Source organism: Phalacrocorax aristotelis, chromosome 21 (genome assembly GCF_949628215.1).
Source record: "Phalacrocorax aristotelis chromosome 21, bGulAri2.1, whole genome shotgun sequence".
In the NCBI taxonomy this organism is placed as follows: Eukaryota; Metazoa; Chordata; class Aves; order Suliformes; family Phalacrocoracidae; genus Phalacrocorax; species Phalacrocorax aristotelis.
This window is the reverse complement of record NC_134296.1, coordinates 55,610-116,747: the sequence shown is the minus strand read 5'-3', so window position 1 is coordinate 116,747 and position 61,138 is coordinate 55,610. Positions and strand designations below refer to the sequence as shown.

The 61,138-nt window shown below is 54.6% G+C and overlaps 2 protein-coding genes, 4 long non-coding RNA genes and 4 other non-coding genes across 18 annotated transcripts; 7 read left to right on the top strand and 3 right to left on the bottom strand.

Moving 5' to 3' along the window:
- Positions 1 to 6,878: 6,878 nt before the first annotated feature.
- On the bottom strand, positions 6,879 to 8,897 carry LOC142067368 (uncharacterized). The gene is made up of 2 exons (XR_012664013.1): positions 8,302 to 8,897; positions 6,879 to 7,766 (listed from the first exon to the last, which is right to left on the bottom strand). It is a non-coding gene; the product is annotated as an uncharacterized LOC142067368 (long non-coding RNA).
- A 98-nt stretch (positions 8,898 to 8,995) lies between these two features.
- Positions 8,996 to 16,299, top strand: LOC142067367 (uncharacterized). 6 transcript variants are annotated; one of them, XR_012664010.1, is made up of 5 exons: positions 8,998 to 9,480; positions 10,018 to 10,125; positions 11,188 to 11,383; positions 14,232 to 14,432; positions 16,174 to 16,299. It is a non-coding gene; the product is annotated as an uncharacterized LOC142067367 (long non-coding RNA). The 6 variants fall into 6 exon arrangements; XR_012664009.1 differs by lacking the exon at positions 14,232 to 14,432 and having other exon boundaries at positions 9,006 to 9,480; positions 16,174 to 16,298; XR_012664012.1 differs by lacking the exons at positions 14,232 to 14,432; positions 16,174 to 16,299 and adding an exon at positions 12,254 to 13,856 and having other exon boundaries at positions 9,006 to 9,480.
- Positions 10,277 to 10,359, top strand: LOC142067424 (small nucleolar RNA SNORD45). The gene has a single exon (XR_012664036.1). It is a non-coding gene; the product is annotated as a small nucleolar RNA SNORD45 (small nucleolar RNA).
- Positions 12,325 to 12,409, top strand: LOC142067439 (small nucleolar RNA SNORD45). Its single transcript, XR_012664051.1, has one exon. It is a non-coding gene; the product is annotated as a small nucleolar RNA SNORD45 (small nucleolar RNA).
- A 226-nt stretch (positions 16,300 to 16,525) lies between the features above and the next one.
- LOC142067365 (SUN domain-containing protein 5-like) lies at positions 16,526 to 23,136 on the top strand. Its single transcript, XM_075115933.1, has 10 exons — positions 16,526 to 16,607; positions 17,299 to 17,366; positions 17,950 to 18,011; positions 18,178 to 18,218; positions 18,475 to 18,568; positions 19,155 to 19,239; positions 19,811 to 19,923; positions 20,510 to 20,677; positions 21,038 to 21,127; positions 21,793 to 23,136. Exons 2-10 carry the CDS (start codon positions 17,306 to 17,308, stop codon positions 21,922 to 21,924), a joined length of 846 nt encoding a protein of 281 aa, XP_074972034.1. The 5' UTR covers positions 16,526 to 16,607; positions 17,299 to 17,305; the 3' UTR covers positions 21,925 to 23,136.
- An 8,056-nt stretch (positions 23,137 to 31,192) lies between these two features.
- LOC142067366 (uncharacterized) lies at positions 31,193 to 33,239 on the bottom strand. Its single transcript, XR_012664006.1, has 2 exons — positions 32,616 to 33,239; positions 31,193 to 32,080 (listed from the first exon to the last, which is right to left on the bottom strand). It is a non-coding gene; the product is annotated as an uncharacterized LOC142067366 (long non-coding RNA).
- Positions 33,240 to 33,280: 41 nt separating this feature from the next.
- Positions 33,281 to 47,227, top strand: LOC142067364 (SUN domain-containing protein 5-like). Of its 3 annotated transcripts, XM_075115931.1 has the most exons (15): positions 33,281 to 33,854; positions 34,333 to 34,440; positions 35,503 to 35,698; positions 38,548 to 38,748; positions 40,491 to 40,597; positions 40,840 to 40,924; positions 41,616 to 41,683; positions 42,265 to 42,326; positions 42,493 to 42,533; positions 42,790 to 42,883; positions 43,472 to 43,556; positions 44,128 to 44,240; positions 44,827 to 44,994; positions 45,355 to 45,444; positions 46,112 to 47,227. In XM_075115931.1, exons 4-15 carry the CDS (start codon positions 38,696 to 38,698, stop codon positions 46,241 to 46,243), a joined length of 1,098 nt encoding a protein of 365 aa, XP_074972032.1. In that variant the 5' UTR covers positions 33,281 to 33,854; positions 34,333 to 34,440; positions 35,503 to 35,698; positions 38,548 to 38,695; the 3' UTR covers positions 46,244 to 47,227. The 3 variants fall into 3 exon arrangements, 1 of the variants encoding a protein (XP_074972032.1); XR_012664004.1 differs by lacking the exons at positions 38,548 to 38,748; positions 40,840 to 40,924; positions 41,616 to 41,683; ... (6 more) ...; positions 45,355 to 45,444; positions 46,112 to 47,227 and having other exon boundaries at positions 33,307 to 33,794; positions 40,491 to 40,606; XR_012664005.1 differs by lacking the exons at positions 38,548 to 38,748; positions 40,491 to 40,597; positions 40,840 to 40,924; ... (7 more) ...; positions 45,355 to 45,444; positions 46,112 to 47,227 and adding an exon at positions 36,569 to 38,172 and having other exon boundaries at positions 33,307 to 33,794.
- Positions 34,592 to 34,674, top strand: LOC142067423 (small nucleolar RNA SNORD45). Its single transcript, XR_012664035.1, has one exon. It is a non-coding gene; the product is annotated as a small nucleolar RNA SNORD45 (small nucleolar RNA).
- On the top strand, positions 36,640 to 36,724 carry LOC142067428 (small nucleolar RNA SNORD45). The gene has a single exon (XR_012664040.1). It is a non-coding gene; the product is annotated as a small nucleolar RNA SNORD45 (small nucleolar RNA).
- Positions 47,228 to 53,822: 6,595 nt separating the features above from the next.
- On the bottom strand, positions 53,823 to 56,064 carry LOC142067300 (uncharacterized). Of its 2 annotated transcripts, none has more exons than XR_012663964.1 (5): positions 55,983 to 56,064; positions 54,937 to 54,972; positions 54,800 to 54,835; positions 54,433 to 54,501; positions 53,823 to 53,964 (listed from the first exon to the last, which is right to left on the bottom strand). It is a non-coding gene; the product is annotated as an uncharacterized LOC142067300 (long non-coding RNA). The 2 variants fall into 2 exon arrangements; XR_012663965.1 differs by lacking the exon at positions 53,823 to 53,964 and adding an exon at positions 53,971 to 54,050.
- Between the last annotated feature and the right edge of the window lie 5,074 nt (positions 56,065 to 61,138).

The following is a 61,138-nucleotide window of genomic DNA, read 5'->3' as shown; positions in this document are numbered from 1 at the left end:
AAACCAAGACAGAAGGAACTATGGACATCTCCATCTAGATAAGAGTCACAACACCCGGTGAAACCGACACACCTTGCCACACACTGTGACAAGATTACTTGATGGGCCAACTCACGACCATATGTGGAAGAAGGACTCAGAGTTCATGGAAAGGACAGAAAAAACACCCCTTCAGCAAAGCACTAGGGACCACCCGATACCTCTTGAGGGGCTTCTGAGGGACTTAAAACGCACGGGTAATTAGGAAGCAAGTGTTAGAATTAGTTCCAGGAAAGCTAATGCATATGTATATAACCGAGCAATCTAAGCTTTGTCTATCACGCCTTGCGGTATGCACACTAGGAGGAATTATCCCCTGTGCGTCTGGCACCATAATAAAGAATGCCCGCTTCTTCATACTACATTGGTGTTACGGAGTTTTATTCCCGATTTCGGTCACGCCATGGCAGCCGGGCAGACTGCAGGGCGGGTTGTGGGGCGAGCAATAAGCCTTGGGCCAGCTCTTCGGGGCTCCCAGGGCCAGGCCTTGGGAGCCCTGCTTTCCTGGAAGTGGCTAAGGGGAAGTAGTGTATTAATTCCTTGTTTTGCTTTGCCTGTGAGCACAGCTTTTGCCTTACCTGTTATGCTGTCTTTATCTCAACGCACAAGTTTTCTCACTCTTACTCTTCCAAGCCGCTTCCCCATCCCTCCAGGGCAGAGAGATCAAGCAACGTAGCAGCCTACTGGTGTTAAACTACAACATCCATACGAGGTAACTACAGCCTTTGATCCATGAAGTATCCCTAACCTCAAACACCGAGCTGGTGACCGGCTCAAGATTTGGTAACTATGGTACCCTAAAATCGATGCACGTGTAGCCAAACCCTCATTTAGAGCAGCCTGGGGTGGCCTCATTTCTTGCGATTACCCAGAAATGGCCCCTATAGCAAACCTACCCTCAAATCATAGGAAAATTCTGAATTGCATCAACAGAATCAACCTAAGGCTGGTCCTAACCCATTGTGACGGATGTGCTCGACCCCTTGACCAGACTGGTGGTGTGTGGAATAATCGCTGGAGGTGACTTAGACGCTGAGCTTATGTTTTTAGAAAAGGTACAGCGCTGAAGAAGCTTTCAGGGTGAAATGCAGCTGACGTGCGAGGAAGCCGTTCCATGAAAGTTCCCTGGTAACCTTAGATGTCAGCAATGCCAGGAGAACTTGGCGTACTGACTCTGAGAGGAGTTGTCCGGAAGGTGGAGCGGTGTGGGGGCATCGCGGCCAGGCTCTGTGATAAACGGGAACTCCAGGTACCATGGAGCTGGTACGCTGCACATTTGCGACCCTGGGCCAACGGTCCGTCATGCTTTTGACTAAATGCTGTCCTTTTGGTGAACTTTGCTCACTATAATATCATTCTAATACCAAAACACACCTCCATCCCAAAAGTTACCCGCCTCTAAGGTGCGGCCACCCCTCACTGGGCACGCGCTTTGAATTTTTCTAGCCTACATCTTTAAAAGCAAAGCGAGGAAATTTTACGCCAGCCATAATAAAGGGATGTATGACTAGAGTCACTCAAGCTCCACCTGAAAGATAAAGAATAGTATGAAATTTGTGAAGAGAAAGAGGGTGTCAGGGAAGATACCATCGCGTACCACTCTGACTTCTGGGACCAGTCGATGGGCTGAGCTTCTCTTACCCCGCGGTGGGATGCCTTTGGGTAAGATTGGAAACCTCTACAGAGTCACTTTAAATCTCTAACGTATTAGAGTTGCTTTGCTTCATAGTAGAGTTGCTTCATATTTGTTTAGCATACTTGTAGCCCAGCAGTGTACTCATATCCTCGGTATTTATGTGCGTCTTGTAACCAGCAATCTTATCACCGGTGACCCAAAGAACCTGTGTATCTGTCGCTTTAATAAATCGCACTATTCATTGATCTAGCCGTGATGGTTCTCACTGAACGTGAGCAGGCCGGGCATCTGCCAGATTAGTTACTGACAACAAATACTCTGATGAGTGGTTGCTTCTACAACCCTTAGAAAATAAACCGTCTGAGACTAAGACTGGACCTAGCCGCACCTAGACTCCTCTCGGAGGAGGATTTTAGAAAGCAAGGGGGTCCTGTCTGAACCTTGCCACTCCTCAGACTCCTACTATTAATGCAACAGTGGTGGTTTGGTGCAGGCTGCGGAGAAGGTAAAGGCCTGAGCCGTAGCCGGGCCCACGAACTCCTCTAGTTTCAATCTGTTCTCTAAAAACCCACGAAGCAGCAGACTGCCACCGTAGGGCATCAGTGCATATGAGCTTGGAACACCCATCACGTGATTGACACATCAAGAGCAGGTGCCTTGCCTAAGGATCATTTATCATTTATCAGGAAGAAAGCTGTGGGTACAAGGAGTCTCACGCATACCTTGTCCATCGCACGCGATTTGGCTACGAGCCAACCACTTTATCCCATAAATATGACAGCCTAAGTGAGCCACCTTTGAGCTCTCCTGGTTAGGCAGCGTGGATGTGTGGTGGTGATCTCCCCTTGAGCTGGGACACCTCTCAGGGTTGCCGCTCAAGGCAGAGAGACCTTTCACCAAGGGCAGAGATTTGGAAAGCAGCTGATATCACACAAAACCTTGTAGTATGATGACTTTGATTTTGTCCTGGTAACTTTGATTGTGTGTTGAATTGATGCTAATGAAATGTTACGTAAACTTTGCATGTACAATCCCTTAGACATAAAACGTTGTCCAAGTCTGAGACTAAGGTTGGACCTAGGCCACACCTAAGCTCCATCAGGAGTTTAGCCAGCAAGGGGTTCTGCTCTGAACCTCATGACTCAATGGGAGGGTCTTCCTTGCCCTTTTGCATCCATGGTCTCTCTGTGAATCATTTTAACTCCAGTGTAACTCATGTTTCCTTTATATGTTTCTTCCATGCAGTAATTAATAGAGTGAACTTGCCATCGAACTTTGTGAAGTCGCACTTTCACAATATCTTCTTAAAACCAATTTTGCTAATACCTTTGACGGTGATTCTTTAAGTCATCTAAAAAACTCCATTCACAACGCCCAGAGGTAACTCTCTTTTAATTATAAACTCAGTCTTGTATGTTACTGTAAATGTGGCTCTTGGGTTTTTTACAGCCTTTACTCATACGCAAATCCCAGCTCAAGTCCTATGGCAACCATAAGCACAATCTCCATGCTATTGCTAAATTTCTTTCCTGCAGCAACTCTGTCCCTGACTTCTGACCTTTGGACTATTGAGCTGGGGTTTGCCGGATTGTCTGTGGCATGCACGTGCCCCAGCCTTGCAGGGCTGGTGAAATAGGTACTGGCATCCTCTAGGAACTCTCTTTGCCTTTTGGCCCACATCCTTATTGACAGAGGTGGGGAACAATGGGTAAGGAACTGTATCTGGCAAAGTTTACCACAGTCCTAGAGCTGAAAGGAGAACTGAGGAGTCCTGGCTCCCAGCACCTGCTCCAACTCCCTAAATTCCCCTCCCCTCCCATAGCTCTCCCTTTGTTTCCTTCCCCTTCCCACAGCTCCCTAGACCGAGCTCATCAGAATTGTCATTGATCCATCTCTTTCGTGCCCAGCTTTCTTCACGCAGGGCTCTCAAAGACTAACCAAGTTTGGTTTTATAACCATTTCAATCATTCTCTAACTCCTGAAGTGACATCATGTATTGCCTTTCCAGGTATGGCTGGAGAGTCAATTGCAAGGGCAAAGACCCGACTTCCTGTGTCAAGGGTTGCTAAATCACTCCAGAAGCAGCAGCAGTTTCCTCCGGATCACCAATGGTGAAGAGTGAGGGTGTGTGGAGTGGAGGCTAGGGAAAAAAGGTGGCTGTGGGGAATTAAAAGCAGCATATTATTAAGGTAGAAAGGGTGCTGGCTATTGTTAACTCTACGAGGACTTTGCGGTACTGCAATGCAAGTAGAGAACTTAAAGGCTGACGACTTAGGAGAGACAAAGCTTAGCAGAAGGCCATTACAGGTGGAATTTCAGCCATTTAGTTGCATAATCCGCTCTCAAGATTTTGTTTTCCTGACTAAGAGGGCTTACCAACGATGAGGGTTTCTCTCTTTTTTGTCTCTTTCTCTCTTCTCCTTCGTCTCCCCCTTGCTCCCATCCTCGTTTCCTCCCTCCCTTACCTTCTTTCCTTCTTTTGTTCTTTCTTATCTGAGTGTAGAAATTAGGAAAATTAATGAATTAGTTATAAGACCTGCATAACTGCAGTTGCCTTATAACGAGGGCTGAGTCACTGACTGAGGTGGGCAGTACAGCCGGCTGACAGAGAGAGACAGCTATGCTGAAACGTGACCTCGCTCCTTAAATTTATGTGAGCATCTGCTCCCGGCTGCTGTGAGAGAGGGCACCGAAATGTATGGACTTCTGTCCTGAATACGGCTTTTCTTACCATCCTTTGAGGCACCAGACCAAACGCAGTCTACGGAAGATGCAGACAGCATCTCTGTGAGGAAGTAATGGATTGGAAAGCCAGTTAGGAGAGGGAAATGCTTTGCCATTTAGGTCACAAGTCCTTTTTCTAAGCGAAGGCTGAATCCAGGAACAGTACACGAATGGAAGGTGGCAATACCGAAACCGTGTTTGCTTCTGTGCTGGTTCTGGCTGAGAAGGGGTTAATTCTCTTCACTGCGGTGCCTGTGGTGGTCGGGGACCTTTCCAGCTTCCCGCGCTCTGCCGCGTCGGCGGGAGGCTGGGCGGGGCGGGGCCACGCCCGGGGCAGCTGACCCCGACTGGCCAATGGCATGTTCATTCCATACCATGTGACACCATGACCAGTATATTAAGGGCGGGGGGGCAGCTGCGGCTCGGGGAGGCGCGGCGTCGGGTCGGCGGGCAGCGAGCGGCGAGCGGCTGCGTCGCCTGTGGTTTGTTTCGGTGGTTCGTCCCCCCACCCCCCCGGGTTTCGCGCCTCTCGTTGTTTTCCTTTCTATTGCTTTGTTGTTGTTGTTGGTTTTATTTCAATTATTAAACTGTTCTTATCTCAACCCACGAGCGTTACCCTTCTGATTCTCTCCCCCATCCCACCGGTGGGGGAGTGAGCGAGCGACTGCGTGGGGCTGAGTTGCCGGCTAAACCACGACAGCAAGTGTAGAAAGATCTGGTTAAAATATTGTAAAAAATGATCAGCGAACATTCTTGCAATTCTTCTGTTTGGATTTACAAGGGGCCTGCTCAGACTCAAAGGATGATCATATCTCGTGAGGATGTTGGCAAACAGAAGGCTTAATGAAATGTATCAAGCACGCATGGGGCTGCTGTGGCGCCCTGTGCTCTCACGGAAGAGGATTTTTGTGCGCTTCTCAACACAGTTACAAAGACGTGGAGAAAACCATTTTCCTTCCAAATGTTTTTATTCCATACACGATAGAACACTACTTCTGCACTCCCCGGCCATTCTCTTACTTCATCCCTTCTCACTGACAAACTTGGTGTTTTCTAAACATTTCTGAATTCCAAAGAGGTTGGTTGTGCTCTTTCCCCACTCACTCCCTTTCGCTCAAATCTTTGGCTTTTGGTGGGAGAAGAGGCAAACACCTTCCCTGTAAAATTGATGTGATCGAAAAAGGGAACATAAGTCAGACTTTTTTTTTCCTTTTTTTTTTTTTTTTTTTGTCTGCGAAGGCATTCAGCATGCAACAAGGAATTGGATTTTAGGTGTTTCTGTATTGTTTATGACGATACAGATTTGTCCCACTGTTCTAACACTGGGGTTTGGGTGGATATCAAATAAACAAATCTCAGGGAAATTTAAAAAAGCAATTCTGTCTCCTCAGGACCACCTTGTCACAGCACACGGTGACCTACAGGGCCACCGCTTGCTAAAACAAATATGCTAACGCTGTGGTTGTGTGGCCTTGAGAAACCTGCATCTTTTTAAAAAATTGAAAGCCACTAGATACTGGCTTCTAGACCTTTCAGAAACATTCTCCTAGATTACAACACGGATAGGTGTTCTTTCTCGCCGAAGGTGCCTGGATTACTACTTGCAGATCACCGATATTTTGCACACGCCCATGAGTCAGTACGGACAGAAAGTAGTTTGTGTTCTCACATGGCTCAGCATAACAGGGCTTCTTCTCTGTGGCTTAACCGTCTTAATCACCTGGGTCCAGCAGACAGAAATTTTCATTCGGGGCGTTTATCTCTGCGCCTCAAAGAAACCTGTAGCATTGATGACGCAGATACTTGTCTTCTTGCACCTTAGGGAAGGCTGCTTCTTTACGGATGAATGTAAAGTACAGCTCCTGAGAAATACAGGTACGTGATTTTATTATAGTGAGAGGAAAGAAACGTGATCATTCCGTTCTATACATGTTTTTCCTTTTTAACTGACCCCATGTGAAAGAACCTGTAGGAAGCTGCCTTATCTTCCTCTATAAAGACGCTGTTCTGAACTTGGGTATTACCCCAAAAGCCCAAATACAATCAGGGGCAAGAAACGAGAACCTCACAACACAAGGTTTTTTTGCGGTAAAATTAGCTGAGCAAAATGCTATTTCTGACGGGCACTGCTGCGTTCTGGTAAAAAGCTGTTTATAAGCAGCGAGGTGCAGTTGCTTTTCTTCACTTTGCTCGCCGCATCATTTAAATTTTATCTCAGGTAAGTTGTGCAGTGTCTGTCGTACGTTACAGCTGTACTGCGGTTCTCGCTGTGCTACAGCCCCCGGCAGCTGAACAGCCCTTCCAGCGCAGCAACGCCAAGGCCTGCGCTGCGGTTGCCTGCGCCCGCGTCGGTCTTAAGGATTTAGATACTACCCAGCAGTAACAGAATGTCGGCCCCAAGCGCGTGGCCTCTTTCACGGCCACGCTTCCTAAGCAAGTGACGGTTCAGTGAGGATGATTCAAGTGAAACTGTGTAGCCTTTCCTTAAGAATGACTTAAAGCATCCTGTTTATTTCAAATCCAGTACATTTAAACCCATCAGCGTATACACACTTAACCAGATTTGCGGCAAGAACAGCTGAGAAGGAGGGATTTTTGTGAGATTTTGTTTTTTAACTTGGACAGGCCCTTCTTTCAGTGCTGGCAGGGTGCGCTTTCCCGGACTTCTTGGGGAAGTCGCTCAGCGCTGGTGAGGCTGCGCCTGGAGCGCAGCGTCCAGTGCTGTGATCCCCGTGTCCAGGACACGGACATACTGGAGACGGTCCAAGGGTGGGCCACGGCGATGATGAAGGGTCTGGAGCGTGAGGCTGAGAGAGCGGGGACTGTTCAGCCTGTTGAAGGCTCAGGGGGATCTCATCAACGTGCATGAACAGGAACTCCTGGTATGGAAGCAGAGGGAGCCACGCACTCTGCAGTGGTGCCCACCGACAGGCCAAGAGGCAATGGGCACAAATGAAAACACACGAAATCCCACCCGAACACAAGAAAACATACTTTCTGGTTTGTTTTGGGTTTTTTATTCTTTACTCTGAGGGTGGGTCAAACACTGGCACAGGCTGCCCAGAGAGGTTGTGGAGTCTCCATCCTTGGAGACAGTCAAAACCCAACTGGACATGGGCCTGGGACGTGGGCTCTGGGTGGCCCTGCTTGAGCAGGGGGCATGCACTGGGTGACCTCCAGAAGTCCCTTCCCAACTGAACCCTCTGTGAAATTATGTACAGCTACACACCAAAACGCCCCTGCTTCACTACAGACCCCGTCACCCACCCTCCGAATATAGTGCTGGACGGTACAAATCCTGTCACCAGGTGTGACGTCTACATGGCTCAGAGAGTGCTTCATGGCTGTAAACCGCCGTCTTATTTACCTGCGGGAAGATTAATACTGTGACATGCTGGACAAGTATTTGCTGTATTGAAAAAGACACCAAAGCTCCCCAACATGCCCCCAACCCCTTCCCCAGACCCAAAATCCAGGCCCAGAAAAGAGCATTGTTTTCCATTGCTCGGTGCCAGCCAGCGTTACGCATATTTGTTCATTCAGAGTCTCAGAAAGGCATTCCCGCCCGGCACGGATGGCATCTGCCAGAGCCCAGCGTTGGTAACTAACGTTACCCCGAAAGGCGGGTTCGTCCGCCTGGCGTGCAGAACACCAAACTCCACACAGGGCGGAGTCGTTTTATTTGATGAATTTTTGTGCAAAGATGGGTGCTAGGTGGTAACCCACAAAGCTGCACCCCACCCCGAGGAACTGCAAGGCATTTGTACAGTTAAATGTGTCAGTCACAGCTAATATTCACACGCCTCAACTAATAATTGGTTCATTGCTTTCTCGCCTCGATGTAAAGGTACAGCTCGCTTTTAATTCACCGCGCGTGCTCAGGGAGTAAGGGGCTTGCTTACTAGAGACAGGGGGCGGTTGCCGGCGTATGGGCCTGATTTTTACTGCTATATCGAGGGTAGCTCCCGTACAGGGCACTTTGCTTTAGTTCTTGTCAGCATCCCAATCAGTTGTTCTCCTTGACTATACACTTTATCGCCCCGTTCTCAGCGGCTTCTGCGCCGGGACGTTTGCTTCCATCAGTGTCTCAGCTCTCCTCAAGGCTAGAGTCGTAGAACAAGGGCTTCCCTGTCTCTCAGTTCCCGACTCCGGCCGCCAAAGTCTGTGTGCCGGGCTCACGGAGTTCACTCTTAGGGCTTACGGAAAATTCCCCAAATTCCGTCTTCTTCAGGATACCGCTAACGGCGCAGTCGAAGTAAGAGCGTTACTTAGGAAGGAAAGGGCTCATTTCCGAGGGCAGCGCCGTCGCCCCCCTTCCCTGGGCTGAGCCCCTCCCCAGAGCCGCGGCGCCCGCTGCGGCGCGCCCGCTTCCGGGCGGGGTCCTTCCGCGCAGCGGGCCGCCGAGTCCCGCCCGCCGGGTCCCGCCCGAGCGCGCCGGCGCGGGTCAGGCGAACGCCACCGGCAGCCCTAGCGGGGCCCTGCCGGGCGCTCCGCCCTTCCGGCGCGGGCGGCGGCCGAGGTCGGTGCTGCGCGCGGCGCGGCGCGGCGCGGCGCGGCGGGGAGGGGCCCGGCCCGGCCCGGCCGGAGCGGCGGCGCCGGAGCCCTGGGGCGGCGCGGGGGCTCCGGCGCGGGGGCTCCGGCTCGGCCGCTCCGCGCCCTGCGCTGCGCTGCGGTGGGCCCGGGTCGGGCAGTGCGGCCGAGCCCGCCTGGGTCGGGCCGGGCGCCGGGGGACCCCTGGTCAGCGGCGAGCTGGGGTTCGCCTCGGGCTCATCGGGGGTTTTCCTTCGCTCCGTCGGGAGGGCTCGGGCAGGCCGGGAAGGAGGGCGGGAACGTGCCCGCGGTCCGGGCAGGCGGAGGAAGATCCGTCTCCGAGCAGGCACGTGCTGCTGCGGCGTTGCCCGAAATGCTCCCGGGCTGGAAACCCGCCGAGCTGGCCCTGACCCACCCGGCTGGCATCTGCTCGAGGGCAGGAAGGCTCTGCAGAGGGACCTGGACAGGCTGGATCGACGGGCCGAGGCCAACTGGACGAGGTTTAACAAGGGCAAGTGCCCGGTCCTGCCCTTGGGTCACACCAACCCCAGGCAAGGCTCCAGGCTTGGGGCAGAGCGGCTGGAACGTGCCCGGCGGAGAAGGCGCTTGAGGTGCTGGAGCGTGTCCAGAGAAGGGCAACGGAGCTGGGGAAGGGTCTGGAGAGCAAGCGTGCTGGGGAGTGGCTGAGGGAGCTGGGGGGGCTTAGCCTGGAGAAGAGGAGGCTGAGGAAGAGAGACCTTATCGCTCTGTGCAGCTGCCCAAAAGGGGGCTGTAGTGAGGGGGGGGTAGCCCTCTTTCCCAGGTTACAAGCAATAGGACGAGAGGAAATGGCCTCAAGTTGTGCCAGGGGAGGTTTCGATTGGATAATAGGAGAAACGTCTTTACCGCAAGAGCGGTCAGGCATTGGAAGAGGCTGCCCAGAGAGGTGGGGGAGTCGCCATCCCTGGGGTATTTAAAAGACCTGTAGATGCGGTGCTTGGGGACGTGGTTTAAGTGGTGGCCTTGGCAGTGCTCGGTTAACGGTTGGACTTGATGATCTTAAAGCTCCTTTTGAACCTGAACTTATGTTTTATTGGTGCTTTTTAAAGGTCATGCCATGAAAGGGCGCACTAAGAAAACCTGATGCCCTGAGCACGTTACTTCTGGAGAAACGCTTGGCCTCTGCAGCTTTGTGTGGGACACTGAAAGGCAGTTGTGTGAGTATGAGCTAACTTCAGCACAGCTGTGCTTTTTTTAGGTGTGACAACCCTTATTCCCATGTTGAGTGTTAGGGTGTGGGTGCGAGCTCCCCAGCTGCTCCTCTCTTGCCCTGCCATCCCCCGTGACGTACAAAGGTTAGTTCCCCATGGTCCGTGGTGGGTCTTGGCATGTATTATCTGAGTATAAACCTGAAGACGGTCAGTTTAGCTCTAGAATTACTCTGAGACCTGGGAACAAAGTACTTGTTGCTTCTCTGTCTGCAAGGAGGCTGCAGCTGTATTTCCACGTGTCTCCCTTGAAGGCCACTGTCCTGAATGTGGGCGCAGCACTGCCCTGTTGTTCTTTGGGTTGATGAACACGGCAACTAGCAGCATCAGGCGGAGGCAGAGGTTACCAGATGTAGCCCCCAGTAATTGCATTGCAGTTCCAGGAGGCAGAAAGCGTCAATAGCTGCTTATGTCTGGAGGGGGGAAAAGCTGGCAGTCGTGTTTAGTGCCCGCAAGGCAGCTGGAGGCACTATTGCTTACGATTGTTGTTGCCGTGCGGAAAAGACATGGCTTAAAGTGCTGCATCGAGAAAGTAATGCTTATGGGTAGCAGAGGTAAACAATAGAGGAAGGGGAGATAGATATACGCGCGTATGAGAATTGCCTTCCTAGTGCAGCTGCTGGTGGTGGCAGCTTTGGCCCTTGCCGGTAAGTTTCGTTAAATGTTAGAGTTGTTACTTTTGAGACTCGTGGGGATTTGAGCGTTTGTCTGGGCGCTAAGGTAATAGCCGCTGATCTAGAGTGAATTGGTGCCTTACTACTTGCACATGTTTACCTTGGCATTGAGCTTGGTACTTTTAGAGCAGAAAATAGAGGGGAGGAGGGAAGTGTAGTAGCGTAGGCGTGTGTACTGCAGGTCGTGTCCGTGCGTGGTTTGCACATCCTGAGTGGTTGATGGGTTGGGAAGCATGTGATGCCCTGCAGGCTTTGTAAGGGTTAACTAAGGCATTTTCCTTGCTCTGGTTTGATGCTGCGCTTATCTGATGAAGGACTAAAATAATGCCCCGCTTAGGGACGCAGTCCGTTGGAGTCTTTGAGGGCAGGCAGTGTTTCCTGGGGCAGACAGCAGTGGATCTCGTGGGATGGCTGCACCGAATGGAGATGGACGAAGTTCTGGCATTCCTCAAACCCTGACAGCGCGAATGTGGTGGAATAAGTGCCGGCGCAGGTCCTGATCCTCGTCTTCTGTCGACCCTCAGCACGTCCAGGTAAAGGTAACAGGGTAGTTGTTGAGACAGCGCCTTTGAGTCAGTGATTGTGATGATTGCGGGCTTAGGAACCAGGTGCTGTTGGATACCAACGGCAAAAACTATTTTGGTGTGTTACTGAGGAAAAAAAACATAATGCAGCGGGCAAAGGTTTACGGTTCCTCTTCTCAAGAAGTTGTCGAATTTGGGAACGTCGTGCTTTTTCAGTTGCTTGACTGGTGATGTTGTCTGTATTCTTCACGAATTTTGCACAGTCTTCTCTAAATATGTCCTAGCTGCAGGCTTTACTGGAATTTGTAGGTAGTCACGTTTGGAGTTTACGAATGCTTCTTGGTGTATGTTGAGGTGAAAGATGCGTACGGCCAGAGGATGAGTAAAGGTTTGGATTTTATAGGTACTGGTACGGACAGAAATAATATTAGTGAGTATTAAAGTAATTGTGTAATGACGACATGACCTGTACGTTCACGTAATACCTATAGTTTTTGTGTGTAGTGTGTTTACACTTTAGTACTACACAAAAGAAAGGTTGTAGTCGGGTCTTATGTTCCTCACGTCTGCTTTTTTTTTTTTTGCCTCCGTATCACTCACAAATTATACCAGTCTGAGCACTGTATTTATTTGGTGGGTACTTTCCCGCTGAGAAGCAGCACTTAGTCTCAATCTTATTGTTCACCACAGCTATCTCCAGGGTAGCTGAAATTTCTCAGCATCTGCTCTGCCTGTTATATTTCTTCTCGAGTAAACTGTGGTGAAAAACAGTACCCGAAAGGCTCCAGTGCTTCCAGACAAGTGCTTGGTTGCTCGCGTAATGTGTTTCTAGTCCCATCTCAAGTAATGCCTTAACGGTGTTATCTTATTTATTTGTAGCGTCCCATTTTGGGAAGAAAGTGTGTTGGATTTCAAACCCTTGGGCAGGACAGGAGGAGGTGGCCTTCTCGGGTCAGTGATGAGTGTTGGCATGTATTATCTGATGTAAAGGTGATGTCTGTCACCACTTTAGCTCTAGAATTACTCTGAGACCTGGGAAACTCCAGTTTCCTTAGACTGTGACCGTGGCGCTTTTTCAACCTGGAATCAAATGCCTGTCACGTTCTAAGGCAGCGTAAGGAGAAGGGGGCGCAATTTGAGCTTCCTTCCGTTTACGCGCTAGGGAGGTATAGTTGTTAGTTTAATACTTGGATGTTACTAGGAGGTGCTCTCACGTTAACTGATCGCAGCTCTGGGTACTCAAAGCTGAACAGTGTTGGCAAATGCTGATGTAGAGGTTTGGTGGTAAATGTAACCCGCCTGTCTTAATGAGCATGCATATTCTTAATTCACAAACACGGTTTAGTCCCACCTACGCATCCAGAATGTTTGAAGGGTCATGTCACATCTTCCTTTGATCACAGTCAACAGTCACGTGTTCAGACTTGTTTTTTGAGGGGGGAAAAAAAGGTAGATAATATATTTGTGTGTTGGGCTTGTAGGTTCCATTTTGCATTTTTGTAAGACTTGAATTTTAGCTGGCGACTGTAAGATTCCAGCTGACTGTAGGGACGGAAAGTTAAAGTTGTTAGCGTTTTTCAGGGTTGGCCCGAGAATATTCCTTCATTTCAGCTGTTTCTTCTATTATGCTCTTTATAATAAATTCTCAACTACTGTTTTTACAGGTGACATGAGCTAGGAGAAAAAACATAAAGCCAGCTGGGGCCCAAGACCAGCACTGTTGTGTTCATAAGACATTGTGTCCCAGGAGCGAACTGGCTCACGTCAGTGCTACCTCAGAAATCTTTGTATTCGCTACTCAGACCTCGATTTTTCCTCACTGTGCAGTTTGCGTCTATTCGTAGAATGTCCTGAGCTGGAAGAGACCCACAAGGACCGTCAAGTCCAGCTCCCATCCCTGCACAGGACAAGCCCAAATTCACACCGTGCCTCCGAGGGCGTTGTTCAAGTGCTGCTTGAATATCGCCAGGCTTGGTGCCGTGGCGGCCTCCCTGGGGAGCCTGTTCCGGGGCTCCACCACCCTCTGGGGGAAGAACCAGTTCTTCTCCTTAACTATACACTTTATTGCCCAGTTCTCTGCGGCTTCTGAGGTGGGATGTTTGCTTTGATCAGTCTCTTAGCTCTCCTCAAGGAAATAGTGGTAAAACAAGTGCTTCTCTATCTCTCAGTTCCCGACTCTGGCCATCAAATTCTGTTTTGCCAAGCTCACGTAGTTCGTTCTTGTGGCTCAGCGGAGAATTCCAAAACGACCATTTTCTTCAGGATATCACTACATTGATGTTACGGAGTTTTGTTCCTGATTTTGGTGACACTGCGGCAGCCGGGCAGATGGCAGGCCCGGGTTGCGGGTCGAGCAACAAGCCTTGGGCCAGCTCTTCGGGGCTCCCAGGCTTCGGAGCTCCTCCCTCACTGTCCCGGTAGTGGGGCCGCAGGAGCGGAGGGAACAATTTGGCCTAGCACCTTCCCGGCACCCAGGCTGTTGCCAAGTTTCTGTCGAACGGGTGTCGAGAGCCTGTGTGACTGGCCTGTCGGAAACCCCGTTCCTCAGCCCGTGCGCGTCCCCGTTCTAGATCTCGCTGCTCTCTGTTGGGGGTCCTTCTGTGTCACATTGGTTACTGTCGACGGGGAAGTTTTGAGCGTTTCGCCCCTCGTTATTCTGTTCTGCCCTTGCCAATTTGAGCTCCCTGACCCGTGTTCCCTTCTGACGGACCACCGCCTCTGGGCTTCCCAGAAAGGCTGTCTGGTTCCGCAGCCCTTGGGGTGCTGCCATCGTGGGCTCCACCATCTAACGCTAAGGCTAGGCTCTTCGCTCCCACAGGCGCTGCCTTTTGCAACCCTTTGTTTCTCCGTCCTGCAGTTGCTGTCATGGACATGGCATCCTGGGGTATAGCGCCTTCTCCATCAAGGATGTCCCAGTCAGCCATGTTCTCTGTTGACTCGGAAAGCCCATCTGGAGCATTCCAGGGACAGGAACCGCTCCCACAGGAGCCCCCTTCCAGAGCTGGATGAGGGAAGCCCGTCCCTACCCAGAGGATCACGCCCAATGCCGCCCTGACCCGTGAGTGTGAGAGCTGCCCAGCCTGCCGCAAGCCCCTCAGGCACCCTTTGCTGCCAGGGCCCTCCTGTCATCAACGGCACTGGCAGCTCTGCTGCCTGGATGGCCCGCTGCGCTGGCGGGTCCATGGGCCCAGGCAAGCCTGGGGCTGCCCAGGGGGAAGTGGGCGCCTTGTGCTCCCCTGCTAAAGCGGCTGGCATGGCTGTGTAGCTGGAGCCCCGCACTGCCCCAGCACGGCTTGGCCCTGCACCGGCGTGGGGCTCCCAGCGGGCAGTGAGGTGGGACTTGGCAGGGCCGTGCTCCATACAGCCTGTGACCCCGTGCTGCCAGGCTGGGAGCCTGGTACGGGCCGTGCTGCCCAGAGCCCTCAGCGCAGCCTGTGCCCCTCTGCTCCTGGGCCCTCCAGGCCACTGCAAGACAAGGAAGGAGGACGCTCACACTGCCATTTCAAATGAGGGAAGCGGAGGCAGAACCAGCAGGGGCAAGAAAACAAACAGTCCTTGCTAACCAGATGTACCGCTGGGCGCCTGACAGCACATTCCGGTCTACTGGCCCTTTTTCTTCTTGGCCCGCGAAAGGGTTCCGAGAGGAGAACCGCTGCTGGAAGCGGCTGTCTCGTGGGGCAAGAGCAAAGCCCCCTTTCCAGCACCCTTTCTGGTTTCCCGGGGGTGCCCAGGAGAGATGGAACCCTGCCCGGCAGGCCAGGCCAGGCAGCCGCCTGGCACGGGAGCGTGGCAGGGTTCAGCGCGCCCACAGGCACGGGCTCCCAGCGCCTGGGACGGCAGCAGCCGCTCTGCCCCTCCTGGCTCAGCCCTGGGGAGCCCCAGTGTGACGTCAGAGCCACCACTGTGAGCTCAGAGCTGGCCACCCGCACAGCCCTGTGGCGCGTGGGGCAGGAGCCCACAGATGTGTGTGGCTGTTGCCCGGGCAGGTGCGCTCCTGCTGAGAGGCGGCAGGCACGTGGCTGCTACTGGAGCTGGTTTTGCCTGGGCAGGCCACGCTTGCTGGGGCTGAGGGGGAAGAGCTGAGCGGGGAGCCTGCCTTGGCCCAGAGATGGCGAGGAGAAAGGCCCCCCAGGGAAGACACCAAGGGGCCTCCAAAGGCTCCGTTGGGATTAATGCCAGACAAGAGCTGGCAGGGGAGGCAGCGGGGCCGAGCTGCTGCCAGGCCAGCGGGTACGAAGTGGGCTGCTCCTGCCTGGGGCGTCAGGTTCGGGCGGAGTAGCAGGGCCGTGGCCCAATGTAGTCAGTGGCGTCAGAAGCCAGTGTGCAGCAGGGGCCTTTGGGGAGGGGGTAGCCTTGTGCTGCAGGGGTCAGAGCCCACCCTGATTTGCAGGGAGATTTTGCTGCACATCAGGCCAGCCCCTGGGACCTGACACTGCCCCCCCCTTGGGATGCTGAGGCGGGGTCCTGCCTGGCTGTGGTGGGGCAGCTGTGCGGGGAGGAGAGGGGTCGGGAGAACGCCAGTGACCAGGGAGGAGGGGTGTGGCCCATGGTGGGGGACGGCCCACGGTGGGGGACAGCAGCCTGTGCCCTCTCCCCAGACGGCCACCGAGAGGTGTCTGCGAAGGGGCAGTTGGTGCCAGGGAGCAGGGAGTGACGGGCTCAGAATAGGGCTGTCCTGCTGGGTGGGCTGGGGCAGCCCGTCCTCTGACAAGGGCCTCTGCTCAGGCTGCTCCTGCCCGCCTCGGCTCCCGTGGCGTGGCGATGGTGGGCAACCAGCATTTGTCTTTTTCCTCCCACAGGAACCCGTGCGTGGAGGTGGAGCTGGTGACGGTCCCTTCCACCTCGGCTCCCTGCTCTGCCACGCAAGGGCCTGCCAAGTGGCGCAACAAGGCCACAGGAATTGCAAGTAAGCTCAGCACTGCTGCTTGCTGTGAAGTCCCCTGGGGTGAACTTGGAGAGCTGCGCTGTGCCAGAGCTCTGGCCAAATGTCACGAGAGGCAGGAGAAGTGCAGGCTGCCCCAGGGAGGGAGGGAGTGCGTAGGACTGGGTGCCCGCCTTCCCGCAGGGAGCTCAAACACGTGTGGCTGGGCATCCTAGAGAAGAGACCTCAAGAGACAGGCCTAACTTTTCTCTTGCTTTTTTGCCCAGGGGCGGTCCTCAGCCTGGCTTGGCATCCGGCAGGTGCCCTTGTCTCCCTGTGGAGACATCTGCTGAGCACACGCATCTTTGCCAGGTACGTACTACCTGTTTCTGCTGTGGTGGGGGGCGGGGGGAGAAGGGGGATGTCCCTTCCCCCAAGCAAGGGGGAGAGCAGAGGGTGTTCCCCACCCAGCAGCCCGGGGCTCCCGCTCGTGCGCCAAAGTTTGTGCGGTGCCCGTTCTCGGGGAGAGCCAAGAGCAAAGCCCCTTGGCAGCCCCACTCCCAGGCGTTTGCCGGAGCCCCAGAACCCTCCCGGAGATGTAGTAGGACAAACCGCCGTGTAGCCAGAAGCTCAGGAGCACAGCCAAGCCTCCGCAGGGCAAGGGTCTTCCCCAGCTCTGGCAAGAGACCACACAGGTCTGGAAGGAAAGCCAGACAAGGCCCCTGCGCTTCCCAGCTGTGCGGAGAAACACCCCTAAGAGCAATCTGTGTGACTGCAAGTGAGAACAGGCCTGCTCTCTCAGCCAAGAGAGAGCAAGGTCCACACCAGAAGAACTACTGAAAAGCAGTCCTCATTTGCTCAACCCCTCTACTTCCCTGCATGATTTTCATTCCCTTTCGGAAGGTGCTCCTGGAGCCCTTCGTTTGGGGAAGATCTGCCGGCAGCGTTGAATGGTGTGGAAAGGCGTGCAAAGCAATGGCTTTAGGGCCTGAGGAGGGAAATCCACGGGTGAGGGGGTTTGCCCAAGACTTGCAGTACTGACACCCAAAGGACTCTCTTCTAGGCAAAAGATGGGCCCGCAGAGCAAGAGGTTCCTGAAAGTCTTCTTCCTGTGGCTCCCAGTGGCTCTGGGTGAGTTTTCATGAGCAAACACAGCCTGGCTGTGCTGGATGCCAGCTTTCCTTTTGGGCCAGTATGTGTGAAACGCCCGTGGTGCGGGTGCGTCCTGAGGAGGTCCTTGACTGGCACTGGCGTTTGGACTACCGGTAAGACTGGTAGCCTCCCAGCCGTGCTGCTGCTCTGGCCACTGGGCCAAATGGCTTGCTTAGTCTGCAAGTCTGCGAGAGAAGGGCGTAGCTCTTTCCAAGCCTGAGCTGGGGATTCCCAGACGGGAGGGGCCGTGCAGGGGGACCCATGGAGAGGTACCTCTCCTAGCCCATGCAGCCCAGCCTCGGTGCTCACCGAAGCAGTGAGGGGAAATGGGGAGTAGCTCTGGGGCACCGAGCACACCTGAAGGCCACGGCTACGCAGTCCCCTCAAGCCTGGGCTGATGGCTCCCGGTCAGAGGCGCGTCCTCTCTCTGCACCCCACGTTCCCCACCTCCTCAGCTCACCTGCTGCCCAGCCCCAGGGCACCAGGCAGGCGACAACGCAGCTGCAGGGGGATGGCTAGCAACTCCGCTAAAATAACCGTCTCTCGGTGATGTGAATTGCAGCTGGTGCTTCCTGCGCGACCTCGCTGCCGGTGTGGACAACGCAGGCAAAGGGACTGATAGAGGTCAGTGACTCGTTGCTGGCAGTGGCTGGAGGAATCACAGGCTGTGCTGCTGCCACGCAGGCTGACCCAAAGAAGCGGCAGCTTGTGCCTTCCTAGGGAAGCCTCTCCTGGGAAGCCGCGGCAACTCTGGTAGCAGATGCTCTAATGGAGCATTTTTCCCTCCCAGGAGCTGACACGTGTGTCGTCGGCAAACCTGAAGATGCTGTGGTAAGAGAGGTTTCCTGAGCTGGAACTGGTTCTGTGCAGAAGCGTCAGCCGACCTCGTGCTACCTGCACTCACTTTCCTAATAGCCAGGGCTCCCGTACTTCCCTCCTGCCTTTGCCTTTTGCTCAGCCTGGTGCGGAAGGGAAGCACTGGCAAAGCAGGGAAAGCACACGTGTCTCTCTCTCCTCTTGCTGAGCTCAGACGCTCCCCAGAGGCAATGGGCCGCTCTCTGACCAGATCGGCTTTCCTGTCGTGCAGGAACTTGCCTGTTTTGGCGGCGGAGGAAACCCAAAAGACACGCTTTCTGCTGGAGGAGGTGGCTCGGCTGAGGGCACAGATCCGCAGTTTGAAGGTGATCCTGCATTTTGGGGAGGGAGGCTTGGCTGGGCAGAACCCCTGAGAACATTTTCTTCAGGGTTCTTGGTGGGGTCAGACTGCTGACTGCAGCAACCCAGCCTTTGCCCCAGCAGCTTGCTGGGTGAGCTTCTGCACTGCACAGGCCCCTCTCCAGCCCCAGCAAAATGAGGCTGCATCCTCTCAGAGGACTCCTGAGAGCCTTTCCTAGGTGCGCTGGTGCCTCTGGCTCCTCTGAGCAGGCTCCTGAGGCGGTGGTGGCACCCAGGCACACGTACAGTGCCAGCCATGGCTTACAGGGCCTGAGCCTCTCCCCCTCCTGACTTGGAGAGCACAGAGGGTGTGGACGGTGGTGTGGGGACCCACATCAGCACACCTTGGGGTCATGGCCATGGCCATGGCCACAGATAATCTTCCTAGTCCTCACGGCTCACGCCAGCAGCAGAGAGTCTTGCAGCTCTGTGGACAAGGCTTGCCTTGCCTTGCCTTCCTGACACTGACCCTTTGCCTCTGCGGGCGCTAGGAGCCACGCTGCACTGCCTGCTGATGTGGTCCTTTTCTGTGTTGATTTCTGGCGTTCCCAGGAAGCTCAGGAAGTGAACCAGGCAGCGTCCAAGAAGGCTTTGGGTGCCTACGTCGAGATGTCTGACTGGGCCCTGGAAAGCTCTGGTATGGACACAAGCAGCCCAGTCCTTGTCCTGCGCTTGCCTCTAGCACTCCCCAAAGGAGCCCGTGCTCCAGGCGCTGCTCTCCAAAATGGGGCAGCTTAAATCCTTCACGGGGTCCAAGAGCAAGGCTGTGGCAGAGTGGGTCGCTCAGACTCCCTCCCAGTCAAGCCCTCGGCCTCCACACAGGTGCCCCTGGCGCTGCCCCCGCACGTCTTCCTGTGCTGATGGAGGGGCTCTGCTCCTCTGCGCTGCATTTGCAAAGGGAATGGCTGGGCCGTCCTTTGCTGCTCATGCTCCAAGCCCTCAGCTTTGGTCTGCTGTCATGCTCGTGGGCGCCTGCAGGCTCCCAGAGCCCTCAGACCTTCTCCTCGTGGTGCTGTGAGAGAAGCACTCACCAGGGATGGGGCTGCCGTCATTGCTCTGTGCAGCTGGGCACCCCCCCGCCCCCAGCGTGGTGATGAGGACAGGACTGACAGACGTGGAGCTGGACGGCGGCGTCACAAATACTCCTGAGCACCAGCTCCCTTCTAGTCTGCGGCCTCTAGCAGTCATCTGCTCTCCCTTCCTTACAGGTGCCACCATTGACAGGCAGAGAACTTCCGAGACCTACGACTGCCAAGAGAATTGGGGCTGCAGGGTTTTATGGTTCTTCCGCGCTGCCAAGCCTCCTGAGACTATTTTGCAGGTATCGTAGCAGAAATCTTCAGGGAAGGTGTCCTTCCTTCCTGAGAAGTTGGGGACTGACCTCAGGGGCTCTCCCCTCAGGCCAGTGGTACTGGTCAAGCCCACCGTGCTGCTCAGGTTCCGGACACCAAAGCTCTCACACAGGGCTGGGCTTGCTAGAGATCCGTGGTTCCCCTGGCGAGGTGAACAGAGGTGAACTGCTGCATCTTGCCCACAGTCCTCTGCCACAGCTGGGTGAAAGCCTTCCTCCCTGGCGACCCTGGTTCCACACTCACCCCTAACGGTGCCTTTTTGCGGGCGGAAGGTGGCGGGTGCCCTGCAGAGCCGCTGGGCAGGGACGTGTTTCTGCGCGGGCCTGACTAGGATGCTTTCGTAACCACTCTTCTCCTCTGCTCCCTAATACTGAGACCCCCTTTGTCAGGCAGGGCAGGGGGCCTCCTACTTCTGTCCAGTTCCTCACAGGCGCCTCATTTTCAAGCTGAAATAGGCCCCACAGACATGCTGGCGCCTATGCTTCGAGCTACATGGGCAGTGGTGTTGGCCCCAGTGCTCTCTCACACTTCATTGCTGTCGCGTTCTGGTTGCAGGCGGATGTTTCCCCAGGAAACTGCTGGCCTTTCCAAGGGCATCAGGGCCAGGTGGTCATCAGGTTGCCAGCACGAGTCCATCTGACTGCCGTCACTGTGCAGCACATCTCCAAAGACGTGTCTCCATCTGGGACCGTCATCAGTGCCCCCAGAGACGTCGCTGTCTTTGTAAGTCTCTGCTGGGCGCTTCTGGCGGGCATCTGACCCTGGGGCAAAGCCAGGACAGGGCCCTGCTTGCTTTTGTGCATCTTCTGGGGTTTGTGTCCTGATCTCTCGCGAGCACTGCAGTGCCCTCGCGGGACGCTTCAGGGGCTCGAGAGGTTTCATCCCTCTTAAGGTTTGTTCTGGCCAAGCACCTCTGGGTTCTTGACCAAATCTCAAAGCGGAGACTGAGCTCCACCATACCCGGTGCTAGGCTGCTGCTCGAGCCCCAGGAGAGGGTGGGTGGATAACAGGGCTGAGCCAGCGCGTACCTTGCCTCTCTGTCGGGATGAGTCTGAGCGGCTCTCCTTGTGCTTTGCCCCTGAGGGAGTGGATGCGGACGGAGAAGAGGAAACTCTCCTTGGGACGTTCACGTACAACGTGGCAAAAGAGGCTATTCAGACCTTCCCTCTGAAGGTACGCTCCACGCACGGGGACGAGATGCCAGGGAGCACAGCAGGTTTGCCTGCAAGTCCATGGAGGAAGGGCACGCATGCTTTCTTTTCTCCCTGGGCAGAGGGGCCCGGGCCGCCGTCATGAGAGAGAGACCTGCGGGCTTGGGAGGGCTGAGTAGCACGCGGTGGTGGTAGCAAGAGGGTAGCAAGGGCAGGGTCAGGCCCGTAGGAGCACGAGTCCCGAGAGATCCCTGGCTGCGCCCGGTGCCTTCAGCAGAGGCAGCTGCACGTGCGCCCACTCCACGCAAGCAGCGTCTGTGCCGTGGAGAAACAGGGCGGCCTGGTGGCGAGAGGCGTCGGGCAGCACCGTCGCTCCATGCTGCGGCCTGCTGGCAGGCTGGACAGTGTCCTCTCCTCCCACCATAGCACGCCCCTTCTCCCGCGGCGCTCTCACGCCTGCCAGGGGGAGAGCAGGCACAGCAGGCAGCGGGAGCTCGGCGGGGTTGCACACCAGGTGCCCCACGCGCAGGAGCGCCTCCCCGGCCTCCCTGTCAGCACAGAGCAAGCAGCAGCGGGAAGGGGCAGAGGGAAGGGAGACCGAGCCCCAGCCGGGCCGGCATGCAAAGACGGGGTGATTGCACTGCCGCTCTTAACACCCCCGTTTCCTTTTCCCACTCTTCTTCACAGAACGCGCCGCTTCCCAGAGCCTTTCCGTCTATCAAACTTCTTGTGAAGAGCAACTGGGGAAACCCAGCGTACACCTGCATTTATCGAGTGCAGGTTCATGGGAAGATGGCGCAACCGGAAAGCCCCAGGTGAAACCAGAGAGAAAAAAAAAGTCAAACATGAGAAAGAAGAAGAAGGGGAGGAAGAACAAATAAATCTAAAAGATGTGGCAATTGAGATGGCTGTAGAACTGTAGAAGATTTGTCTCCAAAGTGGGGTGCTCAAGACGTTCCACGCTGCGGGAGGGGAATTCGGGAGCGTGTGGAAAATGTTACAACTTCTATGCAATTTTTTTCTTAAAAACGAGGAAGATAGGAAGCATTCCCAAGACTGAATCTAGAGAGGGGAGGCCCAGCCTGTCAGCGCTCCTCCCGCCGCCCCTGGGGGCTCCGCAAGTGGCCCCAGCCCAGGGCAGGCCGAAGGGCCCGGCTTCAGTTCACAAGAGGGCGACTGGCCCCGCCCGCCGGCCCGCGCGGGCTCTGCAGGAGCTCCCCCAGGCGCCCGCCCACCCTCTTCCCGGCTTCTCAGCCAATGGCGCCCGCCAGGCGGGGACAGGCAGGGCCCCCCGCCAACCACCGCAGCGCCCCTTCTCTGGCCCCGCCCCGCTGCGGCCGCGTGCCGACGGACGAGCACGTTGCTACGGGCGCGCCCGGAGCGCCAGCCAGGGCCCCGGGTTCGAGTCCCGCCGCTGGGTTCGAGGCCCGGCGAGAGGTCAAGGAATGAGGCGCTTGCTGGCGTGAATGCCTCACGTACCAGCCAAAGGGCTGCCCGCGCAGGAGGGGAAAGGTTGTTTAATTGGAAATTGTAGTTATAATTTGGTTTTAAGTACCGGTGCTTGTAATAGTTGTTTTGGTCAGTTATTAAGAGAAGAAGAACTTTGCCAAGGATGTTTTCTTGTTGGGGGGGTCCGAGTCCCCTGCCTGGTTTGGAAAGGGCTTCGAGTCCCCGAAGTTGACCAAGCGGGTTAGAGTCCCACTGAATGGGGTTTGAGTCCCCAGTTTGGCTACTTGTCTTGACCGGTCTCTGAATTTTGGCGTGGTTATCAGAATATGGATTTATTTTTGCATGTTCGGATCAGATAGTTGTTTTGGAAGTCACATTTAATATGGGTGGGGAATCGTCTAAAGGCAAGGTCTTAAAGAAGTCACCTCTAGGGCGTTGACTGAAGCATTGGAAGGGGGGTGGGGGTGGGTTCGATCCCCTCACAAGGAAGCAGTTAACTGAGCATTGTAATCATTGGTCGCCGATCTGTACTTTGAAATATAATACTATAATACTACTATATTAAAATAATATATATTATAATGCAATAATACCATAGTGCAGTCGATGATGTTTTGCAAAAGAGAAGGAAAATGGGATGAGATCCCATACGTGGGTTTGTTTTTCACGTTGCAGAGCAGCGGTTGGAAAAGGGGAAAAGATCGCGGATCGATTACTAAGGATGCAAATGTTTTGGCCTTAGAACAATGTTGGGACAAACCACCCAAATGATGTTGTTCTGCATGTAGTACTGGTAAAAGGAGGTGTAAAATACAAGGAGCTGGTGGAAGAGGAAGATGATGTAGGATGATTAGTGGCTCCGGGACAGGGAAGTCTACAGGGAGGTAACGATCAGTGTGGAAACACGGAAGTTGGACAAGTGGATATGGGGGTGTAAATGGTGGTGCTGAATCACAGAATCACTAAGGTTGGAAAAGACCTCTAGGATCATTAAGTCCAAGCTCCGACCCAACACCACCATGTCTCCTAAACCATGCCCTGAAGGGCCACATCTGCACGTCTTTTAAATACCTCCAGGGATGGTGACTCCACCACCTCTCTGAGCAGCCTGTTCCAATGCCTGACCGCTCTTGCAGTAAAGAAGTAGTTCCTAATATCCGATCTAAACCTCCCCTGATGCAGCGTGAAGCCATCTCCCCTCGTTCTATCGCTAGTAATAGAAAGTGAAGGGGGGCCGGAATTTCAGTGCTGTAGCAGGAAGAACTAGGAGACAGGGGGCAGTGCTACAAGCACCCTTAAGGCAGGCCGTGGGTCCGACAGGAGGGTGGGTACGGGTTGAAGTACCCTTCTCAGTAGCAGGCTGATGGGCTTGGAAGGAGATGGCTCTAATGTATGGGGAAGATGCGGCAAAGGTGGCGAAGGTATTGGAAACTGTTGTGGAGAATCATGACCCAGAGTGGAAGGAGATACAGGTGGTCTTGAATATGTTGTTGAGAGATGAGGAGCAGAGGCTGTTGTGGCTGAGGCTGGGGAAGAAGCAGAGAGGGTTCACGCTCAGGATGCACAGGCAGGAAGGCTGGAGGATCATTCTTGCCACCACCGATCTGAATCGGCACCTGAGCAGTCAGGCACAAAGGTTATTGTGAACTGAATATCAGAGGTTGATATTGTGAGGGGCCTCTAGGCAAGAATGCACTCAAGGACGTAATCTCTGCGAGCATGACGGGGATGCAAACGACCTAGCAGCTGGCGCCAGTCGAAACCAAGACAGAAGGAACTATGGACATCTCCATCTAGATAAGAGTCACAACACCCGGTGAAACCGACACACCTTGCCACACACTGTGACAAGATTACTTGATGGGCCAACTCACGACCATATGTGGAAAAAGGACTCAGAGTTCATGGAAAGGACAGAAAAAACACCCCTTCAGCAAAGCACTAGGGACCACCCGATACCTCTTGAGGGGCTTCTGAGGGACTTAAAACGCACGGGTAATTAGGAAGCAAGTGTTAGAATTAGTTCCAGGAAAGCTAATGCATATGTATATAACCGAGCAATCTAAGCTTTGTCTATCACGCCTTGCGGTATGCACACTAGGAGGAATTATCCCCTGTGCGTCTGGCACCATAATAAAGAATGCCCGCTTCTTCATACTACATTGGTGTTACGGAGTTTTATTCCCGATTTCGGTCACGCCATGGCAGCCGGGCAGACTGCAGGGCGGGTTGTGGGGCGAGCAATAAGCCTTGGGCCAGCTCTTCGGGGCTCCCAGGGCCAGGCCTTGGGAGCCCTGCTTTCCTGGAAGTGGCTAAGGGGAAGTAGTGTATTAATTCCTTGTTTTGCTTTGCCTGTGAGCACAGCTTTTGCCTTACCTGTTATGCTGTCTTTATCTCAACGCACAAGTTTTCTCACTCTTACTCTTCCAAGCCTCTTCCCCATCCCTCCAGGGCAGAGAGATCAAGCAACGTAGCAGCCTACTGGTGTTAAACTACAACATCCATACGAGGTAACTACAGCCTTTGATCCATGAAGTATCCCTAACCTCAAACACCGAGCTGGTGACCGGCTCAAGATTTGGTAACTATGGTACCCTAAAATCGATGCACGTGTAGCCAAACCCTCATTTAGAGCAGCCTGGGGTGGCCTCATTTCTTGCGATTACCCAGAAATGGCCCCTATAGCAAACCTACCCTCAAATCATAGGAAAATTCTGAATTGCATCAACAGAATCAACCTAAGGCTGGTCCTAACCCATTGTGACGGATGTGCTCGACCCCTTGACCAGACTGGTGGTGTGTGGAATAATCGCTGGAGGTGACTTAGACGCTGAGCTTATGTTTTTAGAAAAGGTACAGCGCTGAAGAAGCTTTCAGGGTGAAATGCAGCTGACGTGCGAGGAAGCCGTTCCATGAAAGTTCCCTGGTAACCTTAGATGTCAGCAATGCCAGGAGAACTTGGCGTACTGACTCTGAGAGGAGTTGTCCGGAAGGTGGAGCGGTGTGGGGGCATCGCGGCCGGGCTCTGTGATAAACGGGAACTCCAGGTACCATGGAGCTGGTACGCTGCACATTTGCGACCCTGGGCCAACGGTCCGTCATGCTTTTGACTAAATGCTGTCCTTTTGGTGAACTTTGCTCACTATAATATCATTCTAATACCAAAACACACCTCCATCCCAAAAGTTACCCGCCTCTAAGGTGCGGCCACCCCTCACTGGGCACGCGCTTTGAATTTTTCTAGCCTACATCTTTAAAAGCAAAGCGAGGAAATTTTACGCCAGCCATAATAAAGGGATGTATGACTAGAGTCACTCAAGCTCCACCTGAAAGATAAAGAATAGTATGAAATTTGTGAAGAGAAAGAGGGTGTCAGGGAAGATACCATCGCGTACCACTCTGACTTCTGGGACCAGTCGATGGGCTGAGCTTCTCTTACCCCGCGGTGGGATGCCTTTGGGTAAGATTGGAAACCTCTACAGAGTCACTTTAAATCTCTAACGTATTAGAGTTGCTTTGCTTCATAGTAGAGTTGCTTCATATTTGTTTAGCATACTTGTAGCCCAGCAGTGTACTCATATCCTCGGTATTTATGTGCGTCTTGTAACCAGCAATCTTATCACCGGTGACCCAAAGAACCTGTGTATCTGTCGCTTTAATAAATCGCACTATTCATTGATCTAGCCGTGATGGTTCTCACTGAACGTGAGCAGGCCGGGCATCTGCCAGATTAGTTACTGACAACAAATACTCTGATGAGTGGTTGCTTCTACAACCCTTAGAAAATAAACCGTCTGAGACTAAGACTGGACCTAGCCGCACCTAGACTCCTCTCGGAGGAGGATTTTAGAAAGCAAGGGGGTCCTGTCTGAACCTTGCCACTCCTCAGACTCCTACTATTAATGCAACAGTGGTGGTTTGGTGCAGGCTGCGGAGAAGGTAAAGGCCTGAGCCGTAGCCGGGCCCACGAACTCCTCTAGTTTCAATCTGTTCTCTAAAAACCCACGAAGCAGCAGACTGCCACCGTAGGGCATCAGTGCATATGAGCTTGGAACACCCATCACGTGATTGACACATCAAGAGCAGGTGCCTTGCCTAAGGATCATTTATCATTTATCAGGAAGAAAGCTGTGGGTACAAGGAGTCTCACGCATACCTTGTCCATCGCACGCGATTTGGCTACGAGCCAACCACTTTATCCCATAAATATGACAGCCTAAGTGAGCCACCTTTGAGCTCTCCTGGTTAGGCAGCGTGGATGTGTGGTGGTGATCTCCCCTTGAGCTGGGACACCTCTCAGGGTTGCCGCTCAAGGCAGAGAGACCTTTCACCAAGGGCAGAGATTTGGAAAGCAGCTGATATCACACAAAACCTTGTAGTATGATGACTTTGATTTTGTCCTGGTAACTTTGATTGTGTGTTGAATTGATGCTAATGAAACGTTACGTAAACTTTGCATGTTCCATCCCTTAGACATAAAACGTTGTCCAAGTCTGAGACTAAGGTTGGACCTAGGCCACACCTAAGCTCCATCAGGAGTTTAGCCAGCAAGGGGTTCTGCTCTGAACCTCATGACTCAATGGGAGGGTCTTCCTTGCCCTTTTGCATCCATGGTCTCTCTGTGAATCATTTTAACTCCAGTGTAACTCATGTTTCCTTTATATGTTTCTTCCATGCAGTAATTAATAGAGTGAACTTGCCATCGAACTTTGTGAAGTCGCACTTTCACAATATCTTCTTAAAACCAATTTTGCTAATACCTTTGACGGTGATTCTTTAAGTCATCTAAAAAACTCCATTCACAACGCCCAGAGGTAACTCTCTTTTAATTATAAACTCAGTCTTGTATGTTACTGTAAATGTGGCTCTTGGGTTTTTTACAGCCTTTACTCATACGCAAATCCCAGCTCAAGTCCTATGGCAACCATAAGCACAATCTCCATGCTATTGCTAAATTTCTTTCCTGCAGCAACTCTGTCCCTGACTTCTGACCTTTGGACTATTGAGCTGGGGTTTGCCGGATTGTCTGTGGCATGCACGTGCCCCAGCCTTGCAGGGCTGGTGAAATAGGTACTGGCATCCTCTAGGAACTCTCTTTGCCTTTTGGCCCACATCCTTATTGACAGAGGTGGGGAACAATGGGTAAGGAACTGTATCTGGCAAAGTTTACCACAGTCCTAGAGCTGAAAGGAGAACTGAGGAGTCCTGGCTCCCAGCACCTGCTCCAACTCCCTAAATTCCCCTCCCCTCCCATAGCTCTCCCTTTGTTTCCTTCCCCTTCCCACAGCTCCCTAGACCGAGCTCATCAGAATTGTCATTGATCCATCTCTTTCGTGCCCAGCTTTCTTCACGCAGGGCTCTCAAAGACTAACCAAGTTTGGTTTTATAACCATTTCAATCATTCTCTAACTCCTGAAGTGACATCACGTATTGCCTTTCCAGGTATGGCTGGAGAGTCAATTGCAAGGGCAAAGACCCGACTTCCTGTGTCAAGGGTTGCTAAATCACTCCAGAAGCAGCAGCAGTTTCCTCCGGATCACCAATGGTGAAGAGTGAGGGTGTGTGGAGTGGAGGCTAGGGAAAAAAGGTGGCTGTGGGGAATTAAAAGCAGCATATTATTAAGGTAGAAAGGGTGCTGGCTATTGTTAACTCTACGAGGACTTTGCGGTACTGCAATGCAAGTAGAGAACTTAAAGGCTGACGACTTAGGAGAGACAAAGCTTAGCAGAAGGCCATTACAGGTGGAATTTCAGCCATTTAGTTGCATAATCCGCTCTCAAGATTTTGTTTTCCTGACTAAGAGGGCTTACCAACGATGAGGGTTTCTCTCTTTTTTGTCTCTTTCTCTCTTCTCCTTCGTCTCCCCCTTGCTCCCATCCTCGTTTCCTCCCTCCCTTACCTTCTTTCCTTCTTTTGTTCTTTCTTATCTGAGTGTAGAAATTAGGAAAATTAATGAATTAGTTATAAGACCTGCATAACTGCAGTTGCCTTATAACGAGGGCTGAGTCACTGACTGAGGTGGGCAGTACAGCCGGCTGACAGAGAGAGACAGCTATGCTGAAACGTGACCTCGCTCCTTAAATTTATGTGAGCATCTGCTCCCGGCTGCTGTGAGAGAGGGCACCGAAATGTATGGACTTCTGTCCTGAATACGGCTTTTCTTACCATCCTTTGAGGCACCAGACCAAACGCAGTCTACGGAAGATGCAGACAGCATCTCTGTGAGGAAGTAATGGATTGGAAAGCCAGTTAGGAGAGGGAAATGCTTTGCCATTTAGGTCACAAGTCCTTTTTCTAAGCGAAGGCTGAATCCAGGAACAGTACACGAATGGAAGGTGGCAATACCGAAACCGTGTTTGCTTCTGTGCTGGTTCTGGCTGAGAAGGGGTTAATTCTCTTCACTGCGGTGCCTGTGGTGGTCGGGGACCTTTCCAGCTTCCCGCGCTCTGCCGCGTCGGCGGGAGGCTGGGCGGGGCGGGGCCACGCCCGGGGCAGCTGACCCCGACTGGCCAATGGCATGTTCATTCCATACCATGTGACACCATGACCAGTATATTAAGGGCGGGGGGGCAGCTGCGGCTCGGGGAGGCGCGGCGTCGGGTCGGCGGGCAGCGAGCGGCGAGCGGCTGCGTCGCCTGTGGTTTGTTTCGGTGGTTCGTCCCCCCACCCCCCCGGGTTTCGCGCCTCTCGTTGTTTTCCTTTCCATTGCTTTGTTGTTGTTGTTGGTTTTATTTCAATTATTAAACTGTTCTTATCTCAACCCACGAGCGTTACCCTTCTGATTCTCTCCCCCATCCCACCGGTGGGGGAGTGAGCGAGCGACTGCGTGGGGCTGAGTTGCCAGCTAAACCACGACAGCAAGTGTAGAAAGATCTGGTTAAAATATTGTGAAAAATGATCAGCGAACATTCTTGCAATTCTTCTGTTTGGATTTACAAGGGGCCTGCTCAGACTCAAAGGATGATCATATCTCGTGAGGATGTTGGCAAACAGAAGGCTTAATGAAATGTATCAAGCACGCATGGGGCTGCTGTGGCGCCCTGTGCTCTCACGGAAGAGGATTTTTGTGCGCTTCTCAACACAGTTACAAAGACGTGGAGAAAACCATTTTCCTTCCAAATGTTTTTATTCCATACACGATAGAACACTACTTCTGCACTCCCCGGCCATTCTCTTACTTCATCCCTTCTCACTGACAAACTTGGTGTTTTCTAAACATTTCTGAATTCCAAAGAGGTTGGTTGTGCTCTTTCCCCACTCACTCCCTTTCGCTCAAATCTTTGGCTTTTGGTGGGAGAAGAGGCAAACACCTTCCCTGTAAAATTGATGTGATCGAAAAAGGGAACATAAGTCAGACTTTTTTTTTCCTTTTTTTTTTTTTTTTTTTTGTCTGCGAAGGCATTCAGCATGCAACAAGGAATTGGATTTTAGGTGTTTCTGTATTGTTTATGACGATACAGATTTGTCCCACTGTTCTAACACTGGGGTTTGGGTGGATATCAAATAAACAAATCTCAGGGAAATTTAAAAAAGCAATTCTGTCTCCTCAGGACCACCTTGTCACAGCACACGGTGACCTACAGGGCCACCGCTTGCTAAAACAAATATGCTAACGCTGTGGTTGTGTGGCCTTGAGAAACCTGCATCTTTTTAAAAAATTGAAAGCCACTAGATACTGGCTTCTAGACCTTTCAGAAACATTCTCCTAGATTACAACACGGATAGGTGTTCTTTCTCGCCGAAGGTGCCTGGATTACTACTTGCAGATCACCGATATTTTGCACACGCCCATGAGTCAGTACGGACAGAAAGTAGTTTGTGTTCTCACATGGCTCAGCATAACAGGGCTTCTTCTCTGTGGCTTAACCGTCTTAATCACCTGGGTCCAGCAGACAGAAATTTTCATTCGGGGCGTTTATCTCTGCGCCTCAAAGAAACCTGTAGCATTGATGACGCAGATACTTGTCTTCTTGCACCTTAGGGAAGGCTGCTTCTTTACGGATGAATGTAAAGTACAGCTCCTGAGAAATACAGGTACGTGATTTTATTATAGTGAGAGGAAAGAAACGTGATCATTCCGTTCTATACATGTTTTTCCTTTTTAACTGACCCCATGTGAAAGAACCTGTAGGAAGCTGCCTTATCTTCCTCTATAAAGACGCTGTTCTGAACTTGGGTATTACCCCAAAAGCCCAAATACAATCAGGGGCAAGAAACGAGAACCTCACAACACAAGGTTTTTTTGCGGTAAAATTAGCTGAGCAAAATGCTATTTCTGACGGGCACTGCTGCGTTCTGGTAAAAAGCTGTTTATAAGCAGCGAGGTGCAGTTGCTTTTCTTCACTTTGCTCGCCGCATCATTTAAATTTTATCTCAGGTAAGTTGTGCAGTGTCTGTCGTACGTTACAGCTGTACTGCGGTTCTCGCTGTGCTACAGCCCCCGGCAGCTGAACAGCCCTTCCAGCGCAGCAACGCCAAGGCCTGCGCTGCGGTTGCCTGCGCCCGCGTCGGTCTTAAGGATTTAGATACTACCCAGCAGTAACAGAATGTCGGCCCCAAGCGCGTGGCCTCTTTCACGGCCACGCTTCCTAAGCAAGTGACGGTTCAGTGAGGATGATTCAAGTGAAACTGTGTAGCCTTTCCTTAAGAATGACTTAAAGCATCCTGTTTATTTCAAATCCAGTACATTTAAACCCATCAGCGTATACACACTTAACCAGATTTGCGGCAAGAACAGCTGAGAAGGAGGGATTTTTGTGAGATTTTGTTTTTTAACTTGGACAGGCCCTTCTTTCAGTGCTGGCAGGGTGCGCTTTCCCGGACTTCTTGGGGAAGTCGCTCAGCGCTGGTGAGGCTGCGCCTGGAGCGCAGCGTCCAGTGCTGTGATCCCCGTGTCCAGGACACGGACATACTGGAGACGGTCCAAGGGTGGGCCACGGCGATGATGAAGGGTCTGGAGCGTGAGGCTGAGAGAGCGGGGACTGTTCAGCCTGTTGAAGGCTCAGGGGGATCTCATCAACGTGCATGAACAGGAACTCCTGGTATGGAAGCAGAGGGAGCCACGCACTCTGCAGTGGTGCCCACCGACAGGCCAAGAGGCAATGGGCACAAATGAAAACACACGAAATCCCACCCGAACACAAGAAAACATACTTTCTGGTTTGTTTTGGGTTTTTTATTCTTTACTCTGAGGGTGGGTCAAACACTGGCACAGGCTGCCCAGAGAGGTTGTGGAGTCTCCATCCTTGGAGACAGTCAAAACCCAACTGGACATGGGCCTGGGACGTGGGCTCTGGGTGGCCCTGCTTGAGCAGGGGGCATGCACTGGGTGACCTCCAGAAGTCCCTTCCCAACTGAACCCTCTGTGAAATTATGTACAGCTACACACCAAAACGCCCCTGCTTCACTACAGACCCCGTCACCCACCCTCCGAATATAGTGCTGGACGGTACAAATCCTGTCACCAGGTGTGACGTCTACATGGCTCAGAGAGTGCTTCATGGCTGTAAACCGCCGTCTTATTTACCTGCGGGAAGATTAATACTGTGACATGCTGGACAAGTATTTGCTGTATTGAAAAAGACACCAAAGCTCCCCAACATGCCCCCAACCCCTTCCCCAGACCCAAAATCCAGGCCCAGAAAAGAGCATTGTTTTCCATTGCTCGGTGCCAGCCAGCGTTACGCATATTTGTTCATTCAGAGTCTCAGAAAGGCATTCCCGCCCGGCACGGATGGCATCTGCCAGAGCCCAGCGTTGGTAACTAACGTTACCCCGAAAGGCGGGTTCGTCCGCCTGACGTGCAGAACACCAAACTCCACACAGGGCGGAGTCGTTTTATTTGATGAATTTTTGTGCAAAGATGGGTGCTAGGTGGTAACCCACAAAGCTGCACCCCACCCCGAGGAACTGCAAGGCATTTGTACAGTTAAATGTGTCAGTCACAGCTAATATTCACACGCCTCAACTAATAATTGGTTCATTGCTTTCTCGCCTCGATGTAAAGGTACAGCTCGCTTTTAATTCACCGCGCGTGCTCAGGGAGTAAGGGGCTTGCTTACTAGAGACAGGGGGCGGTTGCCGGCGTATGGGCCTGATTTTTACTGCTATATCGAGGGTAGCTCCCGTACAGGGCACTTTGCTTTAGTTCTTGTCAGCATCCCAATCAGTTGTTCTCCTTGACTATACACTTTATCGCCCCGTTCTCAGCGGCTTCTGCGCCGGGACGTTTGCTTCCATCAGTGTCTCAGCTCTCCTCAAGGCTAGAGTCGTAGAACAAGGGCTTCCCTGTCTCTCAGTTCCCGACTCCGGCCGCCAAAGTCTGTGTGCCGGGCTCACGGAGATCACTCTTAGGGCTTACGGAAAATTCCCCAAATTCCGTCTTCTTCAGGATACCGCTAACGGCGCAGTCGAAGCAAGAGCGTTACTTAGGAAGGAAAGGGCTCATTTCCGAGGGCAGCGCCGTCGCCCCCCTTCCCTGGGCTGAGCCCCTCCCCAGAGCCGTGGCGCCCGCTGCGGCGCGCCCGCTTCCGGGCGGGGTCCTTCCGCGCAGCGGGCCGCCGAGTCCCGCCCGCCGGGTCCCGCCCGAGCGCGCCGGCGCGGGTCAGGCGAACGCCACCGGCAGCCCTAGCGGGGCCCTGCCGGGCGCTCCGCCCTTCCGGCGCGGGCGGCGGCCGAGGTCGGTGCTGCGCGCGGCGCGGCGCGGCGCGGCGGGGAGGGGCCCGGCCCGGCCCGGCCGGAGCGGCGGCGCCGGAGCCCTGGGGCGGCGCGGGGGCTCCGGCGCGGGGGCTCCGGCTCGGCCGCTCCGCGCCCTGCGCTGCGCTGCGCTGCGGTGGGCCCGGGTCGGGCAGTGCGGCCGAGCCCGCCTGGGTCGGGCCGGGCGCCGGGGGACCCCTGGTCAGCGGCGAGCTGGGGTTCGCCTCGGGCTCATCGGGGGTTTTCCTTCGCTCCGTCGGGAGGGCTCGGGCAGGCCGGGAAGGAGGGCGGGAACGTGCCCGCGGTCCGGGCAGGCGGAGGAAGATCCGTCTCCGAGCAGGCACGTGCTGCTGCGGCGTTGCCCGAAATGCTCCCGGGCTGGAAACCCTCCGAGCTGGCCCTGACCCACCCGGCTGGCATCTGCTCGAGGGCAGGAAGGCTCTGCAGAGGGACCTGGACAGGCTGGATCGACGGGCCGAGGCCAACTGGACGAGGTTTAACAAGGGCAAGTGCCCGGTCCTGCCCTTGGGTCACACCAACCCCAGGCAAGGCTCCAGGCTTGGGGCAGAGCGGCTGGAACGTGCCCGGCGGAGAAGGCGCTTGAGGTGCTGGAGCGTGTCCAGAGAAGGGCAACGGAGCTGGGGAAGGGTCTGGAGAGCAAGCGTGCTGGGGAGTGGCTGAGGGAGCTGGGGGGGGCTTAGCCTGGAGAAGAGGAGGCTGAGGAAGAGAGACCTTATCGCTCTGTGCAGCTGCCCAAAAGGGGGCTGTAGTGAGGGGGGGGTAGCCCTCTTTCCCAGGTTACAAGCAATAGGACGAGAGGAAATGGCCTCAAGTTGTGCCAGGGGAGGTTTCGATTGGATAATAGGAGAAACGTCTTTACCGCAAGAGCGGTCAGGCATTGGAAGAGGCTGCCCAGAGAGGTGGGGGAGTCGCCATCCCTGGGGTATTTAAAAGACCTGTAGATGCGGTGCTTGGGGACGTGGTTTAAGTGGTGGCCTTGGCAGTGCTCGGTTAACGGTTGGACTTGATGATCTTAAAGCTCCTTTTGAACCTGAACTTATGTTTTATTGGTGCTTTTTAAAGGTCATGCCATGAAAGGGCGCACTAAGAAAACCTGATGCCCTGAGCACGTTACTTCTGGAGAAACGCTTGGCCTCTGCAGCTTTGTGTGGGACACTGAAAGGCAGTTGTGTGAGTATGAGCTAACTTCAGCACAGCTGTGCTTTTTTTAGGTGTGACAACCCTTATTCCCATGGTGAGTGTTAGGGTGTGGGTGCGAGCTCCCCAGCTGCTCCTCTCTTGCCCTGCCATCCCCCGTGACGTACAAAGGTTAGTTCCCCATGGTCCGTGGTGGGTCTTGGCATGTATTATCTGAGTATAAACCTGAAGACGGTCAGTTTAGCTCTAGAATTACTCTGAGACCTGGGAACAAAGTACTTGTTGCTTCTCTGTCTGCAAGGAGGCTGCAGCTGTATTTCCACGTGTCTCCCTTGAAGGCCACTGTCCTGAATGTGGGCGCAGCACTGCCCTGTTCTTCTTTGGGTTGATGAACACGGCAACTAGCAGCATCAGGCGGAGGCAGAGGTTACCAGACGTAGCCCCCAGTAATTGCATTGCAGTTCCAGGAGGCAGAAAGCGTCAATAGCTGCTTATGTCTGGAGGGGGGAAAAGCTGGCAGTCGTGTTTAGTGCCCGCAAGGCAGCTGGAGGCACTATTGCTTACGATTGTTGTTGCCGTGCGGAAAAGACATGGCTTAAAGTGCTGCATCGAGAAAGTAATGCTTACGGGTAGCAGAGGTAAACAATAGAGGAAGGGGAGATAGATATACGCGCGTATGAGAATTGCCTTCCTAGTGCAGCTGCTGGTGGTGGCAGCTTTGGCCCTTGCCGGTAAGTTTCGTTAAATGTTAGAGTTGTTACTTTTGAGACTCGTGGGGATTTGAGCGTTTGTCTGGGCGCTAAGGTAATAGCCGCTGATCTAGAGTGAATTGGTGCCTTACTACTTGCACATGTTTACCTTGGCATTGAGCTTGGTACTTTTAGAGCAGAAAATAGAGGGGAGGAGGGAAGTGTAGTAGCGTAGGCGTGTGTACTGCAGGTCGTGTCCGTGCGTGGTTCGCACATCCCGAGTGGTTGATGGGTTGGGAAGCATGTGATGCCCTGCAGGCTTTGTAAGGGTTAACTAAGGCATTTTCCTTGCTCTGGTTTGATGCTGCGCTTATCTGATGAAGGACTAAAATAATGCCCCGCTTAGGGACGCAGTCCGTTGGAGTCTTTGAGGGCAGGCAGTGTTTCCTGGGGCAGACAGCAGTGGATCTCGTGGGATGGCTGCACCGAATGGAGATGGACGAAGTTCTGGCATTCCTCAAACCCTGACAGCGCGAATGTGGTGGAATAAGTGCCGGCGCAGGTCCTGATCCTCGTCTTCTGTCGACCCTCAGCACGTCCAGGTAAAGGTAACAGGGTAGTTGTTGAGACAGCGCCTTTGAGTCAGTGATTGTGATGATTGCGGGCTTAGGAACCAGGTGCTGTTGGATACCAACGGCAAAAACTATTTTGGTGTGTTACCGAGGAAAAAAAACATAATGCAACGGGCAAAGGTTTACGGTTCCTCTTCTCAAGAAGTTGTCGAATTTGGGAACGTCGTGCTTTTTCAGTTGCTTGACTGGTGATGTTGTCTGTATTCTTCACGAATTTTGCACAGTCTTCTCTAAATATGTCCTAGCTGCAGGCTTTACTGGAATTTGTAGGTAGTCACGTTTGGAGTTTACGAATGCTTCTTGGTGTATGTTGAGGTGAAAGATGCGTACGGCCAGAGGATGAGTAAAGGTTTGGATTTTATAGGTACTGGTACGGACAGAAATAATATTAGTGAGTATTAAAGTAATTGTGTAATGACGACATGACCTGTACGTTCACGTAATACCTATAGTTTTTGTGTGTAGTGTGTTTACACTTCAGTACTACACAAAAGAAAGGTTGTAGTCGGGTCTTATGTTCCTCACGTCTGCTTTTTTTTTTTTTGCCTCCGTATCACTCACAAATTATACCAGTCTGAGCACTGTATTTATTTGGTGGGTACTTTCCCGCTGAGAAGCAGCACTTAGTCTCAATCTTATTGTTCACCACAGCTATCTCCAGGGTAGCTGAAATTTCTCAGCATCTGCTCTGCCTGTTATATTTCTTCTCGAGTAAACTGTGGTGAAAAACAGTACCCGAAAGGCTCCAGTGCTTCCAGACAAGTGCTTGGTTGCTCGCGTAATGTGTTTCTAGTCCCATCTCAAGTAATGCCTTAACGGTGTTATCTTATTTATTTGTAGCGTCCCATTTTGGGAAGAAAGTGTGTTGGATTTCAAACCCTTGGGCAGGACAGGAGGAGGTGGCCTTCTCGGGTCAGTGATGAGTGTTGGCATGTATTATCTGATGTAAAGGTGATGTCTGTCACCACTTTAGCTCTAGAATTACTCTGAGACCTGGGAAACTCCAGTTTCCTTAGACTGTGACCGTGGCGCTTTTTCAACCTGGAATCAAATGCCTGTCACGTTCTAAGGCAGCGTAAGGAGAAGGGGGCGCAATTTGAGCTTCCTTCCGTTTACGCGCTAGGGAGGTATAGTTGTTAGTTTAATACTTGGATGTTACTAGGAGGTGCTCTCACGTTAACTGATCGCAGCTCTGGGTACTCAAAGCTGAACAGTGTTGGCAAATGCTGATGTAGAGGTTTGGTGGTAAATGTAACCCGCCTGTCTTAATGAGCATGCATATTCTTAATTCACAAACACGGTTTAGTCCCACCTACGCATCCAGAATGTTTGAAGGGTCATGTCACATCTTCCTTTGATCACAGTCAACAGTCATGTGTTCAGACTTGTTTTTTGAGGGGGGAAAAAAAAGGTAGATAATATATTTGTGTGTTGGGCTTGTAGGTTCCATTTTGCATTTTTGTAAGACTTGAATTTTAGCTGGCGACTGTAAGATTCCAGCTGACTGTAGGGACGGAAAGTTAAAGTTGTTAGCGTTTTTCAGGGTTGGCCCGAGAATATTCCTTCATTTCAGCTGTTTCTTCTATTATGCTCTTTATAATAAATTCTCAACTACTGTTTTTACAGGTGACATGAGCTAGGAGAAAAAACATAAAGCCAGCTGGGGCCCAAGACCAGCACTGTTGTGTTCATAAGACATTGTGTCCCAGGAGCGAACTGGCTCACGTCAGTGCTACCTCAGAAATCTTTGTATTCGCTACTCAGACCTCGATTTTTCCTCACTGTGCAGTTTGCGTCTATTCGTAGAATGTCCTGAGCTGGAAGAGACCCACAAGGACCGTCAAGTCCAGCTCCCATCCCTGCACAGGACAAGCCCAAATTCACACCGTGCCTCTGAGGGCGTTGTTCAAGTGCTGCTTGAATATCGCCAGGCTTGGTGCCGTGGCGGCCTCCCTGGGGAGCCTGTTCCGGGGCTCCACCACCCTCTGGGGGAAGAACCAGTTCTTCTCCTTAACTATACACTTTATTGCCCAGTTCTCTGCGGCTTCTGAGGTGGGATGTTTGCTTTGATCAGTCTCTTAGCTCTCCTCAAGGAAATAGTGGTAAAACAAGTGCTTCTCTATCTCTCAGTTCCCGACTCTGGCCATCAAATTCTGTTTTGCCAAGCTCACGTAGTTCGTTCTTGTGGCTCAGCGGAGAATTCCAAAACGACCATTTTCTTCAGGATATCACTACATTGATGTTACGGAGTTTTGTTCCTGATTTTGGTGACACTGCGGCAGCCGGGCAGATGGCAGGCCCGGGTTGCGGGTCGAGCAACAAGCCTTGGGCCAGCTCTTCGGGGCTCCCAGGCTTCGGAGCTCCTCCCTCACTGTCCCGGTAGTGGGGCCGCAGGAGCGGAGGGAACAATTTGGCCTAGCACCTTCCCGGCACCCAGGCTGTTGCCAAGTTTCTGTCGAACGGGTGTCGAGAGCCTGTGTGACTGGCCTGTCGGAAACCCCGTTCCTCAGCCCGTGCGCGTCCCCGTTCTAGATCTCGCTGCTCTCTGTTGGGGGTCCTTCTGTGTCACATTGGTTACTGTCGACGGGGAAGTTTTGAGCGTTTCGCCCCTCGTTATTCTGTTCTGCCCTTGCCAATTTGAGCTCCCTGACCCGTGTTCCCTTCTGACGGACCACCGCCTCTGGGCTTCCCAGAAAGGCTGTCTGGTTCCGCAGCCCTTGGGGTGCTGCCATCGTGGGCTCCACCATCTAACGCTAAGGCTAGGCTCTTCGCTCCCACAGGCGCTGCCTTTTGCAACCCTTTGTTTCTCCGTCCTGCAGTTGCTGTCATGGACATGGCATCCTGGGGTATAGCGCCTTCTCCATCAAGGATGTCCCAGTCAGCCACGTTCTCTGTTGACTCGGAAAGCCCATCTGGAGCATTCCAGGGACAGGAACCGCTCCCACAGGAGCCCCCTTCCAGAGCTGGATGAGGGAAGCCCGTCCCTACCCAGAGGATCACGCCCAATGCCGCCCTGACCCGTGAGTGTGAGAGCTGCCCAGCCTGCCGCAAGCCCCTCAGGCACCCTTTGCTGCCAGGGCCCTCCTGTCATCAACGGCACTGGCAGCTCTGCTGCCTGGACGGCCCGCTGCGCTGGCGGGTCCATGGGCCCAGGCAAGCCTGGGGCTGCCCAGGGGGAAGTGGGCGCCTTGTGCTCCCCTGCTAAAGCGGCTGGCATGGCTGTGTAGCTGGAGCCCTGCACTGCCCCAGCACGGCTTGGCCCTGCACCGGCGTGGGGCTCCCAGCGGGCAGTGAGGTGGGACTTGGCGGGGCCGTGCTCCATACAGCCTGTGACCCCGTGCTGCCAGGCTGGGAGCCTGGTACGGGCCGTGCTGCCCAGAGCCCTCAGCGCAGCCTGTGCCCCTCTGCTCCTGGGCCCTCCAGGCCACTGCAAGACAAGGAAGGAGGACGCTCACACTGCCATTTCAAATGAGGGAAGCGGAGGCAGAACCAGCAGGGGCAAGAAAACAAACAGTCCTTGCTAACCAGATGTACCGCTGGGCGCCTGACAGCACATTCCGGTCTACTGGCCCTTTTCCTTCTTGGCCCGCAAAAGGGTTCCGAGAGGAGAACCGCTGCTGGAAGCGGCTGTCTCGTGGGGCAAGAGCAAAGCCCCCTTTCCAGCACCCTTTCTGGTTTCCCGGGGGTGCCCAGGAGAGATGGAACCCTGCCCGGCAGGCCAGGCCAGGCAGCCGCCTGGCACGGGAGCGTGGCAGGGTTCAGCGCGCCCACAGGCACGGGCTCCCAGCGCCTGGGACGGCAGCAGCCGCTCTGCCCCTCCCGGCTCAGCCCTGGGGAGCCCCAGTGTGACGTCAGAGCCACCACTGTGAGCTCAGAGCTGGCCACCCGCACAGCCCTGTGGCGCGTGGGGCAGGAGCCCACAGATGTGTGTGGCTGTTGCCCGGGCAGGTGCGCTCCTGCTGAGAGGCGGCAGGCACGTGGCTGCTACTGGAGCTGGTTTTGCCTGGGCAGGCCACGCTTGCTGGGGCTGAGGGGGAAGAGCTGAGCGGGGAGCCTGCCTTGGCCCAGAGATGGCGAGGAGAAAGGCCCCCCAGGGAAGACACCAAGGGGCCTCCAAAGGCTCCGTTGGGATTAATGCCAGACAAGAGCTGGCAGGGGAGGCAGCGGGGCCGAGCTGCTGCCAGGCCAGCGGGTACGAAGTGGGCTGCTCCTGCCTGGGGCGTCAGGTTCGGGCGGAGTAGCAGGGCCGTGGCCCAATGTAGTCAGTGGCGTCAGAAGCCAGTGTGCAGCAGGGGCCTTTGGGGAGGGGGTAGCCTTGTGCTGCAGGGGTCAGAGCCCACCCTGATGCACAGGCAGATGTTGCTGCACAGGGAGGCCAGCCCCTGGGACCTGACACTGCCCCCCCCTTGGGATGCTGAGGCGGGGTCCTGCCTGGCTGTGGTGGGGCAGCTGTGCGGGGAGGAGAGGGGTCGGGAGAACGCCAGTGACCAGGGAGGAGGGGTGTGGCCCATGGTGGGGGACGGCCCACGGTGGGGGACAGCAGCCTGTGCCCTCTCCCCAGACGGCCACCGAGAGCTGTCTGCGAAGGGGCAGTTGGTGCCAGGGAGCAGGGAGTGACGGGCTCAGAATAGGGCTGTCCTGCCGGGTGGGCTGGGGCAGCCCGTCCTCTGACAAGGGCCTCTGCTCAGCCTGCTCCTGCCCGCCTCGGCTCCCGTGGCGTGGCGATGGTGGGCAACCAGCATTTGTCTTTTTCCTCCCACAGGAACCCGTGCGTGGAGGTGGAGCTGGTGACGGTCCCTTCCACCTCGGCTCCCTGCTCTGCCACGCAAGGGCCTGCCAAGTGGCGCAACAAGGCCACAGGAATTGCAAGTAAGCTCAGCACTGCTGCTTGCTGTGAAGTCCCCTGGGGTGAACTTGGAGAGCTGCGCTGTGCCAGAGCTCTGGCCAAATGTCACGAGAGGCAGGAGAAGTGCAGGCTGCCCCAGGGAGGGAGGGAGTGCGTAGGACTGGGTGCCCGCCTTCCCGCAGGGAGCTCAAACACGTGTGGCTGGGCATCCTAGAGAAGAGACCTCAAGAGACAGGCCTAACTTTTCTCTTGCTTTTTTGCCCAGGGGCGGTCCTCAGCCTGGCTTGGCATCCGGCAGGTGCCCTTGTCTCCCTGTGGAGACATCTGCTGAGCACACGCATCTTTGCCAGGTACGTACTACCTGTTTCTGCTGTGGTGGGGGACGGGGGGAGAAGGGGGATGTCCCTTCCCCCAAGCAAGGGGGAGAGCAGAGGGTGTTCCCCACCCAGCAGCCCGGGGCTCCCGCTCGTGCGCCAAAGTTTGTGCGGTGCCCGTTCTCGGGGAGAGCCAAGAGCAAAGCCCCTTGGCAGCCCCACTCCCAGGCGTTTGCCGGAGCCCCAGAACCCTCCCGGAGATGTAGTAGGACAAACCGCCGTGTAGCCAGAAGCTCAGGAGCACAGCCAAGCCTCCGCAGGGCAAGGGTCTTCCCCAGCTCTGGCAAGAGACCACACAGGTCTGGAAGGAAAGCCAGACAAGGCCCCTGCGCTTCCCAGCTGTGCGGAGAAACACCCCTAAGAGCAATCTGTGTGACTGCAAGTGAGAACAGGCCTGCTCTCTCAGCCAAGAGAGAGCAAGGTCCACACCAGAAGAACTACTGAAAAGCAGTCCTCATTTGCTCAACCCCTCTACTTCCCTGCATGATTTTCATTCCCTTTCGGAAGGTGCTCCTGGAGCCCTTCGTTTGGGGAAGATCTGCCGGCAGCGTTGAATGGTGTGGAAAGGCGTGCAAAGCAATGGCTTTAGGGCCTGAGGAGGGAAATCCACGGGTGAGGGGGTTTGCCCAAGACTTGCAGTACTGACACCCAAAGGACTCTCTTCTAGGCAAAAGATGGGCCCGCAGAGCAAGAGGTTCCTGAAAGTCTTCTTCCTGTGGCTCCCAGTGGCTCTGGGTGAGTTTTCATGAGCAAACACAGCCTGGCTGTGCTGGATGCCAGCTTTCCTTTTGGGCCAGTATGTGTGAAACGCCCGTGGTGCGGGTGCGTCCTGAGGAGGTCCTTGACTGGCACTGGCGTTTGGACTACCGGTAAGACTGGTAGCCTCCCAGCCGTGCTGCTGCTCTGGCCACTGGGCCAAATGGCTTGCTTAGTCTGCAAGTCTGCGAGAGAAGGGCGTAGCTCTTTCCAAGCCTGAGCTGGGGATTCCCAGACGGGAGGGGCCGTGCAGGGGGACCCATGGAGAGGTACCTCTCCTAGCCCATGCAGCCCAGCCTCGGTGCTCACCGAAGCAGTGAGGGGAAATGGGGAGTAGCTCTGGGGCACCGAGCACACCTGAAGGCCACGGCTACGCAGTCCCCTCAAGCCTGGGCTGATGACTCCCGGTCAGAGGCGCGTCCTCTCTCTGCACCCCACGTTCCCCACCTCCTCAGCTCACCTGCTGCCCAGCCCCAGGGCACCAGGCAGGCGACAACGCAGCTGCAGGGATGGCTAGCAACTCCGCTAAAATAACCGTCTCTCGGTGATGTGAATTGCAGCTGGTGCTTACTGCGCGACCTCGCTGCCGGTGTGGACAACGCAGGCAAAGGGACTGATAGAGGTCAGTGACTCGTTGCTGGCAGTGGCTGGAGGAATCACAGGCTGTGCTGCTGCCACGCAGGCTGACCCAAAGAAGCGGCAGCTTGTGCCTTCCTAGGGAAGCCTCTCCTGGGAAGCCGCGGCAACTCTGGTAGCAGATGCTCTAACGGAGCATTTTTCCCTCCCAGGAGCTGACACGTGTGTCGTCGGCAAACCTGAAGATGCTGTGGTAAGAGAGGTTTCCTGAGCTGGAACTGGTTCTGTGCAGAAGCGTCAGCCGACCTCGTGCTACCTGCACTCACTTTCCTAACAGCCAGGGCTCCCGTACTTCCCTCCTGCCTTTGCCTTTTGCTCAGCCTGGTGCGGAAGGGAAGCACTGGCAAAGCAGGGAAAGCACACGTGTCTCTCTCTCCTCTTGCTGAGCTCAGACGCTCCCCAGAGGCAATGGGCCGCTCTCTGACCAGATCGGCTTTCCTGTCGTGCAGGAACTTGCCCGTTTTGGCGGCGGAGGAAACCCAAAAGACACGCTTTCTGCTGGAGGAGGTGGCTCGGCTGAGGGCACAGATCCGCAGTTTGAAGGTGATCCTGCATTTTGGGGAGGGAGGCTTGGCTGGGCAGAACCCCTGAGAACATTTTCTTCAGGGTTCTTGGTGGGGTCAGACTGCTGACTGCAGCAACCCAGCCTTTGCCCCAGCAGCTTGCTGGGTGAGCTTCTGCACTGCACAGGCCCCTCTCCAGCCCCAGCAAAATGAGGCCGCTTCAGGCAGCAGAGGACTCCTGAGAGCCTTTCCTAGGTGCGCCGGTGCCTCTGGCTCCTCTGAGCAGGCTCCTGAGGCGGTGGTGGCACCCAGGCACACGTACAGTGCCAGCCATGGCTTACAGGGCCTGAGCCTCTCTCCCACCTGACTTGGAGAGCACAGAGGGTGTGGACGGTGGTGTGGGGACCCACATCAGCACACCTTGGGGTCATGGCCATGGCCATGGCCACAGATAATCTTCCTAGTCCTCACGGCTCACGCCAGCAGCAGAGAGTCTTGCAGCTCTGTGGACAAGGCTTGCCTTGCCTTGCCTTCCTGACACTGACCCTTTGCCTCTGCGGGCACTAGGAGCCACGCTGCACTGCCTGCTGATGTGGTCCTTTTCTGTGTTGATTTCTGGCGTTCCCAGGAAGCTCAGGAAGTGAACCAGGCAGCGTCCAAGAAGGCTTTGGGTGCCTACGTCGAGATGTCTGACTGGGCCCTGGAAAGCTCTGGTATGGACACAAGCAGCCCAGTCCTTGTCCTGCGCTTGCCTCTAGCACTCCCCAAAGGAGCCCGTGCTCCAGGCGCTGCTCTCCAAAATGGGGCAGCTTAAATCCTTCACGGGGTCCAAGAGCAAGGCTGTGGCAGAGTGGGTCGCTCAGACTCCCTCCCAGTCAAGCCCTCGGCCTCCGCACAGGTGCCCCTGGCGCTGCCCCCGCACGTCTTCCTGTGCTGATGGAGGGGCTCTGCTCCTCTGCGCTGCATTTGCAAAGGGAATGGCTGGGCCGTCCTTTGCTGCTCATGCTCCAAGCTCTCAGCTTTGGTCTGCTGTCATGCTCGTGGGCGCCTGCAGGCTCCCAGAGCCCTCAGACCTTCTCCTCGTGGTGCTGTGAGAGAAGCACTCACCAGGGATGGGGCTGCCGTCATTGCTCTGTGCAGCTGGGCACCCCCCCGCCCCCAGCGTGGTGATGAGGACAGGACTGACAGACGTGGAGCTGGACGGCGGCGTCACAAATACTGCCTGAGCACCAGCTCCCTCCTAGTCTGCGCCTCTAGCAGTCATCTGCTCTCCCTTCCTTACAGGTGCCACCATTGACAGGCAGAGAACTTCCGAGACCTATGACTGCCAAGAGAATTGGGGCTGCAGGGTTTTATGGTTCTTCCGCGCTGCCAAGCCTCCTGAGACTATTTTGCAGGTATCGTAGCAGAAATCTTCAGGGAAGGTGTCCTTCCTTCCTGAGAAGTTGGGGACTGACCTCAGGGGCTCTCCCCTCAGGCCAGTGGTACTGGTCAAGCCCACCGTGCTGCTCAGGTTCCGGACACCAAAGCTCTCACACAGGGCTGGGCTTGCTAGAGATCCGTGGTTCCCCTGGCGAGGTGAACAGAGGTGAACTGCTGCATCTTGCCCACAGTCCTCTGCCACAGCTGGGTGAAAGCCTTCCTCCCTGGCGACCCTGGTTCCACACTCACCCCTAATGGTGCCTTTTTGCGGGCGGAAGGTGGCGGGTGCCCTGCAGAGCCGCTGGGCAGGGACGTGTTTCTGCGCGGGCCTGACTAGGATGCTTTCGTAACCACTCTTCTCCTCTGCTCCCTAATACTGAGACCCCCTTTGTCAGGCAGGGCAGGGGGCCTCCTACTTCTGTCCAGTTCCTCACAGGCGCCTCATTTTCAAGCTGAAATAGGCCCCACAGACATGCTGGCGCCTATGCTTCGAGCTACATGGGCAGTGGTGTTGGCCCCAGTGCTCTCTCACACTTCATTGCTGTCGCGTTCTGGTTGCAGGCGGATGTTTCCCCAGGAAACTGCTGGCCTTTCCAAGGGCATCAGGGCCAGGTGGTCATCAGGTTGCCAGCACGAGTCCATCTGACTGCCGTCACTGTGCAGCACATCTCCAAAGACGTGTCTCCATCTGGGACCGTCATCAGTGCCCCCAGAGACGTCGCTGTCTTTGTAAGTCTCTGCTGGGCGCTTCTGGCGGGCATCTGACCCTGGGGCAAAGCCAGGACAGGGCCCTGCTTGCTTTTGTGCATCTTCTGGGGTTTGTGTCCTGATCTCTCGCGAGCACTGCAGTGCCCTCGCGGGACGCTTCAGGGGCTCGAGAGGTTTCATCCCTCTTAAGGTTTGTTCTGGCCAAGCACCTCTGGGTTCTTGACCAAATCTCAAAGCGGAGACTGAGCTCCACCATACGCGGTGCTAGGCTGCTGCTTGAGCCCCAGGAGAGGGTGGGTGGATAACAGGGCTGAGCCAGCGCGTACCTTGCCTCTCTGTCAGGATGAGTCTGAGCGGCTCTCCTTGTGCTTTGCCCCTGAGGGAGTGGATGCGGACGGAGAAGAGGAAACTCTCCTTGGGACGTTCACGTACAACGTGGCAAAAGAGGCTATTCAGACCTTCCCTCTGAAGGTACGCTCCACGCACGGGGACGAGATGCCAGGGAGCACAGCAGGTTTGCCTGCAAGTCCATGGAGGAAGGGCACGCATGCTTTCTTTTCTCCCTGGGCAGAGGGGCCCGGGCCGCCGTCATGAGAGAGAGACCTGCGGGCTTGGGAGGGCTGAGTAGCACGCGGTGGTGGTAGCAAGAGGGTAGCAAGGGCAGGGTCAGGCCCGTAGGAGCATGAGTCCCGAGAGATCCCTGGCTGCGCCCGGTGCCTTCAGCAGAGGCAGCTGCACGTGCGCCCACTCCACGCAAGCAGCGTCTTTGTGCCGTGGAGAAACAGGGCGGCCTGGTGGCGAGAGGCGTCGGGCAGCACCGTCGCTCCATGCTGCGGCCTGCTGGCAGGCTGGACAGTGTCCTCTCCTCCCACCATAGCACGCCCCTTCTCCCGCGGCGCTCTCACGCCTGCCAGGGGGAGAGCAGGCACAGCAGGCAGCGGGAGCTCGGCGGGGTTGCACACCAGGTGCCCCACGCGGAGGAGCGCCTCCCCGGCCTCCCTGTCAGCACAGAGCAAGCAGCAGCGGGAAGGGGCAGAGGGAAGGGAGACCGAGCCCCAGCTGGGCCGGCATGCAAAGACGGGGTGATTGCACTGCCGCTCTTAACACCCCCGTTTCCTTTTCCCACTCTTCTTCACAGAACGCGCCGCTTCCCAGAGCCTTTCCGTCTATCAAACTTCTTGTGAAGAGCAACTGGGGAAACCCAGCGTACACCTGCATTTATCGAGTGCAGGTTCATGGGAAGATGGCACAACCGGAAAGCCCCAGGTGAAACCAGAGAGAAAAAAAAAGTCAAACATGAGAAAGAAGAAGAAGGGGAGGAAGAACAAATAAATCTAAAAGATGTGGCAATTGAGATGGCTGTAGAACTGTAGAAGATTTGTCTCCAAAGTGGGGTGCTCAAGACGTTCCACGCTGTGGGAGGGGAATTCGGGAGCGTGTGGAAAATGTTACAACTTCTATGCAATTTTTTTCTTAAAAACGAGGAAGATAGGAAGCATTCCCAAGACTGAATCTAGAGAGGGGAGGCCCAGCCTGTCAGCGCTCCTCCCGCCGCCCCTGGAGGCTCCGCAAGTGGCCCCAGCCCAGGGCAGGCCGAAGGGCCCGGCTTCAGTTCACAAGAGGGCGACTGGCCCCGCCCGCCGGCCCGCGCGGGCTCTGCAGGAGCTCCCCCAGGCGCCCGCCCACCCTCTTCCCGGCTTCTCAGCCAATGGCGCCCGCCAGGCGGGGACAGGCAGGGCCCCCCGCCAACCACCGCAGCGCCCCTTCTCTGGCCCCGCCCCGCTGCGGCCGCGTGCCGACGGACGAGCACGTTGCTACGGGCGCGCCCGGAGCGCCAGCCAGGGCCCCGGGTTCGAGTCCCGCCGCTGGGTTCGAGGCCCGGCGAGAGGTCAAGGAATGAGGCGCTTGCTGGCGTGAATGCCTCACGTACCAGCCAAAGGGCTGCCCGCGCAGGAGGGGAAAGGTTGTTTAATTGGAAATTGTAGTTATAATTTGGTTTTAAGTACCGGTGCTTGTAATAGTTGTTTTGGTCAGTTATTAAGAGAAGAAGAACTTTGCCAAGGATGTTTTCTTGTTGGGGGGGTCCGAGTCCCCTGCCTGGTTTGGAAAGGGCTTCGAGTCCCCGAAGTTGACCAAGCGGGTTAGAGTCCCACTGAATGGGGTTTGAGTCCCCAGTTTGGCTACTTGTCTTGACTGGTCTCTGAATTTTGGCGTGGTTATCAGAATATGGATTTATTTTTGCATGTTCGGATCAGATAGTTGTCTTGGAAGTCACATTTAACATGGGTGGGGAATCGTCTAAAGGCAACGTCTTAAAGAAGTCACCTCTAGGGCGTTGACTGAAGCATTGGAAGGGGGGTGGGGGTGGGTTCGATCCCCTCACAAGGAAGCAGTTAACTGAATATTGTAATCATTGGTCGCCGATCTGTACTTTGAAATATAATACTATAATACTACTATATTAAAATAATATGTATTATAACGTCACCGTTTGTAATGAGAAAATGACGGTTTGGTGATTAAAAGATCGGATTCACTCTAAAAGTGAGGGTTTGGGTCCTAAAAATGAGGCTTTGAGCTTTAAAGAACGGATTTAGGCCCTGAACGTGAGGGTTTGCAACATATAAATGAGGGTTAGACAGTAAAAAAGACAGGTTTGAACCCTAACAGTGAGGGTTTGGGACCTCTAAAGGAGGCTTTGTGCCTTAACAGAGGAGTTTGGACCCTGAAAGTGAAGGTTTGGAACATGAAAATGAGGCTTTGAGAGTTAAAAGAGGATTTTGGATGCTGAAAGTGAGGGTGTCGTGGTTTAGCCGGGAACTCAGCCCCACGCAGTCGCTCGCTCACTCTGCCACCGGTAGATGGGGGAGAGAATCAGAAGGGTGACGCTCGTGGGTTGGGATAAGAACAGTTTAGTAATTTAAAATTAAAAAATCAGCAACAACAAAAATGCAATGGAAAGGAAAACAACGAGAGGCGCGAAACCCGGGGGGGTGGGGGGACAAACCACCGAAACAAACCACAGGCGACGCAGCCGCTCGCCGCTCGCTGCCCGCCGACCCGACGCCGCGCCTCCCCGAGCCGCAGCTGCCCCCCCCCCTTAATATACTGGTCATGGTGTCACATGGTATGGAATGAACATGCCATTGGCCAGTCGGGGTCAGCTGCCCCGGGCGTGGCCCCGCCCCGCCCAGCCTCCCGCCGACGCGGCAGAGCGCGGGAAGCTGGAAAGGTCCCCGACCACCACAGGCACCGCAGTGAAGAGAATTAACCCCTTCTCAGCCAGAACCATCCCAGGCCTCCAGGTCCTTTTCAGCAAAGTTGCTTCTGCGGCACAGTCACCCCCAGCCTGTCCTGTGCCATGGGTCTTCAGGCTCAGCTGGCGCCCGTGTCTCCGTGGTGGGCCTGGCTCCTCCTCGCCTCTTTCCAGGGGCTGCGCTTCCCATGTACCCGCAGCTTTGCAGGAGCAAAAGGAGCCTTCCTCCTGTGCCAGAAGTCACCAATTTCCATCCCCTCCCTCCGGGGCTGGGGGGCTTGTCGTGGGTCCAGTGCTCCTCTGGGAGTGGTCTCCAGCTGCACCTCCTGTCCTGTGCCACAGGGGAAGGGGTCTCCCCTCCACAGGGTCTCTGCAGAGACCCTCCTGTCACTGTCCCATTTGTCCTCCTTGGTGGTGCGTGTAGGGGCATGTGGAAGGAGAGAGTGCCTGTTCCTTTAAGGGCATCTGCCCAGATGCAGAAGCAGGTAATAGGAAAAGTAAGAAGTCATCAGGAAGAAGGTGCGGAGCCACTGCCCTGAGCACAAGTGGTAAGGGAGGCAGTAAGGAGGCCACACCTCAGCAGTGGCACTGACTGATGGGCTGTCAAGGGGCTGCAGGCAAAGCCAGACTTGGCAACGGGTCAGGTTTAGTCAGGATGCAAACTGGAGGGTCTGGGATGTAGGAGGGGGTGGGTGGGACTGTGCAAACTGGTGGAAGAGTGGCGGGGGAAGGGAGCCCTTGGCCTGGCCTGGCAAAGGCCTTGGGTCCTTTGCAAGCACAAGCTCCAGGAGATACCGACAGTCACCTCGTGGCCATTGTGTTAACCACTCCTGGCGATCCCATTAACCTTCATAAGAATAAGGAAATAAACCCTAATAATAATACGAGTAATAGCAATAATAATAATAGTAGTGTAACAGATCCTCTCTTAACGCTCGCTCCGTGTAACTCACTCTCTTGGGGGCTGTGGGGAGGGGAGTGCGTGCATTTGTTTTGCAAGGATTAAGTGTGAGCTGCTGCCAAGAGCAGTGTGCGTGGATTTGGGGCCCGCAACAGGAATGAGAGCAGGGGTGTGGGCACCGTGGGCTCTGTGGTGTCAGGTCCTGGAGCCAGTGGGGGTCCCAGTGCTGCTACTGGACCCAGGGGGGGCCCGGGCCTCTAGCCAGTGGGGTGGGAACGGTGTGTGTCCTCAAAACCAGCTACAGGGGGGACCAGTGTGTGGGAGTTTTTCCTGTGCCCCTTGAGGCAAATTCAACGGACCTTTGTGCTTAAACACAGGAATGCGTTGGGGCAGAGTCCTGCTGCCACAAGCCCTTCTGGAGGGATTCGGCACCTGCGGGGCAGGAGCCCGTTCCTTCCCCACGCTGGGGCCAGTGCCTGTCCTGTGAGCGCTGGCCGTGGGTCCATCCCCAGCCCAGCTCTGCTGGCAAGGGCGCCGCCATTGCAGGACCCTCGCGATTCCATCCTGCGGCTTGTCTCTCTGTGCGGGCCCCTGCTCCCTGCCAGTGACACCAGATGGGACATCGGGGATGTGCAGGACATCTGGGCATCACTGATACCAGATGGAACATCTGGTCCCTGTCTAATCAAAATAACCAAAACTATAGTTACAAGTATGATAGGTAGGAGATACATTTACAAGCAAGATAAGGTTAGGAAAACATTTTTAGACAGCAGGAGGAGTATGGACATGATTTAAGTATTGTGTCCTTGGACAATATATCCTGGGTACGATGTAACACTGCACCCTGGTAGGATACATTCCTTACTAATTGACGTGATTTAGCGTTACGGAAAAATAAATCCTGATTAGTAGATTTTTGTAAAATAAGCACATGGAATAACCTTGAAAACGAGCCAAAAGGGTACTGAGCATGCTTGAAGATTGAGTTCAACTAGCGAACACGGTGAGGAAGACTATCGGTGACCACCAAAGAAATTTGGAAGACCGCCACTGATCTCGACTGCGCATGCGCCAAGGCCATTTGCATATATTAATGAGTAGCATGAATATTATACGTTCCCCAAAATCTAATGACTATGCAAACTTTTTGAGTATATAATCTCTGCAATACAAGAACCCGGCATGCACATTAGGTGGAGCGATCCCCTGTGTACCCAGTACTGCAATAAACGCCCACTTTCTAAAACTCTAAAGAACGAGCCTTAAAGAGTTTCTTTCACCAACTTTTACGGCATCACCAGCTTAAACCCTTGCTGCCCTCCCTGCCAAATCACTCCTTGGTCACCAGGTGCCTTTGCTGGGCAGTGGCAATTTGGGTTTCCCCTTCACAGGGTGAGTGAGGGGTTCTGCGCTGGTGACTGGAGCTGCCCCTGCTGAGGGGACGAGGGTCTGTATCCCCCCCCCAGATGGGCTCTGCGTGGGATGTGCGTGGGTTTTCACCAGCAAACTTCAGGCTGGACCAGGCAGGAGCAGGGGGAACTCGCATCTGGGCTGGGGAATCAGATGGGCAGGGGTCGGTGCTGGTCCTCCTCGGGGGGACCAGCGAGTGTGGGGTGCCCGTGGGATGGCTGTGCGAGTGCTGCATGTTTGTAGTGAGCACCGAGCTGGACCAGCCATCGACCTGGGGACCCAGGGGTGGGTCAGAAGGCTGGGGTCCAGGCAGGGGTCGCGGGCAGCAGAGGGGCCATGCTAGTGCTTGGGGGACCCGACTGTGCGCGCGTGTGCCTGCACGAGTGATCGTCGGTCTATGCCAGTCGCAGCGGAGGAGGGAACATGGCTGTGGGTGCAGACGTGTGATGGGGGTCCTGTGCATGGGGGCTGCTGGTGGCAGTGTCTTGGCTGTGGCAGGCTGTGTGTCCTGTGCATGTGTCTGTGCGCGCATCTATGCGTCTCTGGGATACGTGCTCAGCTTCGCTGCTGGTCAAACCAGCTGTGTCAAACCACCCTGGGCAGAGACCCTGGGTCCCCAGGGGGGGCCTGGGACGGATTTGCTGGAGGCAGTGCCAGCTCCTGACATCCCTTGACGTTCCATTCTGCTGTGCAGCTTGAACATCTCCCTCCCCTCTGCCTGGCTGCCCAGACCCAGGTCCTGCCGGGGAGGATCATCTCCTCCGCAGCACCTTCCTGAGCAGACTTTCTTGGCCCCTTTGCTCTCTGCTGCAGTGTTGGATGAAATCCATACGTGCTCTCCTCTGGGCACCAGTAGGGAGTGAAACAGCATGGACAGACCCCGCAGTGAACATCCCTCTGCATCAGCTCCTTCCCACTGAAAGGGCCAAGGTGGCATAGCGGTGTCAGCAGTGACTCCCCAGGGTCTAGCAGGGACAGCTACAGGTCATGACTTTGCGACTTCAGAGCAGTCCCAGCCCAGAGACGAGCAGGCATTTTTCCTCTCCAAATTCACATTCCTTTGCCATTCACGCACATCACACCGAGACGACTTCTGTGTTCTCCGTTCCCTCTGCACTGGACCACGGGCTCACAGCACAAACACCTCAACCGTTCCCAAACCCATACGCTAGCTACCCACCAGCCTGCACTGTCCATCCCAGCCACAGCCCCTCGCAGGCCCCTGGCCCTGCACAGCAGGAGAACATCCTGTTCACGCAGCTGTGAGTAGCCCCTCGGGTCCTCCTCTGGATCCGCCTGCAGGTGAACATGGCTCTCCCAAGAGGAGCTCGACCAGGGCGGTGACCCAGGACACCCCTCTCTCCCTCCGCAGTGAACCTCTCAGGCCAAGGGGGGTACTCAGACCGGCCAGGAGAGCAGCTCTCGTGCAACAGGAGCAGGAGACAGGCTGAGGGCCCGCGCTGATGCTCAGTCCTGACACCAAGCGCTTCTCTGCATTCCTAGGCAAAAGACTGAAATGTGTCCCGAGCTGGAGGCACCATGGGAACAGGTGGGGCTATGTGTGCTGGAGCAGGGGGAGATGGGAGGCAGGAGGGTCTCAGCCTGGGGGGAGCATGGCTGAAGGTTGAGGGCATGACGCTTGGTGCAGACCGAGAAGCAGGAAGGGGCAGGCTGACAGCGTGGAAAAGATTCCATCTGGGAAGGAGGAGGAAGAGACAGAGGAAGCTGTTTCTTCAGCTGGGCAGGCGGGAGGGCGGCTGCCCTCCCCAGCATCGCCTGTCCTCCTGCTCCCACCAGCACTCGGGAAGCAGGGTTTTCCTGGCCACCCTTGCGGGATGGAGAGCAGCAGCCTGTGGAGTCAGGGCCCTGCCCTGCTCTCCTCCCACCCAAGGACAGGACTGGCCCCTGGGAAAGCGTTTCAAGATGGGTTGCAGGTGGCTGAAGAAGAAAGGACTCGTCTAGTGTTTGTTTCTCTCTCCAAAGGCAAGAGGCTGTCCTGCCTCTCATGGCATGTTGACACCAAGACACTTTTCACTGAGGGCCAATGCCTGCTCAAGCCGAGGCCCCATCCCTGAGTCAAGTGTGGCTGATCAGCAGCACTAGGACATGCCTTGGGCTTAGGCACGAGGGCCGGTTTCCCAGCACAGACAGCTCTGAATCTCCAGCAGCAGCAGCTCCAAGACCGTTTGGCCTGAACAAGCCCTGCAGAATCTGTCTGCCTTCTCCCTGCATGTAGAGCTCAACAGCTTGCGGATGCTACAGCCCTGGGAGAATAGCTGCCTCTGGGACTAGAGGGAGAGACCCAGTGAGTGCCAGCCCTGACAGCACATGCCCCTTCCCCCTCCTTGTCCACTGCTTTCCCTTCCCTTTCCCTTTCCCTTTCCCTCCCATAGTGGTTTTAGGATACACAGCGTTCCCACTCCTGTGGCTGGAAGTTAAAGACTCCCACTCGCTCCAAGTAGCTGCACTGGGACCCGAAACACTACAGTAGCTGCACTGGGGCCCCACGCACTCCAGTAGCTGACACCACAGAGGAGGGGTGCCCACACCCCCCGTCTGACCCCAGTACCTGGCACCAGAAGGTGTGGCCCTGTTAGCCACTTCCAGCTCCCCAGATCACCACGGCTTCTACCTGCCTGGGCTTTTTGTGGAGGTACCAACTGAAGCTGGTGCCGAACCCCACTATGAGACATCAGAGAAGACCCACAGGGGCTCAGCGCCAGGGAACCTGCTTCTCCCACTCCCATGGTGACTGAGCTGGGCCACATGTCCCTGGGGGATTCTCTGCAGTGTCCGGTGGCCCCAACACGCCTTCCTGACTGGTGATGGGGGTTGCCCCAGTGAAGGGTGTGGGCTGGGGGTCCAGGAAGGCTCGTGGGCCCAGAGTGGGGCAGAGGACCCTGGGGTCCAGGCTGCCTGTCCACGCTCCTCTCCTGTCCTGACACCAGACTGTGCTGTTTGGGGATGGTGCTCGCCAGAGCCCCGGTAAGAACCTGTTTCCCGCTGTGCCTCTAAAACACCGGGTGCCCCAAGGGCTGGCACCACCTGCCCTTCCCCTCTCCCAGCCTCCTAGGGGGACACTCCACTTTGCCCTGATCTGCCCTTTTCTGGGGGCACACGGTGGGTGGGAAGGGATCGCCTTTACAGAGACACCCCAGGCACCCGGGCCTCCTCAGCCCCTCTGCTCATTGCGGTGGTGTGGCCAGAGAGGACCCAGGCATCCAGGCGCTGGCAGAGGAGCGGGAACACGGACACGGACACGCACACACATGCAGAGCGTTCCTTTACTGAAGGGGTTTATTGATTGTGAGAGGGAAAGGGCCCAGGGCTCCCAGGGGATCAGGTGGGCTCATCGAGGGACAATCATCTCCGCATGCTGCAGGAGGGGGGCAGGACACGGGTGTCACCACTGGCTCCAGTCCTGAAAGGCAGAGTCCAAAATATGACCCCCAGTGTCTGCCGGGACATGAGAGGGGCCTTGTCCCCATCGTCTCTCTCTGCAGAGACCTAGGGAAGGAGGAGGGAATTGCAGCCCGCAATACACCCACGACAGGGTCTTGGCTTTCCTGAGACCCCTGTGGCACCCGGAGCTCCGTGCCCCATGTGTCATTAACCCGGGATGCCCCTAAATCTCACAGAGCCCAGCCCAGCCCTCATGGTGATCCTGGGGGTCTGTATGGCGCCTGTATGCCTGGCCTGCACGGCAACCCTCTGGGCCCATAGAGCCCCACTGAGTGCAAGGAAAGGCATGGGGCCAGCTCTGTCCAGCTCACCCTGGGACATGGATCCTGGGCAGTCCCCTCTGTTTCCCTGTCCCCTACCCAAGTTCTGCCCACCCCTGAGGGCTCAGGATCCTTTGTGGGGCTCGAGATGCCCTGATGCTGCTCACCTAGACATCAACGTCTGCAGCCACAAGTTTCTGGCGCACAAGCTCCACCTGCTTGTCAGCCACAGGGGGCTGGGGAGAAAGGGAGGGTTAGGGATGTGCTTGGGTGCACTGGGGTGTACTGGGAGGCAGGGGAAAGCAATGGGGTCTTTGGGGAGGGTGCTGCCGGGGGAAAGCGGGGTACATGATTTTGTATGGTGCGCACAGGAAGCAGTGGGGGGTCCTGGGGAAGGGGGCCTCCCTGGGCAAGCACTGGGGTGCAGGGTGCTCTCTGGGGTTGCCCTGGGGTGTACTGGGTCACGCTGGAGTGTCGTGGCCATAGGAGGCGAGGGGAGGAGGGTCTGGGGCCAGCCGAACTCGCGGTACCTACCTCAGCCCTCTTCACTCGCCCGAGCGTGAGTCTTCTCTGTTAAGAGACCATGAGGCCGCACTGGTCACTGGGATGTCCCCAGACCCAGCACGGGATGGGAGGACCAAATTGCCCTCCAGGTTCACCCCACTACTTACGTTCACGCAATAACTTCCACTTGCTTCAAATATTGCCTAGGGACAAAGAGCAAAGCGGTGGTCTGGATTGGGCCTTGGTGGGGCTGTGCGTGGGGCACAGGTGTCCCCAGTCCCTCCAGTCCAAGGGCTTCCCCCTGGTGTGAGCAGGAAAATCCCTTCTGCTCCCCCCCAGCCCCATTCCTCTAAGCTTCACCCACGATACCCGCTCATGCAAGGACCAGGGGTGGGGATGGAGACAAGGAGAGCGTGGGGAATTCAGGGCCTCCAAAGAGGACGGGGTGGGGGGGACCCAGAGACAGGGCGCTGGGGTGAATTAGCGCACCGCAAGGGACTGGGCCGGGGTGTTGAAGGGACAGGACTGCATGGGATGCGAGTGAGGGAATTCAAGCAGAGAGGATACGGGGACTTCAGGTGCGGTGGTTGGAGGGGGCAGGAGGAAGACGACTGCAGAGGACCGAAGCCAGGGGACTGGGAGCATGTTTGGCAGTGGGGGTTCAAGGAAGGGGATCTGGAGACTGTGCCGCAGTGGACTGGATGAAAGGCAAAGGACTGAGGGGACAGACGGAAGGAAAGGCATCGGGAACGCTTGAAGGGAGGGCATCTGGGGACCCCAGAGAGGACACGGCAGGGATCCCGGGCAGGAGATGCGTGAGGGAATCAAAAGGATGGGATGGGGAGGCCAAAAAGGGAGGGATGTGGGGCACCAAGACGAGAAACAGGTGTGGGCCCTTGTAGGAGTTTGTGGTGGCCCCTCCCGGGGAGGAGAGAGGTCTGACGATTCAGTGAGGAACCCGGTCTCTGGGCATCAGAGGCTTAATTGCAGGGGAAGCGGAGGGAAGAGATGGGATTGTGGGAGGGAGAAGGCTGCATTGCCCAGGGCTGGAGGTGCAGGGCAGCCTGGAGCAGCCCCTGGCTTGGGAAAGGGAGTGGCCAAGTCAAGGGCTTTTGTGCTCCCCGCTACAAATTTCACCCTGCAGGAGAGCTGATGTTCTGCAGCCAAGACCCATCCCCAGCCTTGAGCCCTCCCTGTGGCATTGGGGACTCACCTGAGCATCTTCTGGGGTGCACAGCAGGATGGTGAAGAGCAGGGCCATGCCGAGCACTGCGGCCTTCATCTTCCTCTGCTGAGTGGCAAGTCCTGGGTGAAGCTGGAGAAGGTGAGGGGCAGATTTATCCCCCCCAGAACTCCTCCTCGCTCCCCCGCTCCCCACCCCGAGAGCCTCCAGGGCAAAGCCAGGTGTGGCAGAGACGCCAGCCCTGGCAACAAGCCCAGCCTCGGCACAGAGTAGCCCCCGCCTCCGGCACAGATCCAACCACTTTCCCCGACATCAGTCCAGCTTCCTGCATGGGGCGGTTGCACCATGGAAGGGCCCAGGCACCTGGGGGTTGCAAGGGGAGGGCGGACAGAGCACCCCTGACAGCCGGACACCCTATGGTGACAACGCGCTGCTCCAACAGAAAAACGCCCTCCAACAGCCCCCCAAAGACAGATCCCCCCACCTCCCAGTGCCCCTCACCTCCCAGCACTGCCATCTCCCAGTGCCGCTCGCCTCCCACAGCAGTCTTTCCCTCCAGGACTTCACCAGAGATGATGCCAGCCTCCAACTAGGCGTCTCTAGGCAGAATTGTCTCTGACCCCTCTCCAGCGCCTTGGGTAAACAGGGGGCTGGGATTGACCCCTCTTCTTGGGGCAACAGGGACCCTGGGATGAGGAAACACGGGGAGGTGGGGGGACAACTCGGAGCATGGGCAATGGGGACAGCCAGGTGACTGGGATCTTCAGTCCCTGGAGGCAGTGTGGGGCACGGGTGAATGTTGGGCACCAGGAGAGGAGGGCTCCGCTTGAGAGAAGTGCTGGGCTTGGTTGTGGTGACCTGCTCAAGGCCACCCCATTTCCCCGATGCACTTATTCTTTCCGGCTGTGACACTCACGCCATCTGCCATCGCTGCTCTCCTAAAGGATGCAAGTGCCCCAAACTGCAGAGGAGGGAGCTGGTACTGCTGTTGGCAGGGACGTATTCACAGTGAAATTGGGCATATATTGGGTCAACATGCTTGCAGCACTTATTCACTTGTCTCTTTCAGCAGCTGATTGTCCTGGTTTCAGCTGGGATAGAGTTCATTATCCTCCTAGGAGCTGGTGAATTGCTGTCTTTTGGATTTAGCATGAGAATAACATTGATAACACAACAGGGACTGGCTGGGTGTCAGTCAGCAGGTAGTGAGAATTGCGTAGTGCATCACTTGCTTTGTATACTCTATTTTTTTGTTTGCTTTTTCCTTTATTTCAATTATTAAACTGTTCTTTTCTCAACCCATGAGTTTTCTCAGTTTTACTCTTCCCATTACCATCCCCATCCCACCGGAGGGAGGGCAGGAGTGGGCGAGCGGCTGTGTAGTGCTTAGTTGGTGGCTGGGGTTAAACCACAGCAGTGATAGTCAGAAGTAACCACGTGTAATGACCAGCAAATCCTCTAGCCGCACAGAGCAACAGGCACTAGATTCATTGCCTGTACTGAGTTCATGAGACATCAACATTATGATAGCAGATCCATGAATACTTTGTAAGGCTGGCACGTTCCTCTGTTTGTTATGTTGCACGGTAATTCAAGCTACCACGCTGTGCTTCCCAACCATCATTCACTTCCAAAACCACGCAGCAGTCCATGTCACATGTCTGAAAGTAAAATAGTGCTCTATTTTAGGCCTATGTTTATAAGGGTGTGAGGATAATTTCTTTTTGTGAGCCGCAAGCTGGGAATCAAAGGCCGGTGGTCAAAATCTGGTTTAGGTTTTGAAGTCAGTGGGAGGTTTGCCTGAGTTTCAATGAAACTACGGCATTACTAGTTTTGTCCCCATGATGATACAGACACCTGTCATGACTTCAAAGAAAGCCTGTCTAGTTTTATCCACGTGAAAAGAGGTAAATACAAATACACTAAGTGGTTCACAAGAACTGTAAATGGCACAGATTCTTCATTGACATTATACGCCATTTTTCAGGGTTATGGATAAGGTCATATCTTTATGTGACATTAACTATAAATAAGAGATGTGTTGTGGATCAGTTGTGAAAAGATTTAAGGCAACTGACTTGAGTATTTGCTTTGAAATTGCCCAAAGAGTGGGCAGTCACCTGGAAGATTTTCATTTTCACTCCTTCTGCTTTGCGCATTATTTACTAGATAGCTGAGTTACACAGTGTTGAATTATGTATCATGTATTTAAATATGCTGTGATGTTTTTTTGTATTCTGAAGTTATTTCGAAAAGAATTTCTGAACGTTACACACTGTCATAATTGAAGAATATTGACTTAGGAGAGGTCAAGGCTGCCTTTGAGATAAGTGTAAATCAGGTGGATGGCATGTGATAGCCACTTAAAATGAAAGGTGCTATTCAGGAAGATCCCATCTGTTGGATTAATGGTATCTCAAAAGACATGCTCATGTTTCTGTAACAGTAATGTACTGAAAAAGTAAAATGTCACGAGTTTTCTGATTTGGCAAAGAGAGGGACAAGAGACTTTACAAGGCTGGTCTAAGTTGTAGCTAATCCTACCCATGCTGTCTCCCTGCACCTTCTCCAAGCAGGATTGAGAGCACTTCTGGAAGTTTCTCTGTTTTCCCTGCAATCACTTCTGTGAGGCAGTGGAAATTTTGCCACATTTATTTTCCAAATGAAGTTTTAGCATGGTCGTTCTCCTCAGGCTTTGACCTGCAGTGAGGTACCCCATTGTTTTACAGAGGGAAAGGGGAGAAAAAGAAAGGTGCACGTACTACTTCTTTGGTGGAAACCCTTGGTTCATCTGTTCATCTTGCATACTTCTATAGGGTTAGAGCCTAAGCGATCACCCCAGCTCTCCCCTTTGCCATTTGGAGGTGTATCTTCCCCTGTCTCATTGTAGGAAACCCAGGGGTGGAGGTAGGGAGGGGGAGAGAGACTGACAGAGGCAGGCATGAAAGGGAAGGAGAAGGGATGGGGGGGTAGAACCAGGGGGAGAGGCAGCTCTGCAGCACTAGCAGGAGCATCAGTGGGGACAGAGGGACAGTGGGGGCCCTGTTTTCCCCACATTTCCATCTTGCTTCTCATCTCCCAGCACCTTCCAGTTCCCAGTGTCCCTTAGTACCTGCGGAAGGTGGGGGGAAGGACAGGACTCAGCAGGGAGTCTCTGTCCTGCTGTACTGCTTTTGGCTGGGATAGAGTTAACAACAGATTTGACCAGAGGGTATTAGAGGGAACTTATAACTGGTAGATCTGTTTAACAGTTGCTGGTCAGGATATTGACTTACCTGTTCTCGACATTAATTTATCTGATCTGTGCCATGCTCCCTTTTTTGTTGTACATGTTAAAGGCTCATTTTGTCTTTTGCAGTTTGCTGAGCTCTGTAGCGCTTGGTGGTGTATTGTCTGGGAGGTGTATTGTGAAAGCACTGGCCTTGAGCTTAGTCCGGTATTTGGGTTCTGCACTGATGGCATTACTCTACTTTGGGAATCATCTCATGGAGACAGTTAATAATCACGCTTTTCCCCTTTTCCCCTCTGAGATGTTTTTGGTGGAGGAAACACACAGAGTGGCACCTTCACCACCTCCTTCTGTGTGGCAGACGTTTTCTCCCTTGTTACAACAACTCTTCAGTATCTTGAACATCCTTGGGGAACCAAAATGCGCCTATTGGTACAGATTTCCCTAGGGTTAACCAACTATTTAGGAATATCACCCAGGGCTATGCCCCAAGGCAGTGTGGTTATGGGTGATAAGGCATGTGGGAGAATATGGGCAGGTACCTAGAATGGTTGTCACCTCCAATGGTTGGGAACGTTAACCCAAGCAAGTGCAGGATCCTGATGAAATAAGAGAATGTTTGAAAATAGGGTGCCCTGGCCCCGGCTATGCCAAAGAGACACAGTTTGTCGCACTGTTCTGGGGCCTGTCCTACACCTACTGCGCACTATTCAGCATCCTCAAGGGAAGAGAAAGTCTCTGGATCTAAAGACATAAAAACAGACATTGTGGCTAAACCAGAGACCCAGCCCTCAACTATATTGCCCCTGTAGTCAAGAAGGAACAATGGAAGCAGAGGTCAACCTGTGAGATATGCAAAAAAATTTCAGCCGCCATCCAGGAGAGCAAATTATCAGCTGGTTGCTCTGACACTGGGATGTTGGGGCCAATAGTCAGGAATTAGAGGGTAAGAAAGCCCAGCAGCTGGGATCCCTTGCTAGAGATAAGGCCATTAACAGAGGGATTGGAAAAGGGGCAGCAGTCCTCTGTCTGTGGAGGTAATTCCTGTTGAGTGAGACGGAAAGGCATCCCTTCAAGGCAAATCTTGCAAACTCCCGAGCAAGTGGATCACCACTGGAGGAGGTATCCAGTACTTGAGGGAATTAGCTGTGGTGGAGGTGATTTACAGCAACCTGGAGAACAACGAGGCATCCAAAGACCCAGATGAAATCCAGCACACACAGTCCACGTGGCAAAAGTTTGTACAAAGTGCACCAACATCATATGCCAACACCCTGGTGATGATGAACCGGGCAGATGCGGAGGTACCAGCTGCAGATGGATCGGCCAGCCAACTCCAGGAACTGAAAGAGAATCTTACTTCCTCCCAAGGGGCCTGTGTCTCAGCTGTGCAGATACTGTCCCAAGAATTTTCCCAGCATTTAAAAAAAAAATGTCTTCCTCCCTCATACCGACCAGTATCTCAGTTATTAAGAGTCAGCCTTTTTCTGCTCAAGGGAAGGGGTGCTGGTGGCACACACCACGTGCCACCCTGTGGTTCTATTTGCATGACCGGGGGAGGACATGAGGAAGTGGGATGGTGAACCTACCTGGAGACTAGAAGCTTGGGTACAGGAACTGCAAGAAAAAACAGCAGCCAAAAGGCATCCATCCAGGAAACCTACTGCTCCAGTTTCGGTTGGGCAGAGTAGAAGGGCTGATCTTACTTTCAACCCCGATGGAGGGACTTCTGCTTTGCACTTACAAAAACTGAGTGATGAATACGCTGACCAGGAGTGAAGAGCCCAGTCTTCAGCCAGGCAGAAGAAAGGGACAACCAAGTTTACTGGACTGTGTGGGCTTGGCACACCAGCCCCATGGGAGTATAAAGCTCTGGTGGACACTGGTGCACAGTGTACTCTAATGCCATCCGATTGCAAAGGAGCAGAATTCATCTCTATTTCTGGAGTGACGGGAG

Bases quoted from the DNA above. Each gene is read 5' to 3' on its own strand.
- LOC142067365 (XM_075115933.1), top strand. From the start codon at position 17,306: ATGGGCCCGCAGAGCAAGAGGTTCCTGAAAGTCTTCTTCCTGTGGCTC. The intron at 17,367-17,949 runs GTGAGTTTTCAT...TGTGAATTGCAG, and splicing joins GTGGCTCCCAGTGGCTCTGG to CTGGTGCTTCCTGCGCGACC. The intron at 19,924-20,509 runs GTATCGTAGCAG...TTCTGGTTGCAG, and splicing joins CTCCTGAGACTATTTTGCAG to GCGGATGTTTCCCCAGGAAA.
- LOC142067364 (XM_075115931.1), top strand. From the start codon at position 38,696: ATGAGGGAAGCCCGTCCCTACCCAGAGGATCACGCCCAATGCCGCCCT. The intron at 42,534-42,789 runs GTAAGAGAGGTT...CCTGTCGTGCAG, and splicing joins GCAAACCTGAAGATGCTGTG to GAACTTGCCCGTTTTGGCGG. The intron at 43,557-44,127 runs GTATGGACACAA...CCTTCCTTACAG, and splicing joins CTGGGCCCTGGAAAGCTCTG to GTGCCACCATTGACAGGCAG.